Source organism: Cricetulus griseus (genome assembly GCF_003668045.3).
Source record: "Cricetulus griseus strain 17A/GY chromosome 1 unlocalized genomic scaffold, alternate assembly CriGri-PICRH-1.0 chr1_0, whole genome shotgun sequence".
In the NCBI taxonomy this organism is placed as follows: domain Eukaryota; kingdom Metazoa; phylum Chordata; class Mammalia; order Rodentia; family Cricetidae; genus Cricetulus; species Cricetulus griseus.
Window position 1 is genome coordinate 59,326,199 of NW_023276806.1, and position 71,901 is coordinate 59,398,099.

At 44.8% G+C, this 71,901-nt stretch overlaps 1 protein-coding gene across 2 annotated transcripts; it reads right to left on the reverse strand.

Annotated features, from left to right (window-relative positions):
- Positions 1-22,565: 22,565 nt before the first annotated feature.
- Acp6 (acid phosphatase 6, lysophosphatidic) lies at positions 22,566-42,014 on the reverse strand. Of its 2 annotated transcripts, XM_035451257.1 has the most exons (11): positions 41,884-42,014; positions 41,430-41,780; positions 34,279-34,407; positions 34,024-34,154; positions 33,626-33,702; positions 30,518-30,605; positions 30,004-30,136; positions 27,753-27,853; positions 25,041-25,136; positions 23,336-23,501; positions 22,566-22,757 (listed from the first exon to the last, which is right to left on the reverse strand). In XM_035451257.1, the coding sequence occupies exons 2-11, from the start codon at positions 41,625-41,627 to the stop codon at positions 22,620-22,622; spliced, it is 1,257 nt and encodes a 418-aa protein (XP_035307148.1). In that variant the 5' UTR covers positions 41,628-41,780; positions 41,884-42,014; the 3' UTR covers positions 22,566-22,619. The 2 variants fall into 2 exon arrangements, with proteins under 2 accessions (XP_035307148.1, XP_027249536.1); XM_027393735.1 differs by lacking the exon at positions 25,041-25,136 and having other exon boundaries at positions 41,430-42,005.
- Between the last annotated feature and the right edge of the window lie 29,887 nt (positions 42,015-71,901).

The following is a 71,901-nucleotide window of genomic DNA, read 5'->3' on the forward strand; positions in this document are numbered from 1 at the left end:
TCATCCCTGGTGTGATCACTCAAACGTATTTGGTTACAAGGGATTGTAGGTGGCTGTGATTTATTTTGTTTTTCAACCACAGAAGTCTCCTAGGTTTGGGTAAAGTCATGTATAATAACTGTCAGTAGCTGATCTACTAAAAAGTTTTATACACTGGGCCGTAGAGATGACTCAGCAGTTAAGAGCAAAGAAGATCAGCGTTCAGTTCCCAGTACTCAGGTCAGGTGACTCACACCCACCTGGAATCCGAATACCGCCCCGCCCCCACCACTTATCCACATAATTAAAAGTATGTTTTCAAGTTTCATACAAGCATACAAATTTGTTTACATAACCACGGAAATATGTTTATTAACTCTTTTGAGACATCTTACAATGTATTTTGAACATATTCGCCTCCCGCATGGTAGAAGAAGAGAACCAACTGGACGGTTGTCCTCTGACCTCCACTCTCACACCATGGTATGTGTGCGCACTGGAGTTCACATCCCATATTGAAACCATTACCTAAGTTAGGCAGTAAGGACAGAGTGGACGTGAGAACACCATCAGACCCTTTTGGCCGTATTAATCTCTCCCTTTCCTTAGACATCCTAACAGCAAACATGCAGGCCTCTCTTCTTACCGTCGAGTTTGTCCAGTCTCGAATAGCAAATACCTCTGTGTGCTGATAACACTAGAGATTTTAACCTCTCTGCAGAGCATGAGTTCAGGACATGCAAGTTACCCCAACACCTGTCTCAATTCCCCATGACGCCATTCACCATCACAGGAAACGTGTCTTTCCACTGAGTTCTCTCGGGTAGGAGACATTCTTTTTTTTAAAACATCATGTTTATTCTTTGAGAATATCATACAATGTATTTTGAACTTATTCACCTCCCCCATCTCCTCCTATAACCAGTCTCTCATCCTTCCCTTCCCAACTTTAAGGTGTTTTCTCTTCCCCTGTCAAGTCCAGTTTGTATTGCCCAGCTCGTTTGGGAGTGGGGCCTGCCCTGGTGTGTGGTTGACCAGGGGTCACATCATTAAACACTGACGCTCCCTTCCTCAGAAGCTACCAAATACCAGTAACTCCTCAGCAGGTAGTGGAGCTTTGTGTCAACCCCACCCCCTCGCTGGGATTTTGTCTGGCTGGAGGTTGTGCAGGTCTCAGACTTGTCATTATCACTGTGAGTTCTTTTTTTTTTTTTTTTTAAGATTTTATGTATTTATTATGTATACAACATTCTGCTTCCATGTATATCTGCACACCAGAAGACGGCACCAGATCTCATGGCGGATGGTTGTGAGCTGCCATGTGGTTGCTGGGAATAGAACTCAGGACCTCTGGAAGAGCAGTCAGTGCTCTTAATCTCTGAGCTGTCTCTCCAGCCCCTCACTGTGAGTTCTGTGTGCAAATGCCCTGTTGTGTCTGGAAAATACTGGTTCCTTAATGTTACTGATCACCTCTGTCTGGCTTTCATAATCTTTCTACCCCCCTCCTCAAAGATCCCTGAGCCTTGGGAGGAGGGATATAATATGATGTCCCATTAAGGTTGAACTCTCCACAGTCTCTTAATCTCTGTACATTGGTCAGTTGTAGGGGAGGGTCTCTGTTTTAACTGCCATCTCCTGCAAGGAGAAGCTTTTTTGATGAGGTCTGAGAGATGCTCTGATCTATAGGTACAGTAATAAATATTATAAGTTGTTTTAAGGCCGGGGGTTGGTGGTGCATGCCTTTAATCCCAGTCCTCGGGAGGCAGAGGCAGCCAGATCTCTGTGAGTTCAAGGCCAGCCTGGTCTCCAGAGCGAGTGCCAGGATAGGCTCCAAAGCTACACAGAGAAACCCTGTCTCAAAAAAAAAAAAAAAAAAAGAAGTTGTTTTAATACTATGTTCATTTAGCACAATAACAGCATTGGGTTCTCCCCCAGGGCCTATGCCCCCCTACCTAGCATTGAAGGGACCAGCTCCCCATTTCGGCAGCCATGGCAGTAACGTGTGCTCGCTATGACCTTGCCTTGGTCACTAAGAGGTTAGGTGCCTGCCTCATGGCAAGAAACCAATCAGAAGTTAGCTGGTGGCGCTATGCTTTACGACCCTGGGTGTACTTTACAGACAAGTGCACAGCAATGACACACAGAGCATAGCAACCACCCTGGGAGGGCCTATGGGCCATAACAACCAATTGGCCAATCAACACAGGGCAAGCCCTCCAAGCCTGGAGGCACACCAATCGTGAGCCTGTGGGTACCCCTAGACACTCCCCTTATGCTGCCCTACAAGATCACTAGGCAGCTGGTTCAAGGTGTCTTTGCTAGCCATCTGCCACGGCGGTTGGGTGAAAGATCGAGCTAACATGGGGTTAGCTCGTTAAATTACAATAAAGCCTCATGCAGTTTGCATCAAGCTCTCGAATCTGCCTGGTGATTGGGGTGACCCAGGTCGTGGCCTGGGACCCCAGATACCTGAGTTTTCCGGGGGTCTAACAGCATCAGGTTCTTGTCTCCATTAATGATGCCATATATGGGTTCCATCTCTTGGAGCAGGCCTTAGATCCACTCAGAAAATGGCTGATTATTTCAGAGAATTCATGCACTATTGCAACCGGATGGGCATATCTTGTCAGGTCAGCTGTAGTTTGCAGGGTTCATTGCTTGGTGAGAATGAGGCTTGCTCTTCTCCTCCAGCAAGCCATGTGCACAGCACCTTCCAGCACCACAAAAGCTAGCCGGTAAGGGTGAAGCTTACAGGCAGGTACCAGCTTGGTTTTTAGGTGCTATTCTTAATCCTTTGCTTTAACAAATCATCAGCAAATCATCTTGTGTCTGTCTTAAATCCACTCATTTCTCTCTCATTACTTTAGTTCACATTACCAACTATCGCATGGTGCTAGTTTCTTTTTCTTTTAATTTTAAAGAAAATTCTTATTTCATATGTGTATGTGTGTGTTTGTGACATGGGGCATTGAGGAGCATGGCATGGCATGCAAGTACAAATCAGAGGACAACTTTGTGAAGTCGGTTTTCTCCTACCTTTACGTGAGTTCTGAGGATCAGACTCTGGTCACCAGGCTTGTATAGTGAGCACCTTTACCTACTAAGTCATCTCTCCATCCTCAGCTGGTATCTCAGCCTCTGCTTCCACCTGTCTTTCTATTTAGGGTACTTTCCACATTGTAGAGAGTATACTGGCACACAGACACACACAAGACACAGACAGACACACATACACCATAATTCAGTATCACAGTGTCTATTTCTATTTCTCTTAGCAATGACTTATTTAAGCCACTTTATGAAGTCAGGAGCCTGTTTTCTTTTGCTCATGACTTGTTCACTAGCATCTAGCATCTGGTGTCTACACTTACTTGACAAGAGATCAGTAAATATTTGTTAAATGGACCAGAGAACAGAAAGATCTGTGAGCACAGGTAGCTAAGGAGGATTTCATGGTGATTGTGATACATGGAGTGGAGCCTGAAATAAAATGGATGGGAGAGGCACAAAGGCACAACACAGCTAAGGCAAAGCAAGTGGGAAAGAACAGGTAAAGGCAACACAGCCAGATGACATCAAAGCGAACAGCTTAAGTAAAACAAATCCGCTGAGTCATAGAATATGGAATTAAAAAGATGGAAGGAAGAACAGCCAGCCTCCGAAGCCAAAAGAAGGTATTTCATCTTCTTGTGGGAACCAACTGGGATGCACTCTTTGGTCTTTATCAAGGCAACTGGGTGGTGCATAGTTTATAAAAACGAGTCTGGCAGGTACATGCAAAATGAACGGAGTGAAGGCAAAACCAAAGACTGAAAGATCTTACAGTTGTGTGCTCAGTTAATTTTAGTGCTGGGCGGTGAGGCTTCTGGAAATGGGATGGAGAGAAAAGGGCGAACATGTTTTGAGGGAAGAACTCCTAGATGTCATTAGATGCCGGGAGAAGGGAAGAATCAGACTCCATACTGAGGCTTTGAGACTGAACAGCCGAGAGAGAAGAGAGGGGATTTACTGTCATCTGTACCCACCACTGAAGCCACGCAGCAACACGGGCTGCTCCATAGATGCCACCAGTTCCAGCAGATGTCCAGAAATTTTTGCCACATAATGAATTAGGCCTCTGCAGGGTTTTAAATGAAAATGGCCTCCATAGGTTCAAAGGGAGTGAAACTATTAGGAGGTGTGGCCTTCTTGGAAAAACATCATTGGGGGTGGGTTTTGATGTTTCAAATGCTCCAGCTAGGCCCAGTGTCACTCTCTCTTCCTGCTGCTCGCCAAACTAGATGTAGAACTCTCAGCCCCTTCTCCAGCACTGTGTCTGCTTCTATGCTGCCATGCTTCCCACCATGACAAAAATGGACTATCCCTCTGAACCTGTAAGCCACCCGAAATTAAATGCTTTCCTTCGTAAGAGCTGCCTTGATCGTGGTGTCTTCCATAACAGTAGAAACTCCAACTAATAAAGCCTCTTTTGGCTTTTTTTTTTCCTAGAAAAAATGGATCCCAATTCTTCTTGTAGGAATAGATAGAGAACAAGGACTGTCCGAATTTCATGTGCCATCCCTATATAGTTAAAATGACCCTAGTGTTCTTCCCAGTTGTCTCTGTCCCATAAACTTCCCTCGTTCATCAGTTGAGACCAGTGAGACCTGCTGCCTCTATCTCCCCAAGTCCCTCACACTTACCCCAGATCAGTTTGTATGCACCCCAAAGGAAGTGTTTGGAACCAGTCTGGTCCCCATGTCATGCTGGAGTTATCCCAGCTCACCTCAAGCTTCATTTAGACCTACTGTTTCTTAGTCTTGATGATGGTGGAAGCTAACATTCCTTGTGTTGATTCTTTGTAATCTTTGTAATTCTGTATTGAAGAGGCAGGTGGATCTACATGAGTTTGAGGCCAGCCTGTTATACAAAGTGAGTTCTAGGATAGGCAGACAGGGCTACAGAAAAATACTGTATATATGTTTTGTATTGGAAGTGAAGCTGTTCTGATATTCCTGCAAGTAATGAAAAGACCCAGAATGATCCTGATATTTTGAGACTTGTTTTTTTTTTTTTTAACTCACATTTGGTTTGGTAGTAAAAAAAAAAAGAAATGCACAGCCTATGATTTCCCATTTAAGTCATTTTAGGCTTCCATGAAGGTGCTATTCGTTTAGTACATTCCAGTCACCACATCCATCACCCCCATCCACCTCTAGGGATTCTCCATGATAAAAACTGAAGCTGCACATTAAACAACTGCCCATTCCTGTTCCTTGGACTCTAGCAACTGCCTTTTGACTTTGATTTCAGAAACTCCCCATAGGTAGAATCATATAATATTTGTGATTTTGTGACATGTCTTTAAGGTTCATCCATGCTGGAGATGTGTCAGAATTATGTGTCCTTTTTAAGGGTGAATGATACCCCATTATGTATGATATAATTTGTATATCTAGTCATTGTGTATTTTTTATGAGTGATGAGATCCCAAGGCTCATGCTTTTTTCTAAAGCTGTTACACTTAGGGCTAATCTTTACATGGACACCGATTCAGTGATTTATCCAAATTTTAAATGTGCTTGTTTAATCATGTTATTATCTAGTTCACATTATCCATTTTTCCATCAAATAATTCATTCTCTCTGTCTCTCTTTGTGCTTGTGTTTCTGTATGTCTCTGTGTCTCTGTCTCTGTATATGTGTGTCTCTCTCTCAGACAAGGTTTTGCTACGTAGGGCAGGGTGGCCTAGAGCTTTCAATTCTCCCGTGTCACTGTCCCCAAGTGCTAGAATCACAGATGTACATCACTGTGCCTAGCTCTATGTTTTCCTTCCTAATTTATGAGTGTGTGGTGTGTGTGTGTGTGTGTGTGTGTGTATGTGTGTGTGTGTGTGTGATGTGTGAGAGTGCCTGCAGAGACCAGAAGAAAAGCCACTGTATCCCTTGGAGCTATAGGCAGTTGTGAACTGACATATGTAGGTGCTGGGAGCCTAATTTGGGTCCTCTGGAATGCAAGTGCTCATAACCATTGAATCATCTCTCCAGCCCCAGGATTCTTCTCATCAGTAGCTACAAGCCTAGGAACTCATCCAGCAGTGAGCTGATCAGAGATGACCTACCCTACCCCCACCAAACTCGGAGTCTGGTACAGAAGTCAAAGTGTTTGTGAAAGAAGAGGAGGAAGCTGCTGTAAACTAACAAGAATGATTTTAGTAAATTTCCCGGGCATCTTCCACCCTTGGCCTACTAGTCAAGGAAATCCTTTAAGTGCCATTTCCAAAGGGTGATTATTGCTTTCAGTCCTGAGTGTTCACAGCCTTCTGTTTCTGCATCCCAGGGTATCGACAGTCTTAGATCCTGCTGTCCATGGTGGATTTTAAAAACTGAAGCCACAAAGCATTCACCTTTAATCCCAGCACTCAGGAGGCAGAGGCAGGAGGATGTCTGTGAGTACAAGGCCAGCCTGGTCTACAGAGTTAGTTCCAGGACAACCAGAGCTACACAGAGAAACCCTATCTCAGAAGAAAACAAAACAAAACAAAACAACAATAACAAAAACAAACTGAAGCCACACCTTTGCTTAGCTGAGAAAACTGCTACCGTCAGACTGGCCTGTAGGCAAATCTGTGAAAATTTTCTTGATAAATAATTGATGTGGGATGGCCACGCCCACTGTGGGTGGTACCACCCCTGCGCAGGAGATCCTGGGTGGTATAAGAAAGGTAGCTGAGGGTGCTGGAGAGATGGCTCAGAGGTTAAGCTTACTGGCTGCTCTTCCAAAGGTCTTGAGTTTGGTTCCTAGCATACACATGGTGGCTCACAACCATCTGTAATGCAATCTGGTGCCCTCTTCTGGCATGCAGGAATATATGCAGGCAGAATACAATATATAATAAATAAATCGAGAGAGAGAGAGAGAGAGAGAGAGAGAGAGAGAGAGAGAGAGAGATAAGGAAAGAAAGAAAGGTAGCTGAATGTGACCCTGAGGAGCAAGTCAATAAAGAGCATCCCTCTAGGGTCACTGCATCAGCTCCTGCCTCCAGGTTCCTGCCCTGTTTGACTTCCCTTCTTGATGGACCATAAGCTATAAAATGAAATAAACCCTTTCTTTAACAAATTGCTTTGGTCATGTTGTTTATTGCAGCAGCAGAAAGCAAACTAGGACCAGAATTAACTGGCTTTGAGTGGGAACTGAACCTGGGACTTAGCCCATGTTGTGGCAAGTGCTCTATCAACTGAATATACCCCTTGCCCCAGTCCTTGGCTTTTGAGGTAGGGTCTTGTGATGTAGTCTGAGCTTGCCTGAAATTTACAATCCTGCCTCAACCTCCCAAGTGCCGGGATTATAGTGTGCGCTACTGTTATGGCTTCTTTATAATACCTTTCCCTCATATACTGGTCCTGTTTTTACCTCCCTCTCATATAGCATAATAACCCTTAGTTTTCCTCCCTGCTTGACTCTACCCAAGTTTATGGCATCCTCATTAAAAATGAAGGAAGCTGGGGAGAGGGACTTACTAGGGCTTAAGTGGTGTGAGGCAACATGTCCCCTAAGTGTGGACAATTAAAAGTAAGGGGCAGTGAGAACAGCAGGTCTCGGCTACCCATAGACTCTGTCCATGAGAGTGAGAGAACAGAAAGCCAAGCAGAGGCTGAGGACTAAGTCTTGCAAACTTGGCAGTCTGAAGCGGGAAGGGTGTGAAGTCCCAGCAGAAGGAACTCAAACTCACGGGAAAGCATGAAAATGATTCCACCCACCTCCACCTCTAGACAGGTGAGGGAAATGGCAATTCGGGGGGGGGGGGGTGAAGAAGCAACCATTAAAGCAGCTAAGAAAGCACTAAGTTGCAAAAAGCCCAAATGGTATGGATAGTGGCTTCAAGAAATAGAAGAGGCATCACAGGGCCAGTGCCTTCAGGGATCAAAGGACACTAGCAGTGGTTCTTGAATGTGATTGATGAATTGCTCTTCCAGAGAGCAGTTCTGATAAAGCAGAAGTGGACTGTAGGGGTGTGTGTGTGTGTGTGTGTGTGTGTGTGTGTGTGTGTGAGAGAGAGAGAGAGAGAGAGAGAGAGAGAGAGAGAGAGAGAGAGAGAGAGAGAGAGAGAACATGTGTGTGAGAGTGTGTGAAGATACTTAAGATACTTTGCACAGTATGTGAATAGGTCTGGCAGTCATGGAGGGCCAGGCAAGAAAAGTAGATAGGTAAGAAAAGTTTGAGGCCACGAAAACACTGCCTTAAGACAGAAAAGAAGGAACCCACTGAGTGAGAAAGAATGGATAAGAGAATTCCTGCCATCCTTGGCAGAGAAACCACAAGACACAGAGAAGGAATCTGGAGTAGACTGGAAGATGCCAGACAGCGAGAGGAAGCAGGTGCCACTTGCTGTAAAGAAGGCAGAGCCAAGGGGGAAGCCCAGCCCAGGGAACAGCAGAGGGAAGTGTGGGGGAAACCCAGCTCACACCGACGCACATGGACTCTCAAGTCTGTTCCTGCCTCCCTGGGTGCTTGGTGGCAAGGATATTTTTGAGAAATTGATGTCAGATAACACAGGTGCGTGTGCTCAGAGGGGGGTTAGGTGAGCATTCCTTAGTCATCTCAGAGCTGGCAATGCAAAGACAAGAGCTGAAGTGGCGGCAGCAGTGAGTTCAAAGACTCGCAGATGCAGCCCCTTGCTTCTTACACACACACACAGACACACAGACACACAGACACACCTACAGCCCACTTCTGCTTTATCAGAACTGCTCTCTGGGACAGTTTCAATGCTGTGCCTCCTGGGGGCCATCTACTTCATGATGGGACCCACAGATGACTATGGCACCTGACAACCCCAGCATGGAGAAGCTGGAAACCCCTGGAGAATCTGCTCAACATCTGCCCCAAAGGGGCCCTCAAGAGCCTGGACCACTCAAAGGACAAAGAAGGCCAGCTGAGCCGTCTCTGAAGGCTCCAGTTAAGATCATGGTAGAAAAACAAAGCAACTGTCCACTATCCTAATAACCTGAGCAAGAACACAGTGCCTGATAATGGTATTTCCCATGGTGCTTTGACCTCAGGCACCTGCTGGAGAAAGAAACAGTCACTCATGTAAACTGTGTGAAAGTGCTGCTAGAGAAAAAAAAATGTTTTTTTTAAAGCAAAGGATATAACCATATAAGCTGTTTGGTCAGAGAAATATGTCTGTATACAGACTAGAAGTGAGTTTTTCTAAGCACTTAAATGCAGTTACTTTTAAAGTTTTTAAGTAAAGGCAGGGTGAGGGAGAAGCAACAACACACCCCACTGAGTGTTACCTCCCTTGACTCTCCTTGTCATCCTCAGTACCACCTGGCTCTGTAGTTTACATTCAGTCCCAGCCCTAAGGTTCTAGCTGGAGCCAAATCATGCCTCTTCTTTCAGAGGAAATATTTCAAAGGCCTCTTGCTGCTCCAGGAGCTGAGAGCCCTACTCAATGCCTCGAAGAAAGAAGTGGGCATCAGTGTGGGCATTCCAGAGTAGGTAGGTGTGGCAGTGACCAGACGGATGGGGTATCCCCAGGCTACTGTTTACTGCCCGAGGTCCCAAAGCCTGGCCAGCCCCAAGTGGGGCTGTAGAGGCACTGTTCCTGGGGTCAGAGCAGGGGCACCAGATCCCCAAGCAGGTCTTCGCTCCCTCTTTAATGTTCAGAGTCATCAGATTAGAGGACCAAACCTTGTTCCCGACCACATGAAAGGCGAACTGAAGCCTCTGACTCAGACCGTCCAGGAGGATGAAGGAAGCCACGAAATCTCAGAACCACAGACTCTCAGAGTAAGCAGACACTGGCCAGGGTGTGACTCTGGCTAGATGCCAGCGTAAGCTCTCAGTCCTCCAGGGACACCACCCTCTGAAGTGGCCCAATTCATCCATGCACAGCTCTGATTATTTCAAAGATTTCCCTTCTACTGATCTCAAGTCTTTATATCCTGTAACTTGTAGGTACTTGTCTGAGTGTGTCCTCCAGGCCCACATAAATCACGCATTTGATATGTTTGGTACGCCTCGGTCCCTTTGATCCTTTCCTGTTGATGGCGGTTCTCTGGCTGATGAATTTGTCTAGCTCTGCTATCCCCCTAGCTCTAAGATCTAAGCACAATTCTCTGGTCACAGGGCACGCTGTGAAGGGTAGAGTGGGACCATTATGCCCTTTATCCCTGGTACTAGGGTGAGCTCAGTACTCAGAATTCCAAGGACCACGTCACACTGAACGTGTTGCTCACAAAAACCTTGGACAAGTATGAGCAACTGATTTTGAGGCCCTAAGATTAGAGCCCTAGGATCCATCAGTGGGTTCACAAGAATGTAGGACGCATTCGGTCACCCTCCAAGACCCCTCCCACTTATGTCTTTGGTAAATATGATTACTTTAAACTCTACTAAGTTGTATTTTATGCAAACCATTGAAAAAAACATGTACATTGGGGTAGAGGACTATGAAATAATGTTTTCTCTATTCCGAAGCACAACAGACTACTGAATTAACAGCTTTAAGCGTTAAGTTCATTCGGATCACACACTGAGGCCTGACTCTGCTCCAGGTCATGCTCTAGATACAGTGGACAGTACATTCAACAGCACACAGCAATAGCAAACCTATTCTGCAGGCAGGTGCCTGCTTACAGAAGCAACAGGATGATTTTTTAAAAGACAAATAAATGCAAACATCTATGGAGTGTTTCCCATGTGACAGGCATTGTTTTTAAAGCTCTTTGTGTTTATCCTTGACAAAACCTATTGTGGCGAATGCCACGATGGTCCCTGTTTACAGATAAAGTGCATGGAAGCCCAGCAAAGTGAACTCATTTTCTGTAGGTCACATGGCTCCCAAGGCCACTGTGCATTTAGAATTCTGAGGCTCATGCCATCGTACTGATTCACACTGAACGGACTGCTCACTAAACCTCTATCCAATTGGGCAGCCGACTTTGAGGATTAGGTAGTTTGGTTCCAGAGAGCCTGCACCCCTAACCACTCCTGCTGCATCTGTGAAAATAAACACAAGCATATTCACGGATAGATAAGCAAATGCTATCACGTTTTAAAAAAAAAGAACTTATTTTTCTTTTTTTAATTTTTGAGATTACTAGGTAATTAGGACAGTTCACCCTTCCTTTCTTCTCTCCAAACTTTCCCAAAGACACTTCCCCACTCTCAAATTCATTACCTCCTTTTTTATTAGCTGTTATTTCATGTATATGTATTTGTGTGTATATATACATATATATGTATATACCAATATATCCCTGAATATAACCTACTCAGCCTGTATGTTACGTGTACATGTTTTCAGGACTGACCACTAGATACTAGACAACCAATCGGTGTGTTCTTCCCTTGGGAAGGTCAGAAAGAAGAATCTCTCAGATGGCATCTGAGTGACAAGAAAGACAACTTTTCATGGTCTTGGAAAGGAAGAAAGTATAGTAAGGATGAAGCCAGAGATGTAGACAGGGGCTTCATACACTGGGGATTTAGGTTACAGTAACTCGACCAGTTCAGAACCTGTTGAATTGCTCCAGCATCCAGCTGATTTATACCAACCTTGTCCATAAATGTACTGTGAATGATTGTACCATGAAAGACTCCTTAAGATCCAAGAAGAGTTCTCACACTCCAAGCAATGCCCTACCATCCTAGACACCGGTATCCACATACAGCAAGCCACACTGGACATGCCACCATGACTCAGAACCAATCCTGCTATGTGATCTCGGCCCAGCCTCAGCCCATCTTAATTTTCATTTCCCTGGGACTTGCCATTGCTGCATAATGTTACCTTGTTTCTAGAGCTGAGCCACCTTGGTGCTAAGTGGCAACACTTTGACCTAGGGAGCACTGGCTCCTTCTGCCACTCCCTCCTCACCCCTTTCATCTTTAACCCGGGTGAACTGTGTCCACCTTGGTGCAGTTGGCTTCTGTCCCTAACAGTGCCCTTGGCTGCTCTCTCAGCTTTCAGAAGCTCTGCTGACCCCATCAAGTTCTCCTTACCCAAGTGTTACACAGCCCTCCCCTTAATTACACACTCAATCAGTTCCTCCCCAGCTCAACAATTTGCGGTCTCCAAGCATCCCCAGCTGCTTCTCCAGACATGGCTCCCTGGCTGGGCCTTGGCAGCCGCTGAAGTCCTGCCTGGGTTTCTGAGGCCACAATGGCAGAGCTGAAAGCCTAGCTGCTATTTCACACACTATTTCCTTCCAAATTAACTCTGATGAATGCTGTCCTTTGCAGTTACTTGGCACAGGCCATTTCCTTAGGTCTTTCCCTTACCTTTGAGACTCTTAGTCTCTCTCAAATCCTGATTTCTTTCTGAGAAGCCTGCTCAGAGGAGGGTGGAGGGAAACCCTGTTTGCCTACATCAAACCCTGTTTTCTATATCAAAATATAGAAAACAACTCTACCAACGCCATCCAAACTCAGCATCCTTCGCTGGCATAATTAGGCCATATCTCTGATATCAAATTATGTACTTGCCATCTCCAAAACCAGTGCCATGTGGAGCAACTCAGTCTCTGGGCATACAGGAGCTGCTAAGTTCTGAGTTCTTTCAACCCCAAATTCAGGAAGATATGGATTCCAAATCTGTATTTGAGCAACTAGCACATTCCAAATACTTCCACTGTAATTTTGCTTAACACCTCCTTTAGCAGACAGAATAGCTACCTTCACAACACACGACAGAAGCTCTGTAGTAATTTGAGAGTTGCTCAAAGTCCCAGGTCCCAGCAAAGTGTCAAGGTTGGAATTCAGGTCCCTAGCTGTCAACTCCAAGCAAGGTAGGTGTGTGGCTCATGCACTCCCAGAACACCATAAGCTCTAGTCACAGAAATCATACCTGCTAGTGGTATGCCAGCACTGAGCACCAGCTGTCCACAGTGACCTGAAGATTCTGAAGAGCAGGAACCAAGACAAGCAAGGCCTTGTGGTCATATAGCACTTTCCAGCTTAGGAAGAATGTCACATACCTAACCTCTGTGACCCTTAGACAACACTGAGAGGGAGAGATCATGTTAGATCCCCTTTTACAAGTAAAGACATACAAATATGTTTGTTTGTACACATACAGCTGTGGTGCGGGGCTCAAACCCCAGGCCTTGTATATGCTAGACATGCTCTACCAGTGAGCCACACTCCAGTTCCATACAGTTTAGCAGCAGGAGGTTAGCCGGCTTGTGAGCATTATATCAACAATACAGGCAGAGGCGAGGACTTTAACCCAGCAGACAGGACTCCAAGGTCAGTTCCTCTCCAGTTCTCAGGCCTTAGTTTAGCCTTTGCTTCAGAAATATTGATTGTGTCCCTCCCTGTTTCCTCAGTGAACGGCACATCTTAAAGATCAGGTAGAGAAAGAGGAGAAATGAGAAGGGAAGATTTTTGTTGGGAAGATGCTTTTCAGTTCTCTGAAGTCAGCCTTAGACAGAAACTGGGTTCTCAGAGGCTAGTGGGGCAGTCAGGCTTGCAGAACCCCTTGGCCACTAGAGGGCAGGACGTGAACAGAGCACAAAGCCAGTTCCCCAGAGTTCTCCCTCCCTGCCAGCTGAAAAAGGGACTCAAGCATCTCTGGAACACACCACTGTAGCAGCACCCCCACCCCGGCATGCAGAAAACATAGCAATAGGATCTTTACTTTGCAAGCCCTTATTCCCACAGGTCTCTTTTGAGGCTTCTGAGCTGTCCAGAAAGTGCCCCTCAAAGGGTGCTGGGTACCACTTAAAGACTTGCATTTCTTAGACAGATGGAGTCTCTGCCTCCTCTGTTCCCTTGCTGTCTTCCTAGGAGAAGTTCCCTTTCCCCCTCCTAGGAGGCACTGCTAACAGGAGTAGAGACTGGGCTTATCTAATGTCAGTCATTCATCTGAGCAGAACAGAGTTCCATAAAGAAAGCCGTGATTGAGGCCCTCAGAAAGTTCTAGTAGCTAGGTCCCAGGTGGAGTTATAGCCTTCTGGCTCAAGCCGAGCTATGGGAGGAGTCAGGGGGTCTGGAAAAACGAAAGCTTTGGGAGGCCCTTAACTTGGCCACCCTTGAACGAGAGACATCTCTAGGATTTCTTTAGCAGCATTCTTGGACTCCAAGAGAAAGGAGTTAGGGCCAGGGGCAGGGGAGGAGCTATGAAGTACCTTCACACCCATCCTTCTCCCGCCAGGAGTGGGCCAAATTGTCTGTTGGGCAAATAGTACTGCCCTGTCTTGTAGATAGAAAAACACAAGTTCACAGAAGTTACATGACTTGTCCTCAGTCACACCAGAGCTGCGGCAGAGGCAGGGTGTGTGTGTGTGTGGGGGGGGTAGGGGTCGGAATGTGAATGCTGCCCGGGAATGATTGTCACAGGGAGGGCACCGCTTGTAGAGTGCTGGTGGGACGCAGGAGAGGAAAGCCTTGCGGACAAAAATGTAGCAGGAGACACAGAGAAAAGACTTTTGGGGGCCTTTTTGCTTGCTCAGTCAAGCGTCACAAACGAGACATAGCATAGTTACGAGGAGTAAATAGCAAATATGCATCGCTATTGCCATTTTACATGAAGGGGAAAACAGGGTCTTTGGAAACAGAATTTGAACCCAGAGACAGCCTTGGTGTTTTCCTTTGCTCCAGGCTGGCCCCTAGTGGTGAGCAGGGGAGCATGCCTACAAGGAGACAGTTCTCACTTCCCTGGCGGGTCAGAACATCGTTGCTGAAGTCCAAGTCCTACCAATTCCTACACTTGACTGTAGACTACAATAACTTACAAGACCCATAATGAGTGAGCAACTTCCTACATGGAAGGGATCAACAGGAGCAGATTAGCAAGGATTGGAAGACAAAAGCAACCTGTATCCAGGGTCAGGGGATGGAATGTGTGCCAAGGTAAAGAGGCCAGAGAAGTGGAATTTCCTTTTCTTAAAATATAGTTCTCAGGGCTGGAAGAATGGCTTCTGTGTGTGTGTGGGGGGGGGTAAAGGCACTTGCTGCTGAGCCTGATGACATGAGTTTAAGTCCCCCATGGTGGAAGGAGAGAACCCATGCTAGCACGCTGTCCTCTGACCAACACATGCTCACTGGGTCATACTGCCCCCGCCAATCATGCACACAAAATAAATAAACGTAATAATTTAAAAGTATATATATTTCTTTCTGGCCAGGGAGGTGTGTGAGGAATGAGGCTGGAGAGGCAAGTCATCAGAGGATGAAGGGAAGCAAGTGTGAAGATCATTAGCAGTCAGGACAGTGACTCAGAAGGGTGAATTCGAGTTCAGGAAAGTAGTGACTCAGAAGGGGACCTGTCACTCAAGCATGGGAATATCTGAGCTTGTTGGATACCATTCTACTGGTGAGGATACATTAATGGATGGGATGATCAAATCTGCCTTCACAGAGCTTACATTCCAGTTGGGGGATAAGCAAAGATCTGTAGCAGCAAGCTCGGATAAATAACGTGGAGGGCAGAGTTTTGAGTGTCACCGTAATGAAAGGAACACTGGCTGCAACAGAAAGTCATTTCCTTCACACTGGTCCAAGTCCAAGGTGAGGGGTGCGACAAGGCTGGTCTCTGGAGGCCTCTCTCCTTAGCTCACAAAGACCAGTCTTACAGTGTGGCCTCACGAATCCCCTCTGCTCGGCGCCCCAGTCTCCTATTCCTATAAGGATGAAGTCATTTGGGGTCAGGACTCACCCATATGACTCCACTGACCTTATGATGTCTTTAATCTGTCCGAAAGAAGAGGGTCTATTGGGCTGGAGGGATGGCTCAGTGGTTAGGAGCACTGACTGCTCTTTCAGAGGACCTGGGTTCAAATCCCAGCACCCACACGGCAGCTCACAACTGTCTGTAATTCCAGTTCCAGGGGATCCAACACCCAGACAATACATGCAGGCAAAACATCAATGCACATTAAAAAAAAAAAAAAAGAGGGTCTACAACTTCAACACAGCAATGTTTAGGGGACCTAAGCAGCCCTTGGCACACAGTGAGGGACCACAACAAAGGTTCACTATAGAGAGGCAAAGGAGCAGGGATGTCATTTGCATAAGATAATGTGGGGAGCCATCTTGAGAGTGAGAGCTGACCACACTGACGTCAGGAAGAGAACATCCTGTGCAAAGTTACTGTCATAGGATAAGGCTCTGGGCTTCTTGGTACACTCATTTTCAAGAGCAGCAAGCCAGGGCATGGGTTAGGGGCAAGATGGAGGTCAAAGGGCACGAACTTGCAGTTAGGGGGAATAAGTCATAATGATCTGCATAGCGTGATGACCATGATTAAAAAAGTGTTAGCCTATTTGCACTTTTGTAACAGAACACTACAATTGGGGTGATTTTAAAACAAAGATATTTAATCTCACATAGTTCTAGAGGCTGGGACATCCAAAATCAAGATGCCAGCCAGTTAGAACCTGACCCTCTGCTTCTAAGATGTGGCATGCGCATCCTTGAGAGAATACCATGGCATGGTATACCATGGAATACCATACCATCCCATGACAGAACAGGAGACAGAACGGTCCCGAAAGTCCCTTTCTCAGTGGCACTCATTCATCCATGCTCTGACCCAAACACCTTTTTTAGGCCATAGGCCTCAATACTTTTTACCTAGGCACTAGGTTTCCACATAAAATTTGGACAGGAAAATGCATCCAAACCATGGCAACTCTGTTCTTCTAACAGTATAGATTTTAGTTTCCACCATGTACAAAAAGGTCACCATGTGACCAAGGTGGTTATTATGTTAATTAGCTTGATTTAATCATTTCATACTGTAGCTACACATCAAACATTATATTTTGCTTTATAAAGATAGACAACCATTACTCATCAATTACAAATGAAGTCAAAAGTTACATTCCGGGAGGAAAAAGAATGAGCATTCTGGGGTCTTGATCATTATAATGACTGGCACTTACTTTGAGATGGGAACCAGAGAAATTGGGGCAACAGAGAATCAGGATTAGACTGTTTTTAAAATCAGCTCCTGGGTTGGGGAGGAAGATTGAAGAGGTGGGACTGGGTAGAGGGCCTTTTCAGGAGTCCAGGTAGGCGGTGATGAGAGAACTAAGACAATAGAAATGGAAGTCTTAGGCGGGGTCAGTTCTGGGTATAGTTGGAAGACAGATCTGGCAGAATGAGCTGACGATGCAGTGGGCATAGGTCATGACAGTAAGAGAGGACTCAATGGTGACCCCAAAGGTCTTGGCCCAAGCACCTGGTGAACGGTGGTTTAGTTAGATGAGGGTACCTGTGGGAGGTGAGATGGAAAAGAGGCCACAGAGCTGATGATTTATTGTGGACCATGGGAACTGTCACATCAATGAATTATAATATCTAAACTAAGGGACTACTGGGTAAAAAGAGGTGAGACCAAGTATAATTTCATTGTGCAGTTGATACTGAAAATTACAGAACTAAGCCGGGTGTTGGTGGTGCATGCCTTTAATCCCAGCCTTTGGGAGGCAGAGGCAGGTGGATCTCTGTGAGTTCAAGGCCAGCCTGGTCTACAGAATGAGTGCCAGGATAGGCTCCAAAGCTACACAAAGAAATCCTGTCTCAAAAAACCAAAAAAAAAAAAAAAAGAAAGAAAGAAAGAAAGAAAGATAAAAGAAAATTACAGAACTACTTGGGAGTGACCATGGGAGAAGAGGTAGAAAAAAGGTCCCCAAGGTAAGTTAGGACCCTTCAACACTTAGAGATCAGGAAAGGGAGGAATTCAGCAAAAACAGACAAGCTGAGAAAGCAGAGGAAGCAAGAGAGTGCCCCAGAAGCCAAATCAAGAAAACACCCAGAATGCTGATGAGCCAAGTAAGACGACTGAAAATTGGCTATTGGATTTGCCAGGGAGGTCACTGACGATTTTGACAAGGGCTGTCTCCATGGAGCTTGGGGGTGAATATCTAATAAGAAGAATCAGAGATGGCAACTATTTTGAACAGCTTTGCTAGGAAGAAAAATGGCATAGCTGAAAGATGGGGAGAAAATTTAAGACAGGAGATTTTATAGCTTATTTGTATGCTAATGGGACCACGTGGTGAGAAAAGAACACTGACAATGCAGAAAGGCAATCTGGAAGGCTGGCCTGGGGTGGAACAAGGGAAGGTTCTAGTAACAGGAAGAAAGGAAGGAGAGAGGTAGAGGGGGCGAGGGTAGAAGAGGGGGGTCGCAATGCAGAGATGTGGGCGTTCTTTGGTTTTGCTTTCTTAGTGAAATAAGGTTTGCAGCAAGCAGCAGAGTCAGGATGGGCGGGAGGAAATGGAAGACAAGATGGAGAGATGTAAACAGACTCAAGGCAGGCTGGTAGCGCTATAGAACTTAACTGACAACACAGGATGGGGTGAGGTTTCTGGTTGGTGACTGGAGGTAGTGCCTTCTGTTCAGGACCTGGTGGGAGGGAAATGTCTGTGGGAGCAGGTTTATTGGAGGAAAGGGATCTTGTCATGGAAGATTCTGTCTACAGGACAAGCAAGTGGACATGACAATCTCAAGCTGCTAGGCTTGAACTCCCCGGCTCAGCAGGTGTCACACAGACAGCAGGGGGAGGGGGGCTTTCCTAGTGGCTACTCCCTCTGAGAAGTTGGTGGTTTGAAATCTTCATGTTTGAAACTGATTCTGGGAAAGGCTGGGAATGCTGACAAGAAAACAGGACCACCACCATCACCAGCAGCAGCAGCAGCAGCAGCAAGCATTCATGAGTACCCTGTGAAAGGGTGCCCTGTGAAAGGACTCAGCAGTGTCCCCACCTATTTATATTAGTGTATATTTGTTACATGTTAGTGTATAGGCTTCATCGCTTTTCTCATCCAATCATACCATGTCTCTAGTTACCCTTTCTCCCTTTCCTTTTCCTGTAGAGTCCTCTTCTACTTTCACTCCATCTATCTCTAGATCTCTATTAACATGTAAAAAAAACATAATATATATATATATATATATATATTATATATATAATATATATTCTAAGACCCACATGCAAGAAAACATTTATCTTTCTGAATTTGGCTTGTATAGTTTAAAGCAATGATCCATTTTCCAGTAGACAACGCCACTCTGCTCTTTAGATGGCTGAATAAAAGTAGGTTGTGTATGCACAGGTGTCTCCGTGGTACACTCAGGATTACACCCCACAGTATAACTGCATTATATGGCAGATCTAGTTTTAGTTCTTAGAGGAATATCTTTGGGATTTCCACACAGGCTAGACTTGTTTATGTTCCCAACAGCAGTGTATATGGGTTCCTTTCCCTGCATCCTTGCCAGCGTTTGTTGTTGGTTCACTTAATTATAGATTTTCTGACTGGGATGAGGTGAAATCTCAATGTGGTTTTCACTTTTAATGAGGGTTATGGTTGCTGAGCACTTCCCCCCATATACTTCAAGGCACGTATACTTTACTGTCTGTCTATGTGCATGCGCACTTATTACTGATTGAACTGCTCGTAGTTACTTCTCTATTGCTGTAATAAAAGACCATGTCAAAGCAACTTATAAAAGAAAGCGCTTAATTGGGTTTATGATTTCACAATGGTGGAGCAGTGTATCAGCAGAAGCAGCTGAGAGCTCACGTCTTAAATTCCAAGTGGGAGGTGGGTGGGGCAGGGGCATGACTGGAAATGGCAGGAGTGTTTGAAAAAAAAATTCAAAGCCCATCCCCAGTGACATACCTCCCCCAACAAGGCCACACCTCCTCATCCTTCCCAAAGAGTTCCACCAAACTAGGCACCAAATATCCAAACATGAGCCTACGGGGACCATTCTCATTCAAACCACCAGAGGATTGTTAGGTGTGTGTTGGGGGCGGTATTCATCTCTTGTGGGTTCTTTCTGTAGATAGATAACTGGTGTTAATGTCCTGTCGGACTGGCAAAGGTTTTCTCCCATTTTTACACTCATCGCCTCCTCTGCTGGTTGGATGCTATTTCATGTCATGCAATCCCCTTTGTCAATTTCAACTTCCTCTTGAGCTACGCGGAGTTCTTTAAGAAAATCCTCCCTTATGCCTCTATTTTCATGTTTTGTTTTTTTTTTTTTTTTCTCTCTCACTAACAGATCCTTAGTTTCAGGCCTCCAATGCAATTGCTCCATTTTGAATTGATTTTTGTACAAGATGACAGATAGGGATCCAGTCTCACTCTTCTATCTGTGAATATCCAGTGTTTCCAGCATTGTTTGTTGAAGTTCATCTTTTCTGTAATTTTTTTAGCATCTTTAGGTGCCCGTAGCCACACAGGTTTGTCTGGGACTTCTCTTCCATCCCATTGGTTTATATGTGGTTTTGTGCCAGTACCACGCTGGTTTTGATACCATGGCTCTGCCGTGTAACTTGAGGTCTTGTGATACCTTGAGTATTGCTGTTTGGTTAGTATTGTTTTGGCTATTTGGGATCTTTTGTGCTTCTATACCAGTTTTAGGGTTGTCTTTTCTGTTTCTGTGAAAATTGTCACTGGAATTGGGTGGGGTTTGCAGTCAATCTGTGGACTGCTTTTGGTAGTGTGTCCATTTTTACAGTATTAGTACTGTAGATAGGTGAACATGGATAGCCCTTCCATTTACTGTCTTTGGTCTCGGTGGTGTTTTAAGGTTTTCATTGGAGAGGTCTGTTCTAGTTTGCTTTCTGTTGCAGTGATAAACCAAGACCAAAAGCGACTTGGGAAGGAAAGGGTGTATTTCATCTCATACTTCTAGATCACAATTCATCACTGAAGGATTGGTGGGGACACAGCAGAAACCATGGAGGATGCTTCTTAGTGGCTAGTTCCTTCTGGTCATTACCCCAGCCAGCTTTCTTATCTAACCAGGACCCTGTCTTAGGAGTGGCACTACCCACAGTACTCTGGACCCTCCCACATCAATCAGCAAGCAAGGAAATTCCCCACAAACCTCTATTAGACCTATCTGATCCTCCAGGCAACCCCTCAGTTGAGACTCCCACTTCCCAGGTACTTAGTTCTGTCAAGGTGACAGTAAAATCTTACCAGGACAAGGTTTTTCATTTCTTTGATTAGTTTTCTTTTTCTTTTCTTTTTTTTTTTTTTTTGGTTTTTTGAATCTATCCTGGCACTCGCTCTGGAGACCAGGCTGGCCTCGAACTCACAGAGATCCGTCTGCCTCTGCCTCCTGAGTGCTGGGATTAAAGGCGTGTGCCACCAATGCCAGGCTTTTATTTATTTATTTTTTTGAGTTTTCTTATTTTTAAAATAATTTTTATTTTTGAGGCTATTGTGATCAAGACTATTTTCCTAGTTTCCTGTTATTGTCATAAAAAAAAGGCTACTGATGTCTGTATGTTGATTTTGTATCCCATTTTGCTAAATGTTTTCTGGTGAGTCTTTAGGTTTTCTAAGTACAGAACCATTTCATCTGTATATAGGTTAATCTGGCTTCTTCCTTTCCTATTTGTGTGCTTTTTTTCCCCTTTCTGTGCCTTTTGGCTCTAGCTTGGGCTTCAAGCACCATATTGAGTAAACAGAGTGGACTCATTTGTCATATTTCTGATTTTCCAGTTTCTCCTCATTTACTGTATGTTAGCTATAGGTCTGTCATATGTAGCCTTTATTATTCTGAGATATGTTTCTCCTATTCCCAGTTTCTTCAGGGTCTTAATTATGAAGTATGAATATTAGACTCACCAGTAGGCTTTTCAGTATCCATGAGATGATTTTGTGATTTCTGTCCTCAAGTCTATTTAAATTCTATATTATATTTATTGATGAATGCTGAACTTGACTCTACTTCCATGTCTACTTAGACCAACACAGAATTTCCCCAGAAGGCTTCTTGGCTTGTCTGTGTAGTCCCAACAGGAGGTGCAGGTTTGTCTCTAGGTTCAGAACACCCCACATTATGCTGCAGGTTACCCTCCCCAGACACCCCTTGGGGGAGGGGGTGAGAAGACACAGCCCTGAAGACTCAGGCACTGGGAGTCAGTGAATAGCAGAGCCTGCTGCAGACTATTAGGGAAGTTAGGCCTGCCTTTATACCCCCTACCAAGGTCCTATCGGCTCAAATGGCTGACTCTGTTGCGTTGTCCTTTCCTCATTAGTGTCTCTGGGCTTTGAGGCAGGCTCGTTGGCTTGGCTCAGGGAGGAAGTGCCTGCTACACATGAGCATGCTGGCTGGACTTGGCACCACAGGCAGGACGATTGTTGCTTGGGTAGGCTGGCGGGCAGTTTCCCCTCACCACATAATACATTGTCATAGCTTAAGAAACACTGTACTATAAGTCACTGATTTGCTTACATTTCTCTCCCACTGAATCGCAACGACTTGAAGGCAGAACTTGCCACCTTTCTGAGAACCATGAATAGAGCGTGAGTAAAGTTCACAGAAGAAAAGAGCTTGAAGTTCAAAAAAAACACAATTCCCCAGGCTCACACCAATGAATCATGTCTTGAGGGTGGAGAGATGGCTCAGCAGTTAAGAACACTGGCTATTCTTCCAGAAGACCAGGGTTTGGTTCCCAGCACCCACATGACAGCTCACAACCATCTCTAACTCTAGTTCCAGGAGGTCCAACACCTTCTGGTTTCCATGGGGCACCAGGCATGCAAGTGGCACTAGACTTACATTCATATACATAAATAGATCATGTCATAAAGTAGAGAAACCCCCTTTGATCATCAACATGATAGTCTTTACATAAAGGCACTTTATTTAAAGATCAACTTGTCTGTGTAAACGAGTCACTCTCCAAGTTCTATTGTTCGTGCTTGGGAGCAGAGTGTGTGGTATTTTTCTGGGCTCACAGCATAAAGTGACATGGTGTTCAAGAACTTGTCTAGTGGACAGAGCTTGTCGGGGCAGCCTCTTGGCACTTGCTCCTGTGGAAGAAACACAACTCAGCAGGTCTGCACTGTCTTCAACTGAGCCCAGCAGCCTCATCCAAGCAGTATGTATGAGCACACATGTAACGGCCAGGAAGGCACCATTACCCCAACAGTTTCCAGCACTATATGCTGATGGCTGAGTAGGCTGGGAAAGTCTACTGAGTCCTAGCCCTGAGCTGAAAGAATTAACAGTCCCATCCCCAGACAGTATTCAGTTTCTCTCCTGTATATCAACAGTGATGGGTTAGCCAAGACTCTAAGATGCTGGCAATAGACACCTCAGTGGATTCCTAAAATGGGCCTGGCATCACAGTGTGCCTGACAGACAGCCTCAGGAAGGCTGGAGAGTAGCCCTGTTCCTGGAAGGAAAATCTCTAACAGTCCTGAGATGTGGCCATGCTATACCTTGTTACCACAGGTCAACTACTGCCCTAAGCTCTGTGGGATTCAGATGGCTGAGGCTACCACTTGGGACTCCACTGGGCCTGACAAGAGACACCAGACACTAAACTGTGTGGGAGAGGGTTGGGTGCTTAGCCGCCATCCATCCCCAACTCGTAGATCTTACTTACCTCCCCATGGTAATAGAGTTGCACAAACCACTCCTTAGATTCTTGATGCTGGTAGAGTTCCATGGTCAGGTCAACAGCAAATGGAGGCCATTTGTGGTCAAAAATCCCCAAGGCCATCAGGATAGGCATGAGGGTTACATCATGTGTTGCATACAGGTACAGCTTTCTGCAAGAAGGAAACAGTTCTGGGGCTGGAGAGTTGGCTCAGAGTTAAGTTAAGAGCACTGACTGTTCTTCCAGAGGTCCTGAGTTCAATTCCCAGCAACCACATGGTGGCTCATAACCATCCCTTATGAGATCTGGTGCCCTCTTCTGGTGTGCAGATATACATGGAAGCAGAATGTTGTATACATAATAAATAAAAAAAAAAAAAAAAGAAGAAGAAGGAAAGAGTTCTCCACAACTGCTTGCTTTGAGATCAGAGGCCAGGATGTCACCTGTCTCCTCTGAGTGAAAACCAGCAGCTGCCTCAGAAACAAGAGGCCACTAGCAGCCAGCTGAGCTGGTTTAAAACTGCTCTGAAGCAGATGGTGAGTACCCGACTCCTACTCACGTCTCGTGGAGAAGGACCCCTGGAGCAACTCTCCTTGCTTCCTTCTCCCCAGCTACCCACTCACCCCACCCCCGGCAAAAACAACACATGTGGCTCAGGTCCTAGTCTTCCTTTGGGTCCTGCCCCCCCTTTCTTCCTACCCTTGGCTACATGTGTGTAGTAGGGCAACCCCCGCCCCTTGCAGGTTTGGAAATTTTAATTAATTTCAAAAGAATACTGAGCTCGATGTCAACACATTTCCCAAGCAGTTTTAGTCAGTAGTGCAATAAGCCATTTTTATGGTATCTGCCTGATGCCAACATCTTTCTCTTCGGGAGACTGGCTCTAGGTCCTTCCTCAGATACAAGATGGAGAGTGGCGAGGCAGCTGAAGCATGATAAATGCAGTGCCCCTGCGGGTGTGGCAGGGACAGGGAGGGACATGGCACTGTTAGAAATCCTGCTCCATGTTCCAGGCCTGTTTCACCCCTGGGAACTGGGCTCCCTGCACCTCTCACGCTCACTCAGTCTTTTAGCCCTGTTATCTCAACCTTGCCTCTCTCTTCACACCCTAGCAGTACTTTAGCTAAGAAACATCTAGTCACAATGCAGGTTCTCCCTCAGGAGGACAGAGGGGGCCAGGGACTTAAACAAGTCTCTAGGTTACAACACTGTTGGCAGAACACAATTTGTTGAGCAAGTGCCCAGGACACATGGCATTCTAAATCTGGGGTCCTACGCTCTACAAAAGTGGGGATGGAAGCCCATGAGCCATTTCCAATATTTTTAAAATGTACAGTGATCACACCCTCTGTATACTGAATAAAAAATTTGAACTAAGTCATCACTGTTTTGAACTATTAAAATATCAAACCAGTATATTAATGTATCCAGACAATCAGTGTGACATTAATGTATCTAGCTAACCAGTGTGATACTAGTTTTTAAAAAAGAAAGGGAAAAATAACTTTGAGACATGAAAAAAAAATCTGCTAGGAAAGCTACCGCAGAAAGAAAAGCCAAACGTTGTGAATTGCTTGGGGATACATGGCCTGGAAAGCATTTACTTGCAGCTACTGACAGCCTGGTTCTTGACCCATACCCCTGGAGTCCCTCCCGGCAGCCAGAGGCCCCCATGGCTCTCCATGGCATAAGCATTCACTGTGCTGGGTACCTGGTCTTGCTGGGTGGGGTCCTGGGGTCCACAGCTTTGAGCAGGTTTCCCTTCAGCATATATAGGAACGGGCCCACTGCCATCTGGATACTTTCCCTGTGAGATGCGAGTAACATTCAAGCACCCAGCAGGCACTCAGCACCCAGAAGAGGTGTCAACTCTGCCTCCCAAGACCTCAGGAGCACAGTCAGATGAAGCAGAGGAAAAGCTAAGGAAGGCAGGGGCACAGCGAGGGCGGGAAAGAGCTTCACATAACCTGGAGGGTTCTCTGTGGAAAAAAGACTTCCAACAATGAAAACATCAGGATGCACACCGGCCACAAATGCTGCTGAGACAAAGTTTTAAAGGACGAGGCCCTGCGCTGGGACACGGCTCAGAGGGTAAGGCACTTACTTCTGAGCCTGTTAGAAATGGGGAACCTGCGCAGTGGAAGGGGGCAGCGCAGCTTGATCCCAAGAGGCGTCCTCTGACTTTCACATGTGTGAACATTTTACCTGTGCCTGTGCTCACACACAATAATTAAACGTAAAAAAAAAAAAAAAAAAAAAAAAAGGAAGTATAACGAGACTCAGAAATCCCCAAAGGCCCTTGGAAAAGCACCTGCTAACTGCCTCTGCACGCGGCTCTACCTTCTGGAGCTGAATCATAGTAAAGGAGAGACTTCTGTAACTTTGTGAGCTCAGAGCTATGCCCCTGCCACTTTCATTCGTGACTGTAATGCAACGTATATCCTCTCAGTACTGAAAGCAAAGAAAGACTGGCAAGTGACAAAAGACTTATCTGTGATTGTGCCTCATACTGAAGGGACCAGCTTCCCTTTTGGCAGCCATAATGGCCGAACACGTGCTCTATGACCTTGTCTTAGTCACTAGAAAGTCAGATGCCTGCCTGTGACAAGGAGCCAATCAGAAGTTAGCTGGTGGCGCTATGCTTTACGACCCTGGGTGTGCTTTACGGACAAGTGCACAGCAATGACGCACAAAGCATAGCAACCACCCTGGGAGGGCCTATGGGCCATAACAACCAGTTGATCAATCAACACAGGGCAAGCCCTCCAAGGCTGGAGGCACACCAATCCTGAGCCTGTGCATACCCCTAGACACTCCCCTTACGCTGTCCTATAAGATCTCTTGGGAGGCCCTAGGAACTGTCTTTGCTAGCCATCCGCCATGGCAGTTGGGTGAAAGACCCGAGCTAACATGGGGTTAGCTCGTTAAATTACAATAAAGCCTCATGCAGTTTGCAACAAGCTCTCGAATCCGCCTGGTGATTGGGGTGACCGAGAACGTGGCCTGGGACCCCGGATACCTGAGTTTTCCGGGGGTCTAACAATACTTTGTATTGGGGGGAGGGGAGGATGCTCCAAAAACTAAAACAAAACCTACCACTCTTAGGAGCTTCAGTACTCAATCACACAAGAGGAGGAGGCAGGCATGATCGGAGTAGATCTGTTTTAGAAACTGCTACCTTTGTAACGGAAGGCATGGTAAGGAATGGATAAAGGGGAGGCAACCAGCACTGCATGTGGCAGGTACACAGCCAGACAATCCAGACTGTATTGTGATGTTGTTACCATTTGTCCTTGAAGAAAACATCAGTTTTATGAAACTGATAAAAAAAAAACGAAAAGAAGGACAGGTCAGAAGAAAGCATGCCATGATGTGGCCAAAATACAAAGGCCAAAATACAGAGCCTCCTGTCTGCTCTGTTTTACTAGACCATACCCGTGCCCATTTGTGTGCACAGTACCCATAGCTGCTTCATGACGCACAAAGACAAAGCTATAACAGACCATGCTCGACCCATGGAGCCTGAGGTAGTCCCCGAGTATGTTTATGTGTGGACTGGCAGAAGGGGGGCAGTGCGTGACAGGTTAGGTCTGACGGGGCCACTTCATGAACAAAACTTGGAAGCTGCTGCATCCCAGGGAGTGGCAGCTGAGTAGCTTGGCTGGAGAACTTCTGGATGCCCGAGACTCCTACACAGATGGGCAGGCTGACTCCAAGCCAAGGTGACGAGGGGCTCCTTTCTCATGCAACAGACCCTGCGGATTCTTGAAACATTAACTTCCCCGCCCCCAGCACAGCCTCAGACTATCCCCTCCCTTTGTCTTAACTGCTTCCAAGTCACCTATTCTTAGTGCAAACTGAATGTTCTTAACTAGAAAAATAAATAAATAAATAAATAAATAAATAAATAAAGCAAGCAGTGGGCATTCCAGTGCAGAATGCCAAGTCCCAACCAGACCCAGCAAATGGGCCAGAGGATCTGGGAGCGAGGCCTAGCCAAATGAACCGAGGAAAAGTAGCCAGCCTCTCAGCCCAGTCCTCCATTGCGGCAGTGCTCAGATCAAAGCAGGGCTTTGTGGATTCTGTCCAGTTCCTTTACCTAGAAAAGCAGCAAAGAATAAGCAATACCTCCCAACGGGAGAGAACAGGGGATTATTTAAGTGAGCTATGGTCAACAGAGTGTAGCATAATGACTCCTCCTCTTTCCACTCACTCTACTCAAGCTTTTGAGAAGTGAAGCAAAAGGAAGAAACTCAATGGAGGACCAGGTCACCAGCCCCAGCTCAGAAGTAAGAGCAGAGGCCTGAGGGTAGGCTAGCAGAGAGGGTTCTCACCTCCGGTGTGAGGCAGCCTGATGGCACCCTCAACACCTCCCCCATCCCCGCCACTGACCAAGAATGACTTGTCACCTGTCACCTCTCACCTGTCTTCCTGATGCAGCACATACAAGGCTGTTTCCACAGCTCTCTGCTCAATCACCTTGGCAAACCTCTTCAGTGCTGGGCATCTTAGGAGGCTGTGCACCTGTAATGGTCACCAGCAATGTTACAGGAAAACACTTCTTGCCTACTAAGGGCACCTGTCAGCCTCTACATTTCTTCCTGGGGAACCTATGACCCCAGGGCCCTCTAAAACTTTGCATTTATCAAGATCTACAGGCATAGAATTGTGTTTGTTTTTTTTTTTTAAAGATTTATTTATTTTATGTGCACTGGTGTTTTGCCTACATGCATGTCTGTGTGAGGATGCAGATGCCCTGGAACTGGAGTTACAGACAGTTGTGAGCTGTCATTGGGAACTGAATCCAGGTCTTCTGGAAAAGCAGTCAGTTCTTTTAACTACTGAGCCATCTCTCCAGCCCCATATAGGCACAGGATTGTAAAGACTGCTTCACGCCCCATGATGGCTCCTGTGTACTCCAGTTTTTAAAAACTAACAATTTTTAACTTCTAAAAATTAAATATAAACCAAGGGATTCAAAAATTTCATTAGATTTTTATTTTCCCTAAAATGATTTTAGAAACTGTATGCCATATAAATACGTTTCATGAACCCTTGCCTTATAAACTTAAATTTACTGCACATAAGCATAAGGCACAGGAATGCCTTGGGGGCATTGTCATTGTTGTAAGAGAAGGAAAAAGACCCTGCACTGCCTTTAGGCATCCAGCCTTCCAATCCACAGAAGGGTTCCCAGTGTGTGATGCTATTATTGCACGAAATGTATTATATATTTCAATGCATTTTAATAATATGTACATATTACATAAAATGTTATATGCATTCATAAAATGTAATATGTGCAATATATTTTTAGTACATAAAAAGATTCTATGGCTAAATCAATTTGAGGAAAACAGACTAACAGATTAACCAGAATTATTTTACAGGCATCTCAAAGTTTTACATTATTGATTCACTGTTATTAATTGTGTGTGTGTGTGTGTGTGTGTCAGGGGTGGAGGGATGCATTGACAGACACATTGAGCATGTGATGAGGACAGCTTATGAGCATCAGGTCTGTGGTTTCTGGGAATCAAATGCAGGTTGTCTGACTTGGAGGTGAGCATCTTTACCCACTGAGTCATGTCACCAGCCCAATATTTAAATATAAATATAAATATATTAATATACCACACACACATACTTTTTTTTTTTTAGGCAGGATCTCACTATATAGGCCAGGCTAGCCTCCAACTTTTTTTTATTTTTCAAGATGGGGTTTCTCTGTAGTTTTGGAGCCTGTCCTTGAACTCACAGAGATCCACCTGCCTCTGCCTCCCAAGCGCTGGAATTAACTTGGCTGCTTCCAACTTTTGATCCTCCTACCTTAGCATCTTAAATGCTGGGATTACAGGAATGTGGACCACATCCAGCTCTGATTTTTAAAATATTCTGATACTCATATAGGTTCTCTAAAAGGTGACATGATAAAGAGGGATCCTAAAGATTTTGGACCCTAAGAAATGCTAAACGCAAAATTTACAAGCGAAGCATGGCGGTGGCACACACCTGTGACCCTAGCACTCAGAAAGAGCTGGAGGCAATTCTTAGATACTGCATGGTTAGATAATGTTTCAAAGAAAGCAAAACTCAGGTTGGGAAGATAGATCACGTAGTAAGGTGGTCGCCATCAAGCTTGAGGACCTGGGTTTGATCCCCTGAGCCAGCGGTGGTGGCACAAGCTTACAGCTCCAGTCCTGGGGGTACAGAGACAGCAGCCAGCCTAGCCTATGTGGCAAGCTCCAGATCAGTTAGAGACTGTCTCAAAAACCAAGGTGGATGTCTCCGGCAGAAGGACATCTGAGTTGTCCTCTGGCTTCCCCACACAGGTGAGTATATACACACAGAAAAAGGGTATGCATGTTCCTTAACATACTCTCAACTCATAGCCATAACCCCCGTGATCCCCACTCTTCCAAACACACACAGGTCAGGTCAGGTGGGAAATACTTTCAGAAATTGATCTAGAACTGACTGTCTGGGTCCCAGGTGGAGTCATCTCATTGGTCCTATCCCTTCTCGGTTGCTCTGGGCCCTTCATTCTCCACATCCATCCATCTCATTTGCAAATTGTACTGGAGCAGCCTCAGACAGAGGCCTTCAGTCAGCTCTAAGTCAGGAGCCACCCATTCCCGTGGCTCCCAGGACCCAGGGGGAAACAGTTACTGCACCTGCTCAGCAGCCACGTTGTCCAGGAGAACGAAGAAGTCCACTTTATCATTACTGTCGATGCCCACACTAGCCTTCACCTTTTCCAAATCCTCAGCAATCCCTGGCTGCAAAATGGCCGTCTTCTTCCGGCCTCTGCCAAAACCACAAGCTCTTACTACTTACAGTGATCAGTAATTTACAAAATGTATTTTGTTCAGCGTTTACAATCCTGTGTAATCCTTACACCAGCCCCGTGTGGTTAGCAATATTATTCCCATTTTACAGATGAGCAAATTAAGGCTCTAAGAAGTTAAGTGACTTGTAAATGTAAGTGAGCAAGATTTAGGGTTAGAATAAAAGGCTAAATTTTCCAAATCCTGCTTTTCTGATGTTTCTACCTATTTTACCAAAACCAATCCATAACTCAGATCTGTGTGGAAACCTCATTCTTTCTGCTCTGGAGTATAGTCTTAGTGTACCCCAGAAATGCCTGAGCACTGGCAGATGCCAACAAGAACTAGAAAAGCCTGTTACCTGGTCTTCTCTCTCAGGACCCAGCAGTTGTGATAGTTGGGGTACAGGATTTCAGAGATTGCCTCATCAGTTTGGATGGTGACAGATCCTGGAAGGAGGAAGGAAACACAGGTGGTAGGGACCGTAGTTCACTCTTTTAAGATTCCCCCACTTCTGCCTTCTGCGTCCCTTTGTCTAGAGATGACCTAAGGGGCAGATCCCAAGGTTATCCTGCCCTGGTTCTGCCCAGAGTTCTCTTTCAAGCAGCAGCTTTGCTCTGTCTAGCACACACCCTCCCCACGGGCCACAGACTAGAACATGCACAGACCTGGATCACACACGTGCTTCTCTGACTCATTCCAAAGATTCCCTGCTCAGAGCACAACCAGGATCGGCATGTGGGCGTTCTAATGGCTGGCTCTGCTTCATCAGAATTGGGTTATTTTCTTGTTTCCCAAAATTCTCTTCCACAGATCAACACAGTGACTTATCACAAGGCTACTATCCACTCAGCTCAGAATCCACAGTGGATCAAAGTGGAGGGACTCTGATTTTCAAAGCAACAGAATACCCCGTCACCCACCCCCACCCACTCATTACTATATAACATAATAAAGAAACATGTCAGTGTCCACAAGTGAGGTCCCAAAGCAAAGGCCATGCACATGCCCTATCATCCTTATTTCTTGTAGTTCTTGGGACCCCTCTGAAGAATTCTGGGGTCCTGGAAGATATGTTCAGAAAGAAACAGATTAAGGTTGGGCATGGTGGTGCAAAATTGTCACCCCAGTACTTGGAGAGTAAAGGCAGAAAGAGGAGCAGCCTCCACTACATACTAAGTTTGAGGTCAATCTGGACTACAACATGAGTGTCTGTCTGTCTGTCTGTTCTCTCTCTCTCTCTCTCTCTCTCTCTCTCTCTCTCTCTCTCTCTCTCTCTCACACACACACACACACACACACACACACACACAGCATCAATGAGAAGGCTCAGTGAGTAAATGCATTTGCCACCAAGCCTGACAACTCTAGTTCAGTTCTTGGAACCCACACTGTGGAGGAGAAAGGAATTCTACAAGTTATCCTCTGGTCACCACGCACGTATCACGGCATACATACAAGAAACACAGAAACACCCATAAGTAAATTTAAAAACAAAGACCAGACAAAACCTAGATGTCCTAGATGTGCACATCCTCAGAGAAGCAGCTGACAAAGGTGACAAATACGGACTTTGAAGCTAGACATCCAGAACTTGAATCCCACCAAAACCATCTCCAGATCTGGACTCCTGGGCAAGCTACCCAGCCTCTGTTTGCATTAGTTCTCTTATCTATAAAAGGAGCTGATAGTGTCTGCTCCACAATATATGCAAAGTTCTTAGAACAATGCTTGATGTGTTAGTATAATAACCATGATATGAACCTCTAACATAACACTACAAACCCATGTCCATCTGCAGTCTTTTCCTGATGGCAAGATGTTAGAAAACAGCTAATGATAAATAAGGCACACCTGAGTAGACAATCTACATTTAACGAATGACCGAAAAGTGGGCAGATGGACAATCTCCAGCGTCCTACACAGCCTGCTGCCTTCCAGCTTATACCTAGCCAACTCTGGCACTCTGCAGGGTTTCACTCCTAAAGCCAGTCTGCAGTTGCAGTATCCATGAGTGGCAGCAGCTTCTGCAGTTCTTGGTACTAAGAAAGGCACAGATTATCTCTGTGGGAAGTCCCATTGGGCTTCCAATAATTCAGGGAGCCACCACCCAAGGCATGAGGCAGCTATCGTCCCATCCCCCCCCCCACCTGGTGCTAGAATCTGGGGCATCCTCAGTCTGCATCCTGCCGAGAAGGAAGGACCACAGTTGACTCAGAAGCATCCCAGTCACACTGGGAAGGGGACATTAGACTTTCTGGAGATGAGCAAGGAACTTTCAGAAGGCCAAGCTTGAGGGTTCCCACAAAGGGGCAGCCTGCCCTGTTTGCTTGGCTTTGCTAGACAGTGTGAGGTGCCCAGCTTCGTTCAGGGTTAATAGCAGCCCCAAACTAGTTGAGGGTCTGATGGTCCTACTATCCTTCAAAGTTTGATGGAAACTTTATTTCCACTTAAGATACTTCTAGAAGCAAAATAAAACGAACCATTTTTGCTACGCAGCAGCATTTCATGTTTTAATACCTGTTAGGTCATACCAGTTAGGCCATGATTATCTGAAATTCAGAAGAGTGATTTCGTGTGGATTTGAATCAAATACAAACAACAAAACCATAGCCATGGCCAGCGGTAGGGTTTGCATCTGTAACTGTGGTCCTAGAGGGAAAGTCAAGTGTGGGGACATGTGGAGCACTAACAAAGTGGGGCCTGGCTGTCGCTTAGATTAGTGGCAGCAGGTCTCTGCAGGACATATCCTGCCTCTGCCTGGCCTGTCACAATGTGAACGCTCACCACTGCACTCAGCCACCGGCAGAGACACAGAGGAGCCTCTGCAGGGTGTTCCTGCTACCTCACTACTGCAAGCACATCCTCCTGTCCAAGGCAGCCTCCCATCACTCTGAAAGTGCGAGCCAGGATGAACTCATCTTTCCTTGAGTTGTTTCTGTCAGCTGTTTGGTCACAGCAATGTGACAGTGGCTAACATAGGTCTCACAAGGAATCCAGGAAGGAAGAAATACAGCCCTCATAGGTGAAAAGTTTTGAAATTGTTGACTGCAATCATTCACTGATTAAATATGTTAAGACTCAAACTCAACAAATTTCTCAACTTAGAAAGGCTTAGCAGAACACGGCTGATACACTCTGGATCGGGCCCAGGATTATCATTGAGATCAGAGTGATGATAGCAAGTCTTTAGTCCCAGCAAAGTGTGCCCCTTGCCTCGTTTTTTTAGTAGTGCCTCACTACTACTCACAAGACTGGGCACAGTTATACAGCGTGTGTGGAAGCCTGAGGAGTCAGGAGTTGGAGGTACACCCGATTCCCGCTCACTGTGGAGGTCAGGTTGGCAAGGACAACCAAGGCATGGATGCAGGAGGGATCAAGAAGAGACACATAGGAAGAGAAAGGGCATTGGAAGTGAGAAGAAAGAGTTCCTCTGGCACAGGGGTGACTTTCAGACCCAAACACAAACCTTTCTGATGTTGGAAAAGCCCAGCCAGCAAACACCGAGTAGATTCCAGATTCCGAAAAATGTTGGTGGAGCGAACACTGGGGGGGAAATGAACATGCAGAGGCAGAGATGCTCACACGGGAACGCAGAACAGCTGGGAACGGAGCAGGCGTAAACCTCTCAAAACCACATACGGGATACCATGGGAAGGAAGCCTTTCCTCTCTACAGACTGGCTGCCCCCCCCCCGAACCTGAAGGCCGATGGCTGTGACCTTCAGTGACTACCTGTTCACAGAAGCTTAGGACACAAGGGTAACTGCACAGTGGCAATTTGTCCCCCAAACCACCTTGGCTAGGAGTCAGGACAGGTTATGTATGCTCAAGACCTGAAACGGGTATCTCCCTGTCTATGACTCACAGGACCTCTTGTGGGTTGAAGACAGGTGAAAGGAAGGGGATATCTTCCATATAATTCTTCCTCAGTCTCTCGCCCAGGGCAAACATCTGCTGCATGCCCACCTTGGTCAGCTGCCCAGCAAACATACCACCCTAAAGCGGGGCAGAGAGAGAGAGGGGGGAGAGAGACAATTGGACACCTGGCAGTTTAACTCAGCCCAGAGAAAATCTCCGCAGCTCTGCAGTGGGCTTCACAGAGTAGAGCAATATCACTTACCTTCAAAGTGACCTTGTGGTATTCGGAGTCATAAGGAGAATGAGGTTTCGGGCCACCAGCTAGATTGGTGACGGTGTACTCAAACTGAGTTTGAGGTGGGATTTCTAAAAGCTCGGGGTTCCACTCCACCTGTTGTGGCCATAAAAAATGACATATAGTTAAGTAAACGTTCTTGAAACTCAGCCCTAACACCCCGTGGCCTCTGGAATACATGACTGGAATCACTTGACACTAGGCCTGCAACCTCCCTTTGGGAAGGAAGGAAACAAACCTGAACTCTACTGATGTGGGTTGTCCTTCTGTATGCTGCACATGTGTTGTTTTTATTGGTTGATGAGTAAAGCTGTTTTGGCCTATGACAGGGCAGGATATAGCTAGGTGGGAAATGCAAACAGAGATAGAGAGAGAAAGAAGGTGGAGTCAGGGAGATGCATGTAGCTGCCAAAGAGGTAAGATGCCAGAACATTCTAGGTAAGCCATGACCGCGTGGTGATACACAGATTAGTAAAGATGGGTTAATTTAATTGTGAGAGCTAGTCAGTAATATGCCTGAGCCATTGGCCAACAATTATAATCGACATTATGCCTGAGAGTAGTTATTTGGGAACTGGAGGGCGGGATAAGAAACCTCCAACTACACTCTACCCCCCCACTGAAGGAAGAAATGACCATGATTTATTATTCCTGGTGTCCTTAGCTCCAGTCCTATTTGTGACATACAAAGACTCACAGTTATAGCACTGCTGTCACAGTAAGCCCTAAAAGGGAGAAGCAGCCAGACTCCTTGACATAAGTGAGTGAATGATTGAGGGAATAAGTGAAGGAATTAATTAAACACGATCTCAGTGACTACCCACGATTTCTAAGGAATCAATGTGTAGCTCCCATGCCCCTCACCCACACCCACACCCACACCCAGCACTCTGTCTGCTTAAGGGCCAGTGTTACTATGGACTATTTCCTTTTCACTTCTCCAGTTTTGAAACAAGTGGTGCTGCCTACAGACACCTTTGTTTCTTTCTCGTCTTCCTTCAGTACTCATAATCTGGCTCCTGCCAGATTTTCAAAGCATCACAGGCCTCACACCTCAACCGACCCATGAAACTTTTACTCCTGAGGAGTCAGACGTGACGATCTTCTAGTCCAGTAGTTCTCAACCCTCCTAACGCTGGAACCCTTTAATACAGTTCCTCATGTTGTGGTGACCCCCTAAACAGAAAATTATTTTCATTGCTACTTCACGACTGTGATTTTGCTATGGTTTGGAAGGCCAAAGCAGAGCCACCCTAGAGAAAAAGGGCTAAAAACAGCACTATGTGAGAAAACCTGACCCCATGACTTGTGCAGATGGCTTACACCATCTACCTGGAAAAGCTGACAGGCAGGAAGGTGAGAGAACTACATAGGGCCCTGACAAGCAGGAAGGAGACATAACTACAAATGCCCCACCTCCAACAGGCAGGAAGGGGAGACAGATGGTCCTGACCCCAGGGCAACCAAGCCAAAAAGTTGAAAAACAACTTTTATGGGCACAAATGGTACAAGAGATAAACCCCTGGAAAGCCCCCATCTCCTGGACTCTGTAGCCAATCAGCTTTGGACCCATACCCCTAACCCTATTCTGTGATCTTTGCCTTTACAAACCCCTCACTTACAAGGCTCGAGGCCTTCTCCTACAGCAGCTGCTGCTGCAACAGTCTGTAGGACAATGTCCCTGCCTTGGCTTGAATTCAATAAAGAAACCTGTGCTCTTGAATTCGGGGAGTCGGCTCCTTGGTGGTCTCTCTGGAGATCTTGTGGATTGGGCATAACAGGTTATGAATCGTAACATAAGTATCTGTATTTTCTGATGTTCTTAGGTGACCCCTGTGAAAGGGTCATTTGACCCCCAAGTTGAGAGCCAACAATAGTCTAGTCCATACACAGGGTCCTCTTCCCAACCTACTAATTCTCTCAATGTGCTAAAACTCAAACCTCTGATTCCCCATGGTCCCAGGCCTTGAAGCAACCGCTCATTCATAGCATATAACCAAATAGCTGTGGCCATGGCCTGAGCTTACACAGCAGTTTCACTGGCTCTTTAAAAGTCTTCATCAAACTGCACCAGGCAAGTTTCTTTACTAGTCTATCCTGCTCTGTAGACAGCTTCTGGAGAAGAGGGACTGAGTCATTGATTGATTTTCTAGTCTGGATGCTATTATCAGCTCTGATGATCTCCTGATCCTGGGGAAGACAGCACAAAGGTAAACTGATCTAGCTTTCCTGGGTTTTCAGCTTAGAGGAAGCAACCATGACTATAAATTATAGCAGTGACACAGCAGAAGTTGGTCTGTCCTCCAAGGTGCCAAATACAGCTGCCATACCTCAAAGCCCGGCGAGTCATTTCGCAAGGAATGAGACTTGCAAGAGATGCAAAGAAGCAAACCCCTGAACTTGGAGGAGGAGAGCCTTAGAACAGTATATAAAAGTGAAAATTGCTGTTTTTCCAGCTGAAGTGGGAGTAGGTGCCCAGAGCCCCAGAAACCCAGCACACCCACGGTGGGTGTGAAAGGAACGTGGCTCCACAGAGTGGTCTGAATGCCAATGGTGCATGTCACAATTACAACTGACATAGAAGAGCTGGTTTTAACACGTCAGCGAGACCTACAAGATTCCATCTAAGGCAGCAGGGATAGAGGATGTGGGCAGACACAAGCTCCATTTTGGGGTGGAGCTGAGAGTTAAGCAGAAAGAACAAGGAGGAACATGGCTTTGGTTCTGAGCTTGTGTGGCTACTGTGGGCAGGGTGCAGATACAACCTGACTAAAACGAAGACAGAGTAGAAGAGCGGGAAAGCTGTGATCGCTTGAGGTCAGGTTAGGGTAAGCTGCCTCCTTTGTGTTCCGGGGGCTCTCAGCACATTTCTGTGAGTCGGATCTGGGTGTTTCATGTCTCTCCTTCACCATATGTAAATTCTTTTAGAACTGAGACTAAGCCTCCACTCTGGTTAAGTCCGCCATAGAGCGCAGAATGTGACAGATGGGTCCTCAGGGCCACTCAGACTCACTAGGCAACCTCTGAGCAAATCCACCAACAATTCCTGATGTCCAGGTCACGCTGAGCCTAAGCATATGATTCAGATTTTCACGCATGGATGACATACCCATTCACAGATGCTGCCCCCCCCCATCCTCATTCCTGCTGTTCAGTTTCTGAGTGGTAAAGGCAAACCCAAATCAGGCACAGTGAAAGGAGGCTGAGGCAAGACAACTTTGAGTCCAAAGGCAACCTGAGTTGCAATAGTGAGTTCCAGGCCAATCTAGGCTTCAAAACAAGATCTTGTTTCAGAGGATGGGGGCAGGGGAGAGACTAACTTGATAGTTTTACTTCATATACACATATCATCTTTAAAGAGAAAATTAGGAGGCTGGAGAGATGGCTCAGTGGTTAAGAGCACTTATTGATCTTCCAGCAGTCAAGGGTTCAATTCCCAGCATCTACATGGAGGCCTACAACCTTCTATAACTCCAGTTCCAGGGGACTTAATGCTCTCTGGCCTCCACAGTCACCAGGCTACTGAGGCTGCACAGGGTAAAGAGTTGCATGTTGATTGTGGGGGGGACTAAAGAGTCTTGGCTAAACTGTCTGCTTTTAGAATACTGCTAGACGAGTTCAAAGACAAGCAAGACAACGGCTCAGGAGAAGTACATCACTCTTAAAGCTAACAAATTCTTCCCACGGGGCCTCATAAAGAGGACAGCGGATATAAAGGACATCTGTCCAGTTGTCACAGCAGTAAGTTCTGTTTCTCCCTGCTCCCTCAACATAGCATAAACACCCCAGGAAGGCTGGGGTGTAGGGTGGATAGGCTACAGCCCAGGTAAAAGAAAAAAGTACCAAAAAATACACTGACACCCCTTCAGGTGAAGACTTTATGAAAAAAAAAATGGTTTTAAACCTTGGTTATACTCAATGCATCACAAGGAATTTTTCTTTTTTCTTTTGTTTGTTTTTGATTTTTTGAGACAGGGTTTCTCTGTAGCTTTGGAGGCTGTCTTGGAACTCACTCAGTAGACCAGGCTGGCTTTGAATTCAGAGATCACCCTGTCTCTGCCTCCTGAGTGTTAGGATTGAAGGTACGTACCACCACCACCCAACTCACAAGGAGTTTTTAAGATGCTGATGTCCGAGCCTCATTCTGGGTCAATCAAATCTGGATTTTTGTGGTGTGAGGTCTCCATTTCTCAGCACTATTGAGCCCAGATAATTCTAAAGCACCAGAAGAGATGCTCTTGCAATGCCTACATACCTTGCACCAATTAAATCTGGATCTGCAGGAAGACCCAAACGTGCATGGTTAGTGTGTGTGTGTGTGTGTGTGTGTGTGTGTGTGTGTGTGTGTGTGTGTGCTTTGCCTGAATGTATATCTGAACACCACATGTGTGCCTCGTGCCCACAGAGCCCAGAGCACAGTGGTACAGTGGTACCCCTGGAACTGGACATACAATTTTGAACAGCCATGCAGGCTGGGAACTGAACCAGAGTTCTCCACTGCTCTGGCCCCTGGGCATGAATGCTACCCCAGGAGAAGTCAATATCCTGCCAGGGTTTAGAATCATCAATCCTGAGGAACGAATACATCTTTTATAAATACTTCTCTCAGCTGAGCTTTGGGCAGCATGCTTCCCACTCATCTATATTGTCAAGGACAGAGAAGACTAAACGAGGAAATGAGGTAGGCTGAACTTTATGTTAAAAAAGTTGAAGTACCACCCTATTTGGGGTCATCTTGCCATTTTCTGGAAGAAGCTAGGGAACAGTTGAAAGCAGAGCCAGGAGTTTTTCTTGCTTGAAAGTGAATTTGGAGCTACTCTGAAGGTCAGAAATATGTTCAACCTAATTCCATAATTTTATTTCCAAAGCAGTCTTTTGGCAGGACAGAACAACTGTCATCCAAACCATACGAAAACAATTCAGCAAAACAACTCCTCTTAAACAATGCCACTTTGTAAGGGTCTGTGAGAAAGCTGAAATGATAACATGTTTATAAGCCAGTCAGAAATAAAAAATGTAGCAAAGGTATTTTAGTATTATAATTGTTGCCACATAGTCTGCTCTGACAAAAATAGCAGAATAAAAAAGGCTAGACATATCAATAACCATGGATACTGAAAAGAAAACTTGAGAGAAGACATCCAGAAACAAGTCACAGGAGAGGCTGATTACACTTACTCACAGCCAGAAAGCTGGTTCACGCCCGGCTTTTAAGCACAGACATGTTTAAAACTTCTACCTAGGGCTGGAGAGACAACTCAGCAGCCAAGAGTGTCTGCTTTGAGGACTGTAGCCTGTTCTCGGCAGCCACATTACCTGGCTCATAACCACCTACAACATCAGTTCCAGGAGCTCCAATGCCTTCCTCTGGCTTCTCAGGCACCCACCCCCCAACCCTAAAATCTTTTTAAAAAATTAAAGTATCGCTGGGCAGTGGTGGCACACGCCTTGAGTCCCAGCACTCGGGAGGCAGAGGCAGTCGGATCCTCTGTGAGACCAGCCTGGTCTACAAGAGCTAGTTCCAGGACAGCCTCCAAAGCGAAAGAGAAACCCTGTCTCGAGAAACCAAAAATAAATAAAGTATCAGCCTACAGTTTGCAGTGTATGAGTGGGAAGTTAAAGCAATTGTTCTTCTCATACTGCAAGTAAAGCCATGGGGGAAAAGAAAAGATAATGAAGCTGGGAGTCTCAGTATCTTCCACCATAAAGGTGTGAGATTCCCATCACATACCCACGGGTACACACACACATCCCTAAAAGGATTTAAATCTATTTTTGCAATTCAAAGTGAAGCCGGAGCAATGTAATGAATACCTTTCCGGTAATGAATTGAGTGGAATTGTTTTTCCCAGTTCCCTCAACACAGAATGGTAACATCTTGTCAAAGCACGTCAATGAAGTCACTTCTGTACTGGAATTCGCCAGTGCAGGTTGATGTGGACAGGTGCTTGCACTGTCTGTATACACTGGGTCCAGCTCTAGACAGACAAACTTTATTCTCTGCTGTCACTGATAACTTTGTCTAAAACGTCAATATATCTAACACTCTATATTAAGATGAAATAGAGAATAGGGCTACAAAAAGATGGGCCATGTGTGGACAAAAGAATAAGAAAACTTTAGAAATCTAATTTTAAAGATCCTACATGGAGGGGGTGGGGATCAAAGAAGTAAAAAGAAAAGTGCAGACTGAAAGTAGTATAGCGTTTAAAAAAAGGCTAACTAGAGACCTGGTAATTAAGTGCCTGCTAAAATGTCTTTATGGCAGAAGTATCCTGGAGGCTTAACTTTTTCATATCTGACCCTCTTTAAAGACTGGATCTTGGGTTTCATGATATGAAGACAAAACTCACAGCATTTCAGGGAAGCAGATAGATCATGAAGAGTATATCCAACTGAACAAATACACACTCCACCGGTAAATTCAACACTTGGGAACTTCTGGTGCCCTATTCTTTCTTACCTGACAGGCAATCATTTTTTACACAAAAAGCTAATTACTTGTACTTTAATCATAATTACCCTGACTGGCCAATTTAATTTTTTATTGGCTTCCAAGATTTCTAAACCCAAATTTCTAAAGCTAGACAAATCCCTTCCGGATTTCTAAAGCTAAAACGTAAAGAACCCCAAGATACAGTCCTTGTCACTAATAAGGCTTCATGAGATTTCAAATGGTGAAAAAAACCTAGGCACCAGCCTGCTCTGCTCTGTGATAGCCTTAGGGTGACCCCTGGTACAAAGGTCTCTCTGCAACTACCAACCATTGAAACAGGCACTTTCAAGGTCCACTGTACCCTTGAACTCAAGTTCACCCAAATACATAACTGCTATATGCAACTCAACTCCACATCTGCATTGAGATTCTCTGGGCGATTCCTATGCATCTTTTAAAAGTTACATACACCTGGAAACTGAAAGTTTGGGGCAGCTGCCCTAGCCAGGTAAGGCTTATACACTGGTGGAATGGGGATGAAGATGGGGAAGGGGGCTCCAGGCCACTGCCTGAGAGCCAGTCTATTGCTATTTTCCTTTGCCCTGAACCCAGCCCGAGCCCCTGGGCGCCAGGGGGAACCCGAAGGTAGGTCCCACCAGCACCTAAGTTGGCCTCCTCTCACCTGCTCCTCCACCGGGAGCGGCTTGAGCGGACTCCGTGCCCCGTGTCGAAACACAACTTGCACCATTTTCAGCTCCAGTAGGCTGCGGTCCACCTGATGCTGGCTACCAGACGACCGATTCTCGGCCAGAGCCACCCGCCGCTGGTGGAAGCAGTAAGCTAACGAGGCCAGGACGCCCACGGGGGCCCACACGCGCATGCTGGAGGCTCTGGAAGCTGAGGATTCAGCAGGCTCCTGGGCTCAGCAGCCTCCCCGAAGTTCGCAGTGACTGGAGGGCAAGCACTTTCAGCCCTCAGAATAAGTGACTCCAGCGGGGCCACCCGGTGACACTCAGGCCGGAGGGGCGGGAGCCTGGTGGAGAGAAAGGAAGGGAGCAGAAAGACTGCCTGGTAGTTTAAGCCCAGCCGACGCCAGTTGCTCCCACTGCAGGTTCAGCCAGGGCAGCCCCGAAGACCTGAAACTTGCACTTCAAAGAAGGTGGAGGGAAGGCCGCAACAGCAGAAGTCCCACCGGCACGCGGGACTCGGGTTTACATTTTATAAGTAAGCTCCCAAGCAATTTCTTGCCCTCCCAAGGACCTACCCCATCCAAGCCTGCCGCGCAGGAGCACGGGAGAGTGAGTCCCGAGACTTCGTCCGAGCTGGAAACTTAGACCTGTAAGAACTACAATTCCCACAATGCTGCGCGCGGCCCAGGCCCCAGGGAGGGCAGTTTGGCCGGCCGCCAGATGCTCTCTGCTTGTAAGGTCCCGCTCCACCCCCACCTCATATCCATCCACCCCTACTCCGCCAATATTCAGGCTAAGGCAGCCAAAGGTCCCCAGGCAATTAATGGGAAAGCGTCTGTTTCCCCCCCCCCCGCTTGCAGGTTTGCCAGGGGTGAGTAGGGAGGAAATGAAGGTGAGGAGAAGCAGGATTAGGATTTGGGGACGGGGGGAGAGCAGGGAGCAGGGTTGGGGGGGGGGGATAGTTTGAATGTGGGAAGAAATCCCTGAAGTTCTCAAAGCAAGATTGCTAAAGCCAAGAGTTGAGACATATATCAGCGGAGTGCTTATTATTTGTGAAGCTATCTTTTCCCATTGTATTTAAGAAAATTGGGCTAGGGATGTAGTTCAGCGGTAGAGCACTCTCCGAGCATGCGCAAAGCATCACAGATGGAGACTGGGAGAGAGAGGGGAAGGTTGCTTTGGGTTAGAACCACCAAGAGTGTCAGGGGAGGCTGGAAGAAACTAAGGCCCAGTATGGCTCCCTTGTCAATATCCTGAGGCATTCTCCTAATCTTTTAACTCGGACACGGTATTCTTGGCTTCAACTCTGAAGTGAATTTCAAAGCAAACCAGTGAAAAATAGACTTGAAATCTGTTACAAATAGAGAAGCATTGAAAGAACAAAGCACACCCTAGAGCGTGTGGGTGTGGGCTTCTCACAGAATCATCTCAGCATATTGAAAGCCATCTTACACAGATTTTAGGCAAAAGGGTTACAACAGAGCGAATAAGACACCCAAAGAGTGGGTCTGGGCTTCCCATAAGACATTTACAACCAAGTGTCTTAGCAGTTGCTATATATACTGTTTTAGTGGCTCTCAAGATACATTTGAAATGGCTCTAATCACAACTGGGAATAAGACCACTACTACACGTTAAAGCCAAATTTGAAGGAAGCTTTAATTAAATACTGGCCAGATGGATGGGTCTTGGCCAAGTCCATACCCAGGTTCTCAAGAAATGGCCCAGAATCAAGTATGGCAAGGGCTTAAGAAGGCAAACCCAAAATTCATTGCATTTCCCATCAGGTCCAATCAGTGGCAAGCATACATCCTGATATACCTCCAGCCTACATCTAAATCAGATGCAAGTGTTTATCCTGATGTACTTCCTGTGGATGGGTTGAACAAATTTATTTAGGGGAGTGAAAAACGTGTGGCTTGTTATCTCCCATAAACAATAGCCTCCAGCATTTTAGGAACTATCTGCTCTTGGACGAGGGACTTGCAGATCAGAGGCATTTTTGTTTCATGGATCTCTTAAGCATAGTAATTAAAGCTTAACATGTAACTTTGGCTCTCACAGTGTTGCTAAGAAACTTAATTTTCCTCTTTTCTCTTTTTTCTTTTTTTTTTTTTTTTTTTTTTTTTTGATGAGACTACAGGGCATTTCCAGGTGTCTTGGATAGGTTAAAGTCTGATAAGGTAAAACCTGGAGTCACTTGGATTTCCAGTAAGTCTTTGAAGACTGTAGGTTCATAGCTGGGTTGGGAGAATTGCCTTAAGCAAGTGTGAATTTTGTTTCAATTCTTGCTTCACAGTTGCTTAGTTTTCCATCAGACTCTGGGTGAGGGGTTCCTTTTTCTTCTTGTGTCCCCATAATTTTCCTTTCTGTCCTAGTTCAGATCCACTTCCTTCAACTAGGGCTTACCTCTGAATTGTCCAGCACTGCCCAGTAGCCAAAGTAAGTAGGTTGGAACCTTTGTGATAGTCACCCCCAGGAGACCCACCTCTGGACACTGCTGTATTGGAGACTGAATCTTCAGTTCATGAGCTTTGGGTGAACACTTAAATCCAAGTCATAGCACAAGACAAACGAAGGCCTGCAGGAGTACCAGAAAACACCGCTTTGGAACCTGGGTAATGCAGTCTAACTCCAGCATCATGGGGCGTATGGCTTTCAGAAAGGTGAGCGAAAACACAGAATAGTTTCAGTACAGACAGGTCCTGGAATGAGCAGCCTCAGCCTCTTTGGCGTTCTTAGCAAGTTGGAGAACCGGCCAGGTAATAGAAAGTTGATTGCTGGTTGCCCTACTTCCTGGCATGATGGACAAAGCAACCCTAGTCCACACCCTGCTCTCTGGCATCGTTGGCACTGCCTGGGTAAGTATCACAAGCACCTTTGGCCTGAGCAAGCAACAGCAGTGCCGTGGAGCAGCAGGGAAAGGCGGGATGCATCAGTGACAGATCTCAGTGACAGGAAGCCACAGCAGGTGAGGCTGGCAAATGGTAGATTCCAAGTAGAGCTGAAAGCACTTTGTCAGTACTCAGGATTCCTGTCAATATTTAGTGTGTACTGTCCAGTAGAGGTGGTAAGCTGAAATAGAAAGAAAGAGGGAAAGTCCTCAAGTCATGCTCTGGGGACAGACCCAGGTGAAGGACACTGAAAAATGGTTATTTTGACCATGGTTTTACTACAAGGTAGGGCTAGTTTGAGAAGCAAGCTATTCCCCCCAGCAAATTTTCATAAGAGTTGCACTTAATATTATTTGAAACTGTTAGCCATGAGATTAAACAGACACACACACACTTACTGCTTTATTTCCAGTGGTGAGCATGGTGTCTGATTCATTGTGAGTACTTGTTAAATATTGATTGAAAAAAAAAAAAGGTAGACCATGTCATAGGAATAGTGTAGAGGTCATTGACTATTATGTCTTTATTGCTTCTGGCATAAATCTCCTGAGTAGTTTGATTTGGAACATGGGGTTAGTACTAGAACGAATATCAAGAGATAAGATTGCTTTCCCTTGACTTTTGCCTTGATGGTCTGGAAGCCAGGAGCCTAATTTGCAACCAAACTATAGTGTGAATGTAATTTTTACTCCATGGCATGAGATGCTGTGGATTGGAAGGGAGCAGAAATGAAGCAAAGTCGGTTAGATGGCTGTGGCTGCAGTCCAGGTAGAAAACACGGGACACCATTAACAATGGAAGTTCAAGGGAGGAGGGAGGCAGGGAGGGAAAGGCCAAGGATAGCCTTTGGGCTCTTGTCAGTAACCAAAGATGACATCATGCACCTGGGAAAGAGGTTCGGCAGAGGGTGGCAAGTTAACTTGGATGGTATAGACTGTGCGGTACTTGTGAGGCATCTATGTAGAAATGCCTTCTATATGGTTGATGATGCAGAGTAAGGGTGGCTGAGGAATGTATGTGTGGGACTTCTCTCTTCATGGGTTATTCACTCAAACTGCAAGAGTTTGAGTGAATAGAAGTCTTGGGGCGGTAGGATGGTAAGAGGTAAAATGAGGCCTGAGATACATCTCTTGAACTCTGTTCAAGACTTAAGTATGAAGAAGAGCAAGAAAAGAAAGGTTTTTAGAAGGAATGGATGCTGATTGTGTTTAATCCCAGCACTCAGAGGTGGAGGCAGGCGGTTCTCTGAGTTTGAGGATTGCTTGGTCTAAATGTCAAGTTCCACATCAGCCAAGGCTGTGAGGTAAGACCCTTTCTAAAACAAAACAAAACAAGAACTGAGCAGCAGCAGCAGAGTGAACTGACAATACAGTGAGAGGAATGTAAGGCCCGTGGCATTTATCAACAGAGTCACTTTTGGTGGATGCAGAGAGAGCAGCTTTGGTGAAACACAGTGGGAGTTTGTGGGAAGGTGGTGTCAACATCGTCAGGAGGGTAAGCAAGAAGAGGGGCTGTGCTCAGGCATTGGTGGGGCAGGGTGATGCACGGTTCATGAAACAAGGGAGACTTATCTTTTGAAGAGAAATATGTTTGTGTTTAAATGCTGATAGACACAGGGAGAAGCTGAAGATGAGACCAGATAAAGGGTTCAGAAAGCTCTTAAGAAGGTGGGACAAGATGAGAGATGAATTTAGACTACATAATTAGGATCAGAAGGAGAGATTACATGTTCTCTCTACAGATGAGAGGAAGTATAGGCACCACAAGGTACATTGATAATAGGAATCTCAGGAGGTTTTCTTCTTCATTTTTATATTTATGAAATTTATTTTTTATACATTGAAAGATTTTATTATTTTAATTAGAAAGAAAATTATTTTACATGTCAATCCCAGGTCCCTCTCCCTGTCCTTCTCCCCTGCCCTCCCCTCCCAACTAACACCCTACCACACCCTTTCTGCTCCCCAGGGTAGGTGAGGCCTTCCATGGGGGGGGGGTCTTCAAAATCTGTCATATTCTTTGGGATAGGACCTAGGCCAACCCCCTGTGTCTAGGAAGTATCCCTCAGGAAGTATCCCTCAGGAAGTATCCCTCCATGTGGGATGGGCTCCTGAGGTTTTCTTCTTTGATAACTTCTTTTCCATGTAAAACTGCAGTGTATTGATGGGTGTAATTGGTACTATTAATGATTTGAAGTGTATAGAACTTGTGAAGGGCCCAGACACTCACCCAGCCCCCTGCTTTGGCAGCCATGACAGGCTGCAGAAAAGACCCAGAAAGACATAGGCCTCTGACTCAGCAACATGTGCTGAGCCCCTGACCTTGCTGGACCTTTCTCTAATTGCTAGGAAGCCAGACTCCATGTGGCAAGGAACCAATCAGAAGTTAGCAGGCAGGTTCTGGATGTGCTTTACTGATAACAATGAAATTCAGAGTGTTGCAACAGCCCTGGGAGGGCCTCTAGCTATAGCAACCCTCCTGCAGCTGTAGCTGATCAATCAACACAGAGGACAGGTTGCCCAAGCCCATAGGTGCACCAATCCTGAGACTGTTGCTATGCAACTAGCAGACCCTCAGACACTCCCCTTGCTCTACCTCAGTATATTCCCTGCCCCAGTGCTGCTTGAGGCCCCTCCTGCTTCACCCTCTGTGTCTGTTGGACAGGTGAACCCAAGTTAACTCAAAAAATTAAAGGCTCTTTTCTTTTTCATCTGATTGGGTCTCTTGGTGATTTTTGAGGTTCAGAGTTTGGGCACAACACTTGAAGAGCCTACTGTGGAGAGTCCAGAACAGTTGACTATATACTGCACCCTCAACACAAAATTGCCTGAGGTTGTTTGGGATTCAAGAGCATCAATGCGGTTCTGGATCTGAGTCAGCCAAGGGCACCTAGCTAGATAGAGTAGCTCTTCAGACCCCGTTTGGGAACTACTGGTGGAGAATCAAGGGTCCCTCCATCAATGCTCAGATCATACACTTAAGCCCATTACAAAAAACAGGTTAGTATTCACAAAGAACTAATGTACATCCTTTCGTCACTCCAAAACACCTCTAGTTTGATTATAATACCAAATACAATGAAAATGTATGGAATGTAGTTGTTACACTGGACTATTTAAGAGATGATGACAAGAAAAGGCCAGAACATTTGATTATGGTTTTTAGTGGCTTTTTTTCTTTCTTTCCTTTCTTCCTTCCTTCCTTCCTTCCTTCCTTCCTTCCTCCCTTCCTTCCTTCCTTCCTTTCTAATATTTTGATCCACAGTTGATTGAATCAGTAGGCACATGCTATTTTGGGTGACTGTTCCCCAGAGATCCATGCATTTTAAATGGGAAGTCTTGAAACCTTTGAGATGTGGGGCTTTGCTGCAGGTCTTTAGGTGACTGGAGACATTACTTATATAGGACTATGGAGTCCACTGTCTTCCTCTTGTTCTTTGTTCCTTGAGTCTTGAGGTGAATGGTTTTCTCTGTCATACCTGCCAGAGGCCCAGAGTCACAAAGCCACCTGACTGTGGTCTGCAACCTTCCAGAACCAGGACCCAAAATAAACCCTTTCTCTTTATAAGTTAATTGCCTTAGATATTTTGTAATAGTGAGAGAAAACTGATATAGTACAAAACCCACGAATTCAGAGGTGTGAAGTATTTTAATATGGAGACTTTTAATAAAATGGAAGGACTTGTCAGTAGAGAGGCAAAAATTAAGAAAAAGGCATAATTGATAGGCAAAATTCCAAATGTTGAATCAAGGGTCTGGGACAAAGTATGATAAAGAAGAAAGGAGGGAACATAAGCTTTGGACAGCAGGATTATGTCTTTCATTAAAGGTCATCGTCTCTCACAGGATAGGACAAAAGGTAATTATAGATATTAAAGCTGGTGTTGTTGGTAGTTTAATCTGCAGCAAATATCATACTACCATTTCATAGAAAAAGATCATGAGCTTAGATAATAGAGAAGCAGCTTGCCCATGGATGCATAGATCTTATGTGATAGTGACTTAAGTAATCTAAATTTCAACCCTAGAGTTCACATTGTGAGCTATATACGTTTCACTAATGAACTTAGCAAGGAGTGGCAAGTTATATGAAAGATACTAGGGTTAATACCCTTGCCTTTAGCCAGGCATTGGTGGCGCACACCTTTAATCCCAGCACTCGGGAGGCAGAGGCAGGCAGATCTCTGTGAGTTCAAGGCTAGCCTGGTCTCCAGAGCGAGTGCCAGGATAGGCTCCAAAGCTACACAGAGAAACCCTGTCTTGCCGGGCAGTGGTGGCGCAGGCCTTTAATCCCAGCAGAGGCAGGTGGATCTCTGTGAGTTCAAGACCAACCAGGTCTACAAGCTCCAAAGTCACAGAGAAACCCTGTCTCGAAAAACCAAAAAAAAAAAAAAAAAAAAAAAAAAAACCTTGTTTCCCTGTCTTTTCTGTTGCTATGAAAAAAATACCTGGGGCTAGATAATATATAAGGAATTCAGATTTATTGGGCTCATGGTTCTGAAGGCTGAGAAATCCAAGACATGGCACAGGCATCCTCTTGGCATCTGGTGAAGCCCTTCTTGCTGCATTACAACGTGGTGGAGAGTTTCAGAGGTTGGAAGGTACCCTAACAAGGGGGAGTTAACAGACATACAGGGATGGAGATGGAAATGGCACTTTTATAGGAAAGCCACTCCCACTGGACCTAAGCCATCCCCACAGAACAAGCTCAATCCATGGATGAGGGTTTCACCTTCATCGATGTCAAACATGGGCACACCGGGGATTAGGGTTCCAGCACATAAGCTTTGGGGGGAGACGTTCAGACAGGAGCCATCTCTTACATGTGAGATTGGAACTTTACCTGTGATGACCTCACTTCAGCAGGCCTCTTTCTGCCTCACTCTGCTTCCATCCCAGTAGGTGGCTTCCCAACTGATGATTGTCTCTACTGAAAATCAGTTAGGACTTTCTGTTGCAAGTCACCAAAAACCAGACTCACTCACGCAAAGAGAAAAGAAGTGATTAGCCTACATCATCGACAGCTTCCAGAGAACTGCCCCTGTGCTTAGTTGGTTACAAGACCACATGATTCTGGGTTCTGATTTCTTTGGTGACATCTAGCTTCAGCTCTGCCCTGTTCCCTTTATCCCGGAGCTGTCTGGTGACTGATGACTCTCGTGTGTCGAACAGTGACTACAAGCAGTTTTGCTTTCTTGACCTTCCATCTAGCTAGATAGAAGGAGCCTTCCCCGCCTTACACACAGACATCCTGAGCTTCAGGGTCACTCCACAGATGAAGTTCTGATCCATTGCCAATCATCTCTGGAGTGGAAAGGGAAGTTGAATCCATCCATGTCACAAGTGATGGGGTCAAGCCATTCTTTAGCGCAAACTAGGAGCATGAAGGAAAACAACAGAAGTCTCAATGTTTTTCTGCCCTCTCCCTCCCACTCCCCGGGGCCCTACATTAATCAACTTCCCATGTGCCTTGTCAGTGGCTCCTGCTGAAGTTGCTGACCTTTGGACAGAGGGAGGAGAGCGTAACTCTTTGCACAATCTAACAGGGCATGTCTATGTCTCTTCCTATATACATATGTCTTTGACATTTCCTTGTTTAAACATCCTTATTGATGCCCCATTACCCACTGAAATGTTTTTAGTGTTTCACCACTAGGGTATCTCATGTTGTTTGAAATTACTGGAATACTGGGCTGGGAGATGGCTCAGAGAGTAAAGGAGCTTGGTCTGCAATCATGAGGACCTAAGTTTGAATCCCCAGCACCCATGCAAAAGTTTAGGCATGGCTGTGCATGACTGTAGCCCCAGAAAGAGGGAGCAGACACAGGCAGATCGCAAGAGTTCCCTGACCACCCAGTTTAACCAAAAGGGTGAACTTCCGATTTAGTGAGAGACCTTGTTTAAGGGCAGTAGTGTGGAGAGTGACAGAGGGAGACACCTGACGGCCTGCTCTGGTTCTGCATTGCAAGTATGCAGATCTGCATACTGGCATACTCTTGTAGCATGACAAATAAAAGACCCAGAGGCAGATATTGGGGTTCAAACTTCAAGCTGAAAAGCAAAAAAGCAAAGTCCAGCCACTAGCTCGTACTCTACCTCAGATGGAATGGGCTGATCCTGCTGCCTCTCCTCAGTGTGGCTGGAGAATGAACGCCTGATACTGAAGACCTTGCTCCTGTTTTATATACCTCCGTAATGCTGGGATTAAAGGTGTGTCATCCCAGGTGCTGAGATCATCTTTGTGTGAACTGTTTCACTTTAGGACTGGATCAATCTTGTATAGATCTTTGTTGCCTTGGACTCATAGAGAGCTGTCTACCTCTTAATCCTGAGTCCTAGGATTGAAGGTATGTATCACCACTGCCTGATTTCTGTAGCTTGAGGCTGACTTTGCTTTCTGAATCCTCAGGCAAGCTTTAAAAAATTATAAATAATATATCACCACATACTCTTGTGCATGCAACACACACAAAAGGGGGGATGAGGAAGGGAAGGAACAGGAATACTGCTAATTATGTAGGTCTAATTCTGTTATTCTGTTATTTTCTAGTTTTGAAAAATCTAGAATTTGAATCATCTGTGTCTTGAGACATACAAGGAGTATACTTCATTAAAATTTGAAATCAAGAGATTGGATGGATCATTGGAATCCAGGGTTTTGAAACCACTCCAGGCATCATAGTGAGATCCTGTATTTGAAAAACAAACAAAACAAAAATGACTATAACCTTGCACTCATATATACATGGGCCTATTTAAAAACCATCTCTGAGCAAAGGTGATAGCCCTGGATCCAATCTCTAATATTATGAAAAATAAAAAATACCACAAAAGCCATCTTTACTTCCATCATCAAGTAGCCAATGAAGCAAACCCAAATGTAAGAAAAATTTGTATCAAAAAACATTTTTCATGAAAACAACACTTTTTTGTAGTTGTTATTGATAGTGGTGGCTGTGGGTTTTTTTAAAAAATATATATTTAGCTAGATGCTATTTTAGGTACCAAGGACACTAATACAATTATATCTGAAATGAAAATTATTTGTGTAGTTACATTTTTTGTTTGTTTATTATTTTTATTTGAATTAGAAACAAGATTGTTTTACATGTCAATCCCAGTTCCCTCTCCCTCCCCTCCTCCCCTACAACCCCCCCCCAACTATAACCCTACCTATAATATATCCTTTCTGCTCCCCCTGGAGGGTTAGGCCTTCCATAGGGTGTCATCAGAGTCTATCTTATCCTTTGGAATAGGGCCTAGGCCCACCCCCCCACGTGTCTTGGCTCAGGGAGTATCCCTCTATGTGGAATGGGCTCCCAAAGTCTACACCTATGCTAGGGAGAAGTACTGAACTACTACAGGAGGTCCCGTAGATTTCTGAGATTTCCTCACTGAAACCCATGTTCCTGGGGTCTGGATCAGTCCCATGCTGGTTTCCCAGATATCAGTGAGGGGACCAAGAGCTCCCTGATGTTCAGGTCAGCTGTTTCTGTGGGTTTCACCAGCCTGGTCTGGACCCCTTTGCTCACACTCGTCCTTCTCTGCAACTGGATTCCAGTTCAGTTCAGTGAGTAGGTGAACTGCTTCTACGTCCATCAGCTGCTGGATGAGGGCCATTGGGTGGCATATAAGTCAGTCATCAATCTCATTTTTCAGGGAAGGGCATTTAAGGTAGTCTCTCCTTTGTTGCTTATATTGTACGCTGGTGTCATCTTTGTAGATCTCTAGACATTTCCCTACTGCCTGATTTATCTGTAACCCTAAAATGTCTCCTCCTATTATGGTATCTCCATTCTTGTTTTCTTCAATTTTTCCCCCCTCAACCTTTCTGCTCACTCATGTCTTCCTCCCCCCTCCTCCCTTTCTCATTCTCCTAACTCCCTCTCCCCTTTTCCTGTGCTCCCAATTTGCTCAGGAGATCTTGAGACCCTTTCCCCTTCTCCAGGGGACCATGTGTGTCTCTCTTAGGGTCCTCCTTGTTTACTAGCTTCTTTGGCAGTGTGGATTGTAGGCTGGTAATCCTTTACTCTATGTCTAAAATCCACATATGAGTGAGTACATACCACGTTTGTCTTTTTGTGATTGGGTTACCTCGCTCAGAATGGTTTCTTCTAGTTCCATCCATTTTCCTGCAAATTTCAAGATTCCATTGTTTTGTTTGTTTGTTTGTTGTTTGTTTGTTTTTTCTGCTGAGTAGTACTCCATTGTATAAATGTAACACATTTTCTCTATCCATTCTTCAGTTGAGGGGCATCTAGGCTGCTTCCAGTTTCTGGCTATTACAAGTAGTGCTGCTATGAACATTGTTGAACAGATGTCCTTGTTGTATTAATGTGCTTTTTTTGGATATATGCCTAAGAGTGGAATTGCTGGATGTTGTGGTAGACTGATTCCCATTTTCTTGAGGAATCGCCATACTGATTTCCAAAGTGGCTGTACAAGTTGGCATTCCCACCAGCAGTAAAGGAGTGTTCCCCTTTCTCCACATCCTCTCCAGCATGAACTGTCATTGGTGTTTTTGATTTTAGCCATTCTGACAGGAGTAAGATGGTATTTCAGAGTTGTTTTGATTTGCATTTCCCTGATGACTAAGGATGTTGAACACTTTCTTATGTGTCTTTCAGCCATTTTAGATTCCTCTATTGAGAATTGTCTATTTAGTTCTGTACCCCACTTTTTAATTGGGTTGTTTGGTGTTTTGGAGACTAGCTTCTTGAGTTCTTTGTATATTTTGGAGATCAGCCCTCTGTCAGATGTGGGGTTGGTGAATATCTTTTCCTAGTCTGTGGGCTGCTGTTTTGTCTTGCTGACTGTGTCCTTTGCCTTACAGAAGCTTCTCAGTTTCAGGAGGTCCCATTTATCAATTTTTAAAAAATATTTTATTTATTTATTATGTATACAACATTCTGCTTCCATGTATATCTGCATACCAGAAGAGGGCACCAGATCTCATAATGGGTGGTTGTGAGCCACCATGTGGCTGCTGGGAATTGAACTCAGGACCTCTGGAAGAGCAATCAGTGCTCTTAACCTCTGAGCCATCTCTCCAGTCCCCCATTTATCAATTGTTGATCTCAGCGTTTGTGCTACTGGTATAATGTTCAGGAAGTGGTCTCCTGTACCAATTAATTCAAGGGTATTTAGCACTTTGTCTTCTAATAGGGTAAGTGTGGCTGGATTTATGTTGAGGTCTTTGATCCATTTGGACTTAAGTTTTGTGCAGGGCGATAGATTTGGATCTATCTGCAGTCTTCTACATGCCAGCATCCAGGTGTGCCAGCACCATTTGTTGAAGATGCTCTCTTTATTCCATCGTATTAATTTAGCTTGTTTGTCAAAAATGAGGTATTCATAGGTGTGTGGGTTAATATCAGGGTTTTCAACTCTATTCCATTGGTCTACCTGTCTATTTTTGTGCCAATACCAAGCTGTTTTCAGGACTATAGCTCTGTAATAGAGCTTGAAGTCAGGGATGGTGATGCCTCCAGAAGTTCCTCTATTGTACAGGGTTGTTTTGGCTATCCTGGGTCTTTTGTTTCTCCATATAAAGTTGAGAATTGTTCTTTCAAGGTCTATGAAGAATTGTGTTGGGATTTTGATGGGGATTGCATTGAATCTATAGATTGCTTTTGGCAAGATTGCATTTTTACTATGTTGATCCTACCTATCCAAGAGCATGGGAGATCTTTCCATTTTTTGGTATCTTCTTTAATTTCTTTCTTTAGAGACTCAAAATTCCTATGGTACAGGTCTTTCACTTTTTTGGTTAGTGTTACCCCAACGTATTTTATGTTGTTTGTGGCAATTGTAAAGGGTGATGTTTCTCTGATTTCTGTCTCCACCAATGTGTCATCAATATATAGTAGGGCTACAGATTTTTTTGAGTTAATCTGGTATCCTGCCACTTTGCTGGAGGTGTTTATCAGCTGTAGGAGTTCCCTGGTAGAGTTTTTCGGGTCACTTATGTAGACTATCATATCATCTGAAAATAGTGAAAGTTTGACTTCTTCCTTTCTGATTTGTATTCCCTTGATCTCCTTTTGTTGTCTTATTGCTCTAGACAAAACTTCAAGGACAATATTGAAGAGGTATGGAGAGCCTTTTCTTGACCCTGATTTTAGAGGAATTGCATTGAGTTTCTCTCCATTTAATTTGATGTTGGCTGTCGGCTTGCTGTATATTGCTTCTATTATATTCAGGTATGTTCCTGTTATCCCTGATTTCTCCAAGACCCTTATCATGAATGGGTGATGGATTTTGTCAAAGGCTTTTTCGGCATCTAGTGAGATGATGATGTGGTTTTGTTTTTTTTTTTCCTCAGTCTGTTTATATGGTGGATTACATTGATGGATTTTCATATGTTGAACATTTTTCCAACAGTTAGACTGTGAAAATAATACTTTTTTTGTAGTTGTTATTGATGGTGGTGGCTGTTGGTTTTTTGTTTGTTTGTTTTGTTTTTGTTGTTTTTTCAGACTTTTTTTTTTTATGTAGCCCTGGCTGTCCTAGAACATGCTATGTAGACTTGGCTGGCCTCAAACTCACAGAGATTTGCCTGTCTCTGCCTCCAGAGTGGAGTACTAGGATTAAAGCTGTGCACCACCACACCCAACTATATGGTAGATGTAGTGTTTGCCTTAGAATTTTCATTTAAATAAGATGAAAGAAAGTGAAGGCAATCAGAAATGGTTTCTTTGAGGCAGAGAAAAATAGACTTTGTTACTATCCAGACCATTAGGTAGAATAACAAAATAGCTAAGACTGCGTAAGATGAAAATAGTATTGAAGGGACCAGCTCCCCATTTCAGCAGCCATAACAGCCAAACACGTGCTTTTCTGACCTTGCCTTAGTCACTAGAGGTTAGGTGTCTGCCTCGTGACAATGAACCAATCAGAAGTTAGCTGGTGGCGCTATGCTTTACGACTCTGGGTGTGTTTTACGGACAAGTGCACAGCAATGACTCGCAAAGCATAGCAACCACCCTGGGAGGGCCTATGGGCCATAACAACCAGTTAATCAATCAACACAGGGCAAGCCCTCCAAGCCTGGAGGCACACCAATTGTGAGCCTGTGCATACCCCTAGACACTCCCCTTACGCTACCCTATAAGATCTCTATGCAGATGCTTCCAGCTGTCTTTCTTAACCATCTGCCATGGCAGGTGGATGAAAGGCCCGAGCTAACATGGGTTTAGCTCGTTAAACAACTACAATAAAGCCTCATGCAGTTTGCATCAAGCTTTCGACTCTGCCTGGTGATTGGGGTGACCGAGGTCCTGGACTGAGATCCTAGGGGCCTGAGCTCCCGGGGGTCTTTCAGTATAAAACCATTTCCGATAGTTCAAGAAGCTAGGAAGCCTGACATCAAATCACCAACAGATTTCATGTTGGGGAAAGCTCCTTCTGATTTATGGATGGCTTCTTCCCATGTCTTCACTTGGTAAAAGAATGAAAAGTCATGGTAGGGAAGAAAGCCAACTCAAACTCATTTTCTCAACCCTTTTAAAGGGCACAATTCTCTCCAGGAGAATTCATGTCCTAACCACCCCCATAAAGACCTATTTTCTTAAAACTGTTACCTTGTAGACTAAAATCCAGCATGAAATTTAGAATTTAGATATATTTATCCAGCATGATAAATATATCAGTTATCAGTGAAACATTATTGTCTCAAGGAAGAAACAAAACACTGCCCCCTGTTGTAGAATATTAGTTTAAGATGTGTTGCATTCATATATGCTGTGGAACATTTTTTTTTTAATGATGAAAAGATGAGTTGCATTTTTTTATGTTGCATTTGTTTAACTCTGTGAAGGTATGTTACTTTGCCTGTCTACAATGCCTGATTAGTCTAATAGAGAGCTGAATGGCCAATAGCTAGGCAAGAGAGAGAAACAGGCAGGGCTGGCAGTCAGAGAGAATAAGTAGGAGGAGAAATCGGGGGAAGAAAAGATCTAGGAGCAAGAGAAGGAGGAGGACTTCAGGGGCCTGCCACACAGCTACATAGCAAGCCATGGAGTAAGCAATAGAGAAAGCTATACAGGGTAAAGATAAAAGCTCAGAGGCAAAAGATAGATGGGATAATTTAAGTAAAGCTGGCTAGAAAGAAATCCAAGCTAAGGCTGGGCATTTGTAAGTAAGACTAAGACTGTTTTATTTATTTGGGAGCTTGGTGGCAGGCCCCCAAGGAGCCTAAGAGCAAAGAGTAAAAAACAACCAACCAATACCCCTTCCTACCTCCTCAATGTTAGCAACCCAGGGGCAGGGTGATTTGAAGACAGTAGGTGTTCAGACTGTTATGTGTGACAGAATATCTGAAATTTTGTAATAAATAGTGAATAGAAATTTATTGTGGTGCCAGGGACTGAGAAATCCAAGAGAGAGGAGTAGCATCCAGCAAGAGCCCTCTTGCCACAATACTGTGTGTGCACATCCACACATGTGTGCATGTGAAGTGGGTCTGAGAACAAGATGAGGCCGAAACATTCTTCCCTAAGTCCACTCCCACAACCCATTCATTAGAAGGCTTCGTTTCATCTTAAAGGTCCCGCCCCTTAACAGTATTTATTGGAGAGTAATTTTTTTTTAAATGTATTTAGTTTTATTTTTATGTGCTTGGGTGTTTTGCCTGAATGCATATCTGTATCACATGCATGCCTGGTGCCCACAGAGGCCAGAGGGAGACGGATTCTCTGAGACTGGAGTTACAGATGGTTGTGAGCCACCATGTGGAGCTGGGAACAGAACCTGGACCTCTAGAAGAACTGCTGAAAGACCCCTGAAGGCTCAGGCCCCCCAGGATCTCAGTCCAGGACCTCGGTCACCCCAATCACCAGGCAGAGTCGAAAGCTTGGTGCAAACTGCATGAGGCTTTATTGTAGTTCTTTTAACGAGCTAACACCATTAGCTCGGGCCTTTCATCCACCTGCCGTGGCAGATGGTTAAGAAAGACAGCTGGAAGCATCTGCATAGAGATCTTACAAGGGAGCGTAAGGGGAGTGTCTAGGGGTACACACAGGCTCACGATTGGTGTGCCTCCAGGCTTGGAGGGTTTGCTCTGTGTTGATTGGTCAACTGGTTGTTATGGCCCATAGGCCCTCCCAGGGTGGTTGCTATGCTCTCTACGTCATTGCTGTGCACTTGTCCGTAAAACACACCCAGAGTCGTAAAGCATAGCGCCACCAGCTAACTTCTGATTGGTTCCTTGTCACAAGACAGGCATCTGACCTCCTAGTGCCTAAGGCAAGGTCAGAAAAGCACGTGTTTGGCTGTTATGGCTGCTGAAATAGGGAGCTGGTCCATTCACTGCCAGTGCTCTTGACCACTAAGCCATCTCTGTAGCCCTTAGGCTGAATTTTTGACCCATAAGCTTTGGGGGAACATGCCAAATCAAAGCACTGTACCAGAGAGAAACATTTGGAACTTTTTTTTTTCATTTCTCTTAACAGAAAGAACTGTTCAGCAGTTCAGAGTTTTTCACAACTCTGGACCTGGCTAATACATGGGCTAATCTGGTTCTGAAGACTGGGGCCATGGAGCTCACCCTGGTGCTAAGGGGAGGACATTGAGAACCTGGGGATAATCTATGCCAGCCTGAGCCTGGATCCAGATTGAGTCTGTGAAGGCTGGTCTGGCCATGAAGTGGGCTTCAAGTTTGGAGCCTGTGGGGCCAAGAGTCAGCCTGGTAATTAGGTGGGTTTGGAGGCTCAGGATGTGGGTACTGGTCTGAAGTCTGGGTCTGTGTGGGACAGGCCCAGTGTCCCCATGCAAGCACTTGTCACTGCTGACATCCTTACCCTTTTCCTAGTGGAAGGAGTGTCTCTCTGAAGGGACCAGCTTCCCTTTTGGCAGCCATAACGGCCGAACACGTGCTTCTATGACCTTGTCCCAGACACTAGAAAGTGTCCAATTGGACTCTGTCCAATCCATACCTGGCTCTCTGGACAGAAGAAAAATATACATGCTTTTGGCCCAAATCTGTAGTTTTTGCTACGACTCAAAGTTATAAATATGTTCCTGCTGTTTGAACAGATATCCAGTATCTGCTTTTTCTGCACTGTGGGCTTCAGTAAATAAGTTTTAACCTCTGTTCCTAGTTTAAACATGTCTTAAACAGGTTTCTGCTTCTGGCAGACATCTGAGTATCAGTTGCTGACTACAGGCTGTTCTAAGTAGACTGCGAGCCCTAGCCTTGCTGTGGATGTGAACCAGTCCAGCTGATATGGACACCCCCTGTCTCTGCAACAGTGTCTGCTAACCAGAAGCTCCTGATGGATTCCCCATTGCCTAAATTCCTTTTTGCTTTTGACTAGCATCTCAACCTTCTGGGGTCCCTAACTTCATCCCAAAGTCAGTAGGAAGCAGTTTGGAAAAGAATTTCGCCGCCCATTTTCCCTGGTTAAAATGCTAAGTCAAAAGGAACTTCCTTGCATGGGGATGCCAATATCTATCACTCCCTGATGGGGATGCTAGAGAGACAGCAATTCATGTTTGGAATTTCCAAAAAAGAAAATGGGGGAATGAAGGGACCAGCTTCCCTTTTGGCAGCCATAATGGCCGAACACATGCTTCTATGATCTTGTTCCAGACACTAGAAAGTCAGATGCCTGCCTCGTGACAAGGAACCAATCGAAGTTAGCTGGTGGCGCTATGCTTTACGACCCTGGGTGTGCTTTACGGACAAGCGCACAGCAATGACGTAGAGAGCATAGCAACCACCCTGGGAGGGCCTATGGGCCATAACAACCAGTTGACCAATCAACACAGGGCAAGCCCTCCAAGCCTGGAGGCACACCAATCCTGAGTCTGTGTGTACCCCTAGACACTCCCCTTACGCTGTCCTATAAGATCTCTTGGGAGACCCTAGGAGCCGTCTTTTTTAGCCATCCGCCATGGCGGATGGGTGAAAGACCCGAGCTAACATGGGGTTAGCTCGTTAAATTACAATAAAGCCTCATGCAGGTTGCAGCAAGCTCTCGAATCCACCTGGTGATTGAGGTGATCGAGAACGTGGCCTGGGACCCTGGATACTTGAGTTTTTGGGGGTCTAACATCTCTAGTCATGCTCTCTGAAGGTGGAGAGGGAGGCTGGGTATAAACCTGTCATTCCTGTCCTTTCCAGTGCTCTGTGCTGCTCTCTGGTGTGATTCCCTCACATGGTTTTCTTGGTTCCTGTGGAGGTATTTTCCCACCTAGGTAGCTTGAATTGGTATTTCTGTCAGGAAATGTGTAGGCATCTGGTCTGTCAGAAATGAGCCTTGGAAAACTCTGTTCTGTCTTCTTGCTGATGAAGACACTTAATACTACTCAAATATACAAAATTCTCCAAACATAAGATAATGTGTATATGTATATTGTCGTGGCCCAGCATGTCTCAGCCCCAAACCATGGAAACCATGAGGTTTGGCCTGAGTGGGGGAGCATGGACTTGGGAATTCCTAATGAAGGAACCAGCTTCCCTTTCGGCAGCCATAACAGCCGAACACGTGCTTGCCATAAACCTGCCTTGGTCACTTAGAGGTCAGATGCCTGTCTCGTGACAAGGAACCTTAGTCACTAGAAAGTCAGATGCCTATCTCGTGACAAGGAACCAATCAGAAGTTAGCTGGTGGCGCTATGCTTTACGACCCTGGGTGTGATTTATGGACAAGTGCACAGCAATGACATAGCGAACATAGCAACCACCCTGGGAGGGCCTATGGGCCATAACAACCAGTTGACCAATCAACACAGGGCAAGTCCTCCAAGGCTAGGGGCACACCAATCGTGAGCCTGTGTGTACCCCTAGACACTCCCCTTACGCTGCCCTATAAGATCTTTTGGGAGCCCCTAGGAGCTGTCTTTTCTAGCCATCCGCCATGGCGGGTGGGTGAAAGACCTGAGCTAACATGGGGTTAGCTCGTTAAATTACAATAAAGCCTCATGCAGTTTGCAGCAAGCTCTCGAATCTGCCTGGTGATTGGGGTGACCGAGAACGTGGCCTGGGACCCCGGATACTTGAGTTTTCGGGGGTCTAACACTAGTAACCCAATGGCAATAAAGACCAAACACAGGCATCTTGTCATCTTTAGAGAGCTCTCAGTTCCATGCTGCAAAACTTCCTTATTCAGCATCTTCCTGGCTGTTTCCTAACCATGCTTCCCTGACTCTGAGACCGTTTCTCTTCCATCTTGCTAGACCCTATCAGCAAGCAGACCTCTCTCAAATGTCTATCTCCAGTCGACCAATACCCCCTAACTATCTGTCCTCACTTGTCCTGAACACCTAGCCCTCCACCCTGGTGCAGGCCTATTCAAATGCTTAGTTCTATAGAGATGCAAACTAGGGGACATTCTCCACTGAGGCTATGCCATTCAACAGCAAATCAGCTAGTATCTGCAATTCAATGCAGACCGGATCTCCCCTCTGGAACTGGAAGTTTGGACCCCTGAGAAATCCTCTAATGGAATTTTCCTGGCTCCCAACAGTGTATATATAAAACAACAAATTAATATAAAAATAAAGTATTTCTTAAATACTTTGCAACATTTAACTGAAGTTGAAATGAAGCGCTGGGGATATATGTCAGTGGTAAGGCACCTGCCTACCTTGTGCTGGGTCCTGGGTTCAACCTCCAGAATTTACAGAAAGAAAAGAAATTGGATTATGATCATTTTTTTTAAAGATTTTTATTTATTTAGTATTGTTAGACCCCCCCCCCCCCCGAAGACTCAGGCCTCCGGGGTCTAAGCCCAGGACCACGGTCACCCCAATCACTAGGCGGACTTGAAAGCTTGCTGCAAACTGCATGAGGCTTTGTTGTTGTTTAACGAGCTAATCCCATGTTAGCTCGGGTCTTTCACCTACCCACCATGGCGGATGGCTAGAAAAGACAGCTCCTAGGGGCTCCCAAAAGGTCTTATAGGGCAGCGTAAGGGGAGTGTCTAGGGGTACACACAGGCTCACGATTGTTGTGCCTCCAGGCTTGGAGGGCTTGTCCTGTGTTGATTGGCCAACTGGTTGTTATGGCCCATAGACCCTCCCAGGGTGGTTGCTATGCTCTCTACGTCATTGCTGTGCGCTTGTCCATAAAGCACACCCAGAGTCGTAAAGCATAACGCCACCAGCTAACTTCTGATTGGTTCCTTGCCACGAGGCAGGCACCTAACCTCTAGTAACCAAGGCAAGGTCAGAAAAGCACTTGTTATTGTCATGGCTGCCGAAAGGGGCAGGCATCTGACCTTAGTGACTAAGGCAAAGTCAGACAAATACATGTTTGGCTGTTATGGCTGCCGAAATGGGGAGCTGGTCCCTTCATTATGTATACAACATTCTGCTTCCATGCATATCTGCACACCAGAAGAGGGCACCAGATCTCATAACAGATGGTTGTGAGTCACCATGTGGTTGCTAGGAATTGAACTCAGGACCTCTGGAAGAGCAGTCAGTGCTCTTAACCTCTGAGCCATCTCTCTAGCCCTATGATCATCTTTAAAGTGTACTTATTTCATTACTGATGAGTTGTGTGGACAGATTACCTGATGCATGCTAATTAAAAAATACCTAAGTGTTGGGGACTAAGCTCAGTGGTAGAGCACTTAATCTAGTAAGCCTAAGGCTTCTGGGTTTGATTCTTGGCTAGAAAAAGACAAAATTGAAGCCCTGTTGAGCTTGAGACCCTCAGAGAGCCACAGTACAACAGACTGACTTGCAAGAAGTCTGCTTTCAACCAATAGTGGTGAGCTTGAACTGCACAATAATTCAAGATCGCCTTCTGAAATGTGCAAGTTCCTTAAACCCAGTAGTGAGAATTCAAAAGGTCAGATCATGGCCATTTTCTAAGATTGGGTGATGTTTAGGTGCACCCTGCTTGCACTTCATAATTGTTAGACCCCCGAAAACTCAAGTATCCGGAGTCCCAGGCCACGTTTGCGATCACCCCAATCACCAGGCGGATTCGAGAGCTTGCTGCAAACTGCACGAGGCTTTATTGTAATTTAACGAGCTAACCCCATGTTAGCTCTGGTCTTTGATCCACCCACCATGGCGGATGGCTAGCAAAGAGAGTTTGAAGACCCTGCGCACAGATCTTTATAGGGCAGCGTAAGGGGAGTGTCTAGGGGTACACACAGGCTCACGATTGGTGTGCCTCCAGGCTTGGAGGGCTTGCCCTGTGTTGATTGGTCAACTGGTTGTTATGGCCCATAGGCCCTCCCAGGGTGGTTGCTATGTTCTCTATGTCATTGCTGTGCACTTGTCCATAAAGCACACCCAGGGTCGTAAAGCATAGTGCCACCAGCTAACTTCTGATTGGTTCCTTGTCACGAGATAGGCATCTGACTTCCTAGTGACTAACTTCTGATTGTTTCCTTGTCACGAGGCAGGCATCTGACTTTCTAGTTTCTAGGACAAGGTCATAGAAGCACGTGTTTGGCCATTATGGCTGCCAAAAGGGAAGCTGGTCCCTTCAATAATGATAATTTCTGAAAAGAGAGTAAGAATGTTTTCTGTCTCTTTATGTTCAATTTACCTGTTGGACTATTGGGATTTTCAGGGTTTTTTTTTTTAAGTTTATTTTTTGTTATTGTTAGTTACATGTATGCATGTCTATATATGCATACATGTGTATGCATGTGAGAACAGTTGCCCCCAGAGGCTAAAAGGTGACAGCACCTGGTTATGAGCTACCCCTTATGTATTGTGGGAACCAAATTGAGGCCCTCTGAAACAAAGGTATGCACTCTTAACTTCTGAGCCAGTTCTCTGGCCCCAATTATTTCTTTACTAACCCTTTTCTCTTCTCTTTTTTTCTATTTTCTATTTTCATTTTTTTTGTTTTGTTTTTTAAGACAGGGTTTCTCAGTGTAACAGTTCTTGCTTTCCTGGAACTTTTTTGTAGATCAGGCTGGCCCTGAACTCAGAGATCTGCCTGCCTCTGCTTCCTGAACTTTGGGATTAAAGGTATATTCCACTAAGCCTGGCTCACCCTTTTTTATTATAAAAGAAAAATACATTGAGGATCTTAAACATGAAAAGATAAATTTTGCATCAGTTTTTACTAATTTCAGTTTGAGTTAATAGCTTGTTTTGTAACTATGAATTACTTTTTCTACATAATATATTTTAAATTTTTATTGGAATATTTATTGTCAAGTTGGTTCACTTGCTTTCAAACATAGAATTACACAGTCTTCATAGGATGGGAATCACATCTGTTTGGAAAATAGCATGAACATGAGTTTAAAACACATTTAGGAGATATAAGACTCTGAATGGACTTCATACACCAGTTGTATATGTGATTTATATATTGTATTATATAATTGGCTTAAAAGTAGCAAATGAGTTTTATTTTTTTAACAGAAATGAAAGAAAATGGAACAAAAAAAGTAGAAAACTCATTTAAAAAATGATGGGCTGGAGAGTTGGCTCAGAGGTTAAGAGCACTGGCTGCTCTTCCAGACGTCCTGAGTTCAATTCCCAGCAACCATATGGTGGCTCACAACCATCTGTAATGAGATCTGGGGCCTTCTTCTGGCCTGCAAGCATATATACAGACAGAATAGTATATACACAATAAAGAAATAAATCTTAAAAAATACTTTAAAAAAAATGATGGCAGAAAACTTCCCAAATCTAGGGAAAGATATAAAAACCCAGGCACAAGAAATTCAGAGAATTTTGATCTGATTCAGTGCAAAAAAGACCAAGAAATATAATTATACTGTCAAAAATCAAAGAGGGGTCTAAAAGCAAAGAGAAAAGACAGAAAAGATGGATAGAGGAGATCCACAAAGGTGAGCAGTGGGTCCTTGAGCAGAAACATTCAGAACAGAAGTCACTGGGATACTATACTTAAAGTTCTGTGGAAAAAACCCACCCACAAAGAATGCTGTGCCCAGCAAAGCTGTGCTTTAGAGATGAAGAAGAAATAAAGACAGACAAACAAAAGCCAAGGGAGTTCATCACCACAAGATCTCTTTCCTACAGGAATGCTAAAGGACAGTTCTCTAAGCAGAAAGATAAAGAAAGTGATTGGTAACATAAAAACATGATAAAATAGGAAATTCTCTGGAAATAAAGCAAGTTAAATAAATTGCATACATTGTCAGTATGAAGTTTAAAAATAAAACCATCAACATACTAGCCACAATAATTTATTAATGATATGCAACACAAAACATGAAGAATTGCACATCAAAATCAAAATGGATGTTATAAGGCTAAACTGCTTATTATTTTCTATGACTGATATTGTCATCTTATCATAAAGCAAACGGCAATAGTGAATACATAAGAGATAATAAGGAATCAAAGCATACAATAGAGAAAAAGCATCAAGCCATTATGGAGAACAGCAACACAGAAAAGGGAAAAGGATTTACAAAATAACCTGAAAACAATTAACAAAGTGATGGAAATCCTTACCTATCAGTAACTTAGCTTGAATGTAAAAGGATTAAATATCCAACCAGAAGACAGAGTGACAGAATGGATAAGAATACAAAGCTCAACAGTATGCTGCCTTCCAGAAACTCACACAGTCTGAAAATGAAAGTGTGAAAGGTACTCATACAAATGGAAACCAAAAGATACCAGAAACAGCTATACCTACATCACAGAAAAATAGTCTCTAAGTCCAAAACTGGAAGGGGGGAGGGCACACTATATAATGATATTGAAATTAATTAATCAAGAATAATCATTATAAAAATAGTGCACATCTCATTGAAGTACCTACACAGATTAGCACCAGGTTGGCCCAAGGTTTTCTTAGAGACCCTGATGAAAGGACAAAGAACAATAGTTCTGTGTCTTTGTCCAGCGGCAGACTTGGCAAGGTCTGGGCTGGTGCTGGGGACAGGGTCTTGAAGGACTTAAGGCTTTGGTTTGTGGAAACCTGATTTACCCCTCCCCCCAAAGACTGCAGTTATCAGTCCCAAGACCATTGTATGCTCTCTCTGTGCTGCACTTGAGATATCCTGTGTTCCCTTAATGCAACATTTCGTGATTAGATTTCTGATGATTTTGTTCCATGCCATCCCCGTTCCCCCCCCCCCAAACTGTATATAAGAAGCTACACTTTTTTTGTTTGTTTTGTTTTTGTTTTCTGAGACGGGGTTTCTCTGTAGCTTGGAGCCTGTCCTGGAACTTGCTCTGTAGACCAGGCTGGACTAGAAGTCACACAGATCCACCTGTCTCTGCCTCCTGAGTGCTGGGATTAAAGGCATGCACCACCACCACTCAGCAAAACTGCACTTCTTAATAAACTTGCTTGGCACTAGCTGTCACCTAGAAAGACTTCCTGGCCCCAACTTTCCTATTTCTTTTTTTTTCTGATCCTTGGTCCTCCCCTTTAGGATCCTGTCACTGAATAATAACCTGGTAGTCTAGGTCAAACAAGTACTAACAGAGATAGATAGATAGATAGATAGATAGATAGATAGATAGATAGATAGATAGATAGATAGATAGATAGAGATAGAGAACAGTAATAGTATCAGTCTTCAATACCCTCTTTGAATAATGAATAATGATAAAACCCCAGGTAGTCAGTAAGGAAACACTGGTCTGAACTATACTTTAAGCCAAATAGAACCTTCTGTCCTACAACACAGGGTGATAATATTCTTCATACAGAACATTCTCTGGCATGAATCATAGGTTAGGCCATAAAACAAATCTTTAAAAACTTAAGAGGGTTGAAATTATATATAATATATTTTCTGACCACAGTGGTGTAAATCTAGAAATCAATAATAGAAGCAATTTCAGAAGATTCACAGATGTGTGAAAACTAAACAACACACTCCTAACCACCAACAGGCCAAAGAAGAAGTAAAAAGTGAATTGCAAGCCACTGTGGAAAAAGCCATGAACACATTAAACCACAACTTACGCAATGTGGCAAAGGCAGTTCTGAAGGAAACACAATGGCAAACACCCACTCAAAACAGATGGCACTGGAACTACTGATGGGATAGTTTAAGGAACTGGAAAAACAGAAACAAACTAAGCCCAAAATTAGCAGAAAGTAGGAAATAATATTCAGTAAGAAATAAAAATAGACACTAGAAATGACCAACAGAACAGAGAATTGGCTTTTTCTAAATTAAATCATTAAGCCTACATTATCCAAGAAAAAGCAGGGAAGACTGAAGACCCAGCACTGGAAATGAAAGAGATGTTCAACTAATAGTACAGAAATAAATAGCTAATGTGGTGTAAGTGGACAATTGCATACTAATGAGTAGGATAATTTAGAAAAAAAGATAAATTCCAAATACTCTATCTAGCAAGATTGAACCGTAAAACAGTAGAAAATATGAACACAAGAAGATTGAATTTGTAATAAAAAGCTTCCCATCAAAGAAATCCCAAGGGCTGGAGCGACAGCTTAGAGGTTAAGAGCACTGACTGCTCTTCCAGAGGTTCTGAGTTCAATTCCCAGCAACCACATGGTGGCTCACAACCATCCGTTATAAGATCTGGTGCCCTCTTCTGGTGTGCAGATATACATGGAAGCAGAATGTTGTATACATAATAAATAAATAAAATAAAAAAAAAGAAATCCCAAAACTTGATTGCTTTATTCTAAACCCCACCAAATATTTACATCAGAACTAATGCTAATCCTTCCCACCCCTTCCCTTAAAAAGAAAGGTGTCCCCACCTAAAGTCCACATGATAGAATTTAGTCCCTCGTGTGACAGTAAGAAGATACCCCCTTTCAGAAGAAGGATGGGGATACAGGTCTTAGGTTAAAGAAGATATTTCCCCCTTCCAACATGTAAGGTCACAGCAAGAAAGCGCCTCCTTTGAATTAGAGCTAGACACTATGAACTGGTGCTTGGCTTCATCTTGTTAGCTTTGAGAACTATGAGCAAAAAGTTTGTATTATTCAGAAAATATTCCTAATGGACTGATACACCAGGAAAACTTCAAATTCATTTGGCAAAGCAAGCATTAGCCTGACCGTGAAGTCAAACAGCCATCATAAGGAAAAGAAATCTCAGGCCAGCATCCCTGATGAACATCAATGCAAATCTACTGGCAACCTTGATTCAACACTCTTTAAAGGGCTCATTCATCAGTCAAGTGGCATCTATCACTGAGACACAAGGATAGTTCAGTATATATGAATTTATAAACGTGTGGCTCTCAGAATGAAGTAAAAGACAAACACATGACCATCTCAATACTATTTGAAAAAGGTTCTCAATAAAGTCAACAGATTTTCATGCTAAAAATTCTCAACAAGTTATCTTTAGAAGGAACATAATCTCAATTCAGTAAAAGATAGTTACAGCAAGACCCTAGCTAAAACACCATACTCAATACAGATAAGCAAATACCTACTCAGTCTTGGCTTTCAGTGATTTGGGGTTTGTGCTCATACCCAGGGTTAGTGAATTGGATGGTAACCCTGTGTTTCACCTTTTGAAGGACCACTGTAGTATTATTTCCCATGGTGACTGCACCACCTTACATCCCCGCCTTGATGCACGGGACTCCAATTATTCTACACCTGTATCTGTATTTGTTTTTTTACAGTACCCATCCTTGTGGGTATACTATGACATCTGATAGTTTTTAGTCTCAGTTTTCTTTTTTGGGGGTAGGGGCTCAAGACGGTTTCTCTGTGGCTTTGGAGGCTATCCCGGAACTAGCTCTTGTAGACCAAGCTGGTCTCAAACTCACAGAGATCCACCTGCCTCTGCCTCCCGAGTGCTGGGATTAAAGGCGTGCGCCACCACTGCCAGGCTATTCTCAGTTTTCTTAACGATTAGTGATATTAACACGGTTTTCATGTGCTTTGGGTGTCAGTTGTGTCTCTTCTTAGTTTTGAGATTGGCTCCCGTTAGGCAGCCAAGGCTTGGTCCTGCTGCATGAGCCTCCTGAGTGCTGGAATTGCACACCTCCATGCCCATGCTGTAGTTCTTCTTTGGAGAAAGGCGTGTGTGAGTCCTTTGCCCATTTTAAAATTGGGTTGTTTGCTGTTTGTGTTGTTGAGTTTTGGGCGATCTTTACATATGTTGGACACCAATCAATTCTTTATCAAATATATGATTTTCAAAGACTTTTGCCATCCTGAGCATTGCCATTTCACGACATTGAATAGTCATGAAATTCTATTGATTTAAAAATATTTTTAATCTGTACAAAGTTCAACACATCTACTTTTCCTTCTCTTGTATGTCTTTTTTTTTTTTTGGTGTTGTATCTAGGAACTTCTTTTGAAATGCAAAGGGTATATTTGGGCAAATAGTGTTTTGCCACAGACAATATACATATTGGTTATTGGTTATTTGGTTATTCTCTCTCTTCATCTAGGTGAGGTTTTAGATTTAGAAAAGAGGGAGGGGGCAGTACCTGAAGGTGTTTGGAGAGGCTGCTACAAGGAAAGAAAGGTTTGTTGTTGTTGTTGTTGTTGTTGTTGTTGTTGTTGTTTTTAACTAATATTTGAGCTATGTCCGTCTCACAGGGAAATGGAGGAGAATCACTTGTGGTGGACAAATGACGTATAAGGGGAAGCACTGACGTCACAATTTCAATTACTAATTAGTGGAGCTGTCTCCTGGGATCGAGGTGATATCAGCAGTTGTGAAAAGGCTGTGTGGTGCTTTTTACAAAATATTCCTGGATTCCTCCTGGTTCAGAGCGTGCAACGATGTATACAAACGCGTTATAAAAGCTACATAAAGTCGTATTGTTAATATGCATGTTCAATAAATACACAGAAGAGCTGAGCGTAGGAACTGGACCGAAGAGGAAAGTGGTAGGTATAGGGACGTACCACAGCTCCTCTTTGCCGAGGAGAATAATTAGCTCGGAAAACCATCCCAGCAAGGCCTTGCATGAAGCCCTCATTTCATGATCTAGAGAGGTCAGCCTCACCGGGCCCAAAGTGGGGCGTTCTGAACTGCACTTGCTCAAAGCTCCCTGTAGGGGGAACTGCGACTACCGTTAGTGCCTCGAAACTTGCCCTTAGAGAGCATCACACATCCTTATGGGTTCCGCCCTCACTGGAGAAAGCATTTCCCTCTGGGTGTCAGTAATGAAAGGCATCTGTTTGCCACTTTCCTTGTTATCTGAAGACTTGAGGAATTGCCTCTCAAACCCATTGCCTCTGACCTCCACTAGATGGCGCTTGTTCCCGATCTGGCCTAAATCCGGTTGGGGGTGGGGGGCTGGGAGGGGTACGACTGGCAACAGCTAGAGTCTCATACATACAAAACAGAATTCAAAACAAAACCTCTCCTGAAGCTTGGTTAGTTTGCTCCAGGAAAACCAAAACCGGCCAGCAGCATGTTTCTTCTGACAACTGGGAGAGGAGGTGAGGTTTAGGAGGATCCCGACCCTCTTTACTCTCCCCGAACTCCCTCCTCTCTCAGCACATCCCCTGTCTGGTCCTTCAAGCAGCCAGCCTTCCAGAGGATGAAGGCTGAAAGTGGTACCTGACTTCGTGAGCAGGGTCTGTGCAGCTTGAAGGCTGTGGAGCTTGTCACACTCACCATGGAGAATTTGTGAGAAGTCCCCCTGAGAACACACAGGCGAAAAGAGCAGAAAACTGGGATGCAAAGATTTATGAGGATAAAGACTCATGTGAGAGAAGGAAGTTAGAAACCAAACAAGTGGAATATTTAAACAAAACAATCGCACACTGTGCCTAGCAGCGAAGTCTTCATGACTGTTTGGAGAGGTCTCCGTAGTAGTTTATGTGGCTGCTTTTCCTCTGCACACAGGTTGGGGGTGCTTTGCAAATGTTTCCCTTTTGTTCCCTTCCCTGTTTCCAGGAAGAAGGCCATGTTGTTCGGAGGATGACCCTGATGGAGCAACAGGTTCCAGTGACTGTCCTTGGCCCAAGGTAACAGGGAGGCAAATGCAATTCTGAAAGCATTGGCACATATGGCGAGATCTTGTGGAGATCTGAGGTCCCTCCAGCACCTCAGGAGGGTGGGACCGCGCAGGTCAGCAGATGGGTGGACCTTGAAAGGGGGGCAACCCTGAGACTGTGTGGGGTTCCTTTGGGAAAATGATGGGGCCGAAATCCTTCTTCACTGGGATGTCGCCCATTAGTGTACAGCGGATGCACTCCACTGCGCACCAGTACCCTAACCTGGGGCATTCCTCAACGCACCCCAGCTTGCAGCTGTTTTCCCTGGCTCCACCCTGTCCCATATAGTCTGTGTTTACTGCTATGAGAAATTGCTTAAAGCGCTGATTCTACTATAGGTAAAAAACAAAACAAACAAACAAAAAGAACAAGTCGTATCAGTGCTCTATGTGTGCTTTTGCATAGCCTGATGTTTTGGGTTATTTAACTAGTGTTTTTAAATGGCATTAACGAAATGAGTTTCATTATGGCATTTCCATATCCGCCATTATACTTTGTTCTTATCCACCTCTCTTCCTCACTATCTTCTTTGTCCTCCTTGTTCCTTATTGCTGGTCTCATTCCTTCCCCCAAATAGTCCTCTCTTACGCTTTCCTATCACGTAGATTCCATGAGCCCTCTACCCTCCAGTCCATTCCCTTAACAACTTACACCCCTCCCCCCAATTTATATTTAAGAGGAATGGTGGTATATATCTTTCTGAATCTGGCTTGTGTCACTTAGCATAATCTCCTGTATTATCCATTTTTTTTTACAAATGTCATGATTTCATATTTCTTTATGGATAAATACGATTCTATTTATTTATCTATTTGGTTTTTTGAGACAGGGTTTTCCTGTGTAACAGTTCTGATTATCTGTAGACCAGGATGGCCTCAAACTCTCAGAGATCCACCTGCCTCTGCCCCCACAACCTCCCCAACTCCCCCCTCCCAAGTTCTGGGACTAAAGGCATGTGCATCACCACCCCACATTGAATACAATTCTATTGTGTGTATGTACATTTTGTTTATCCATTCACCTGTTGATGGACAGCTAGACTGATTCTATTTTTTAGTTAGTGTGAACTACACAATGAACAAGACACTGCATGTATCTTTGTGGTGTGTTAACTTAGAGTACTTCACTACACAACCAAGAGTGGTATATATCAGTCTTTTACAGTTTTATTTTTTAGCTTTCCAAGGAACCCACACACTAACTTCCACGGTTAGTGGCAGCATCAATTTATAGTCCCATTTGTAATGAGTCTTTCTCTATATTTCCAGCTCCCAAATAACAACACAGACTTATTACTAATTATGAAAGCTCGGCCTTAGCTTAGGATTGCCCCACTAGCTCTTATCACTCAAGTTAACCCATATCTTTATTAATCTTCATTCTACCACGTGTCCTTTATCTCTCTCCCGTTCTGCGTGTCCAACTTGTTCTGTGTCTCCATGGTCTCTCTGCCTCTCTTCTTTCTAGAGTGTTCTCTGTGCCTGGAAGTTCCACCTATACCTCCTGCCTAGCTATTGACCATTTAGCTCTTTATTAAACCAATTAGAAGGCACCTTGGCAAAGATACATCTTCACAGCGTACAAAAAGATCACTCCACAGCACCGTTTAAGGGCTTCTTTCCTCACACCCTCCCCAGCATTTGTTGTGGTTTGATTTCTGGGTAATTGCCATTCTGGCTGGCATGGATTTGCA

Excerpts from the sequence above, each read along its gene's own strand:
- Acp6 (XM_035451257.1), bottom strand. The coding sequence starts at position 41,627 with ATGCGCGTGTGGGCCCCCGTGGGCGTCCTGGCCTCGTTAGCTTACTGC. Across the intron at positions 34,408-41,429 it reads CGCTCCCGGTGGAGGAGCAG|GTGGAGTGGAACCCCGAGCT; the intron begins GTGAGAGGAGGC and ends TGGCCACAACAG. Across the intron at positions 25,137-27,752 it reads GTGCTGCATCAGGAAGACAG|GGAAAGTATCCAGATGGCAG; the intron begins GTGAGAGGTGAC and ends CGCATCTCACAG.